General features: G+C 38.2%; 2 protein-coding genes and 1 pseudogene across 2 annotated transcripts; 2 read left to right on the forward strand and 1 right to left on the reverse strand.

Annotated features, from left to right (window-relative positions):
- Positions 1-46,275: 46,275 nt before the first annotated feature.
- On the forward strand, positions 46,276-46,878 carry LOC119504877 (60S ribosomal protein L17-like). The gene has a single exon (XM_037797479.1). The coding sequence runs from the start codon at positions 46,290-46,292 to the stop codon at positions 46,842-46,844; it is 555 nt and encodes a 184-aa protein (XP_037653407.1). The 5' UTR covers positions 46,276-46,289; the 3' UTR covers positions 46,845-46,878.
- On the forward strand, positions 46,879-48,044 carry LOC119504878 (UPF0729 protein C18orf32 homolog). Its single transcript, XM_037797480.1, has one exon. It carries the CDS (start codon positions 47,158-47,160, stop codon positions 47,386-47,388), a length of 231 nt encoding a protein of 76 aa, XP_037653408.1. The 5' UTR covers positions 46,879-47,157; the 3' UTR covers positions 47,389-48,044.
- A 5,663-nt stretch (positions 48,045-53,707) lies between these two features.
- Positions 53,708-53,927, reverse strand: LOC119505768 (annotated as a pseudogene).
- Between the last annotated feature and the right edge of the window lie 18,162 nt (positions 53,928-72,089).

The following is a 72,089-nucleotide window of genomic DNA, read 5'->3' on the forward strand; positions in this document are numbered from 1 at the left end:
ATCAACTGTATGAAAAAAAAGTTAAAAAGAAAACGAACATACAATAAAAGAACATTTCAAAGAGACCATAACAAGGGACTAAGAAAAAGACAACTACCCTAAGATAACTGCTTAACTTCCAACATGTTTCTACTTTACCCCAAGAAAGTTACCTAATATAGCAACATTTCTGTGAACTTGCTCCTACTATATCCATCAGAAATTAACAGACCATAGTCATTCCTGGGCATCCCCAGAACGTTAAATAGCTTATCTGTTCTTCTTGGATTATTGTTCCCCCTTCCTTAATTGCTCTCTATTGCTAGTTCCCCTACATTCTACATTATAAGCCATTTGTTTTACATTTTTCAAAGTTCACATTAGTGGTAGCATATAATATTTCTCTTTTTGTGCCTGGCTTATTTCGCTTAGCATTATGTCTTCAAGGTTCATCCATGTTGTCATATGTTTCACGAGATCGTTCCTTCTTACTGCCACGTAGTATTCCATCGTGTGTATATACCACATTTTATTTATCCACTCATCTGTTGAAGGACATTTGGGTTGTTTCCATCTTTTGGCAATTGTGAATAATGCTGCTATGAACATTGGCGTGCAGATATCTGTTCGTGTCACTGCTTTCTGATCTTCCGGGTATATACCGAGAAGTGCAATCGCTGGATCAAACGGTAACTCTATATCTAGTTTTCTAAGGAACTGCCAGACTGACTTCCAGAGTGGCTGAACCATTATACAGTCCCACCAACAGTGAATAAGAGTCCCAATTTCTCCACATCCCCTCCAGCATTTGTAGTTTCCTGTTTGTTTAATGGCAGCCATTCTAACCGGTGTTAGATGGTATCTCATTGTGGTCTTAATTTGCATCTCTCTAATAGCTAGTGAAGCCGAACATTTTTTCATGTGTTTCTTGGCCATTTGTATTTCCTCTTCAGAGAACTGTCTTTTCATATCTTTTGCCCATTTTATAATTGGGCCGACTGTACTATTGTCATTGAGTTGTAGGATTTCTTTATATATGGAAGATATCAGTCTTTTGTCAGATACATGGTTTCCAAAAATTTTTTCCCATTGAGTTGGCTGCCTCTTTACCTTTTTGAGAAATTCCTTTGAGGTGCAGAAACTTCTAAGCTTGAGGAGTTCCCATTTATCTATTTTCTCTTTTGTTGCTTGTGCGTTGGGTGTAAAGTCTAGGAAGTGGCCGCCTAATACAAGGTCTTGAAGATGTTTTCCTACATTATCTTCTAGGAGTTTTATGGTACTTTCTTTTATATTGAGATCTTTGGTCCATTTTGAGTTAATTTTTGTGTAGGGGGTGAGGTAGGGGTCCTCTTTCATTCTTTTGGATATGGATATCCAACCCTCCCAGCCCCATTTGTTGAAAAGACCATTATGACTCAGTTCAGTGACTTTGGGGGCCTTACCAAAGATCAGTCGGCCATAGATCTGAGGGTCTATCTCCGAATTCTCAATTCGATTCCATTGATCTATATGTCTATCTTTGTGCCAGTACCATGCTGTTTTGGAAACTGTGGCTTTATAATAAGCTTCAAAGTCGGGGAGTGTAAGTCCTCCCACTTCGTTTTTCTTTTTTAGAGTGTCTTTAGCAATTCGAGGCATCTTCCCTTTCCAAATAAATTTAATAACTAGCTTTTCCAAGTCTGCAAAGTAGGTTGTTGGAATTTTGATTGGGATTGCATTGAATCTGTAGATGAGTTTGGGTAGAATTGACATCTTAATGACATTTAGTCTTCCTATCCATGAACATGGAATATTTTTCCATCTTTTAAGGTCCCCTTCTATTTCTTTTAGTAGAGTTATGTAGTTTTTTTTGTATAGGTCTTTTACATCTTTGGTTAAGTTTATTCCTAGGTACTTGATTTTTTTAGTTGCTATTGAAAATGGTATCTTTTTCCTGAGTGTCTCTTCAGTTTGTTCATTTCTAGCATATAGAAACATTACGGACTTATGTGCATTAACCTTGTATCCCGCTACTTTGCTAAATTTGTTTATTAGCTCTAGTAGCTGCATCGTCGATTTCTCAGGGTTTTCTAGATATAAGATCATATCATCTGCAAACAATGACAGTTTTACTTCTCCTTTTCCAATTTGGATGCCTTTTATTTCTTTGTCTTGCCGGATTGCCCTGGCTAGCACTTCCAGCACAATGTTGAATAACAGTGGTGACAGCGGGCATCCTTGTCTTGTTCCTGATCTTAGAGGGAAGGCTTTCAGTCTCTCACCATTGAGTACTATGCTGGCTGTGGGTTTTTCATATATGCTCTTTATCATGTTGAGGAAGTTTCCCTCAATTCCTACCTTTTGAAGTGTTTTTATCAAAAACGGATGTTGGATTTTGTCAAATGCTTTTTCAGCATCTATTGAGATGATCAGTTGATTTTTCCCTTTTGACTTGTTAATGTGTTGTAATACATTGATTGATTTTCTTATGTTGAACCATCCTTGCATGCCTGGAATAAACCCCACTTGGTCATGGTGTATGATTTTTTTAATGTGTCTTTGGATTCGATTTGCAAGTGTTTTGTTGAGGATTTTTGCATCTATATTCATTAGGGAGATTGGCCGGTAGTTTTCCTTTTTTGTAACATCTTTGCCTGGTTTTGGTATTAGATTGATGTTAGCTTCATAAAATGAGTTAGGTAGTGTTCCATTTTCTTCAATGTTTTGAAAGAGTTTGAGTAAGATTGGTGTCAGTTCTTTCTGGAAAGTTTGGTAGAATGCCCCTGTGAAGCCATCTGGCCCTGGGTATTTATTTGTGGGAAGATTTTTGATGACTGATTGGATCTCTTTGCTTGTGATGGGTTGGTTAAGGTCTTCTATTTCTTCTCTGGTCAGTCTATGTTGTTCATATGTTTCCAGGAAATTGTCCATTTCCTCTACATTATCCAGTTTGTTGCCATACAGTTGTTCATAGTATCCTCTTATGATTTTTTTAATTTCTTCAGGATCTGCAGTTATGTCACCTTTTTCATTCATTATTTTGTTTATATGGGTCTTCTCTCTTTTTGATTTTGTCAGTCTAGCTAGGGACTTGTCAATCTTGTTGATCTTCTCAAAGAACCAACTTTTGGTGATATTTATCCTCTCTATTGTTTTTTTGTTCTCTATGTCATTTATTTCTGCGTTAATCCTTGTTATTTCTTTTCTTCTACTTGGTTTAGGATTGGTTTGCTGTTCATTTTCTAGCTTCTTCAGTTGATCCATTAGTTCTTTGATTTTGGCTCTTTCTTCCTTTTTAATATATGCATTTAGTGCTATAAATTTCCCCCTTAGCACTGCTTTTGCTGCATCCCATAGGTTTTGGTATGTTGTGTTCTCATTTTCATTCATCTCTATATATTTAGCAATTTCTCTTGCTATTTCTTCTTTAACCCACTGATTGTTTAGGAGTGTGTTGTTTAACCTCCAGGTATTTGTGAATTTTCTAAGTCTCTGATGGTTATTGACTTCTAATTGTATTCCATTGTGGTCAGAGAATGTGCTGTGAATAATTTCAATCTTTTTAAATTTATTGAGGCTTGTTTTATGTCCCAGCATATGATCTATTCTGGAGAAAGTTCCATGAGCACTAGAAAAGTATGTGTATCCTGGTGATTTGGGATGTAATGTCCTGTATATGTCTGTTAAATCTAATTCATTTATCAGATTGTTTAGGTTTTCAATTTCCTTATTGGTCTTCTGTCTGGTTGATCTATCTATAGGAGAGAGTGATGTGTTGAAGTCTCCCACAATTATTGTGGAAACATCAATTGCTTCCTTTAGTTTTGCCAGTGTTTCTCTCATGTATTTTGTGGCACCTTGGTTGGGTGCATAGACATTTACGATTGTTATTTCTTCTTGCTGAATTGCCCCTTTTATTAGTACATAGTGGCCTTCTTTGTCTCTCAAAACATCCCTGCATTTGAAGTCTATTTTATCTGAGATTAATATTGCTACACCTGCTTTCTTTTGGCTGTAGCTTGCATGAAATATTTTTTTCCATCCTTTCACTTTCAGTTTCTTTGTGTCCCTGTGTCTAAGATGAGTCTCTTGTATGCAACATATTGATGGTTCATTTTTTTTGATCCATTCTGCGAATCTATATCTTTTAATTGGGGAGTTTAATCCATTTACATTCAACGTTATAACCGTGAAGGCATTTCTTGAATCAGCCATCTTATCCTTTGGTTTATGTTTGTCATAATTTTTCCCCTCTGTCTATTAATATCCTTTATTGTACCCATACCGAATCTCTTTAGTACTGAACCTTTCTCCAAGTCTCTCTGTCCTTTCTTTGTTTGTCTGTAGGGCTCCCTTGAGTATCTCCAGTAGGGCAGGTCTCTTGTTAGCAAATTCTCTCAGCATTTGTTTGTCTGTGAAAAATTTAAGCTCTCCCTCAAATTTGAAGGAGAGCTTTGCTGGATAAAGTATTCTTGGCTGGAAATTCCTCTCACTCAGAATTTTAAATATATCGTGCCACTGCCTTCTTGCCTCCATGGTGGCTGCTGAGTAGTCACTACTTAGTCTTATGCTGTTTCCTTTGTATGTGGTGAATTGCTTTTCTCTTGCTGCTTTCAGAACTTGCTCCTTCTCTTCTGTGTTTGATAGTGTGATCACTATATGTCTCGGAGTGGGTTTATTTGGATTTATTCTATTTGGAGTTCGCTGAGCATTTATGATTTGTGTATTTATGTTGTTTAGAAGATTTGGGAAGTTTTCCCCAACAATTTCTTTGAATACTCTTCCTAGACCTTTACCGTTTTCTTCCCCTTCTGGGACACCAATGAGTCTTATATTTGGACGTTTCATATTATCTATCATATCCCTGAGGTCCATTTCGATTTTTTCAATTTTTTTCCCCATTCTTTCTTTTAGGTTTTCATTTTCCATTCTGTCATCTTTGAGGTCACTGATTCATTGTTCAACTTCCTCTAGTCTTGTAATATGAGTGTCCAGAATCTTTTTAATTTGGTCAACACTTTCTTTAATTTCCATAAGATCATCCATTTTTTTATTTAGTCTTGCAATGTCTTCTTTATGCTCTTCTAGGGTCTTCTTGATTTCCTTTATCTCCCGTACTATGGTCGCATTGTTCATCTTTAGTTCTTTGAGTAGCTGCTCTAGGTGCTGTGTCTCTTCTGGTCTTTTGGTTTGGGTGCTTGGGCTTGGGTTATCCATATCGTCTGGTTTTTTCATATGCTTTATAATTTTCTGTTGTTTTTGGCCTCGTGGCATTTGCTGAACTTGATAGGGTTCTTTTAGGATTTGTAGACCAATTGAAGTCCTTATCTCTAATTTATCAGATCTACAGCTTCGTGGAGTACACTTTCTCTAAGTAACCAGCAGGTGGCGTCCACGAGCCACCTGTTCTCCACAAGCCAGTTCTCCCCTGCTTAGCCTTTTTGGTGAGTGGGGGAGTGAGTCTTGTGGGGTCCAATTGGTGTACCAAGCTTGCGTGTGTAGTTGGTGTTGCCTGCCCTGTATATGGGGCGTGTTTCTGGGCAGTCAGGGAGGGGGGGGGTGGCTCTAACAATCAAATCTCCCTGGTGATACTAGAGTTTTAAAGCTGCTGCAATAGTCTAATCCTTCAGTTCAGTCCTGCCACAGTTTGTTTCTGCCACTGACCCACAAGTCCTTGGTATTGGTGTATGGCTCCTGAGACTTGCAAATGGGCCCCTCTTCCAGGCCGTGCACCCCGGGTCCTCTGTTGAGGGATGACTGTGCTATGTCACAGGTGAGTGCCATCACCCCAGGGCAGTTCTGGGCTGGTGGGCTGTGTAGGGAGGCTCCCAGTCTGCTGAAATGATGGCTGAATGGGGCTTTGTTAATTCACACTGCTCTACCTTCCCAACTCTGGGACTATCAGCTGAGGTTGCAGGGAAGGCTAATGTCCACACCCAGTTTTGTGGTGTGTGCCTGTTATTTGAAGCATTTCCGTCGCACTGGGTTGTCTGGGGCAGTTCTGGGCTATGGGGCTGGCGATGGGCAGGAGTGTTTCCTGTCCACCAGGATGATGGCTGTGGGCGGACACCCCCCTTTTCTTGGGAAGTTGTGGTGTTTAGTGAATTTTCTCAACCACTGGATTATTGCGTTTTGTCTCAGAGCTCTCCTAGTTCTGCTCTTGACTTGACCTGCCCAAATAGTAAGTCTTTGAAGCTTTCTGTATTGGGCTTCTTAGAGTAATTGTTTTAGAAAAAGAAAAAAGGATAAAAAAAAAAAAAAAACAAAAAAAAAAACAAAAAAAACACACGGGCCCTCCTTGGAGATCTAATGGGTTATTGAAATGCTAAGAGACAAAGCAACCAGGGCCATTAAGGAAAGGTCCACAGGGCAGAGAGATCAGCTTTTCTTCGGGATTTGTATATGTGCCTCAGGGCCCTTCCCCGTTCTATGTTCACCAGAACTCCAAAAATCCTCCGCTTTTATTTTGGAGTTTTTCGTGTTGTTTTTTTTCTATGCCTGTCTCCTTTCTGCTGGGCTGGCTGCTCTCAGATTCTCTGGTGTCTGGTCTCTGTCTATCTATGGTTGGAGTCTGTATCAGTAGAATGAGTTTCCGATAAGGGCTGCCACTGCAGTTCTCCCTTCTCCTTCCCGGAGCTGACAGCCCCTCCTCCCCCGGGACTGAGCCTGGCAGGGAGGGGCGCGGGTCCCCTGGCCGCAAAAACTTACAGATTTCGCTGATCTCAGCAGTTCCACGTTTTTATGAGTGTTGTATGAAGTATGCCCAAAGTCAGATTGCTCTGTGGTGTCCAGTCCACGCAGTTCCTGGCTTTCTACCTACTTTCCTGGAGGAGTAACTAAAACATACAACTCACCAGTCTGCCATCTTGCCCCGCCTCCTCTGCCTTGTAATCTTTTGTTGCACATTGTACATTTTAACATTTTAATTTCTTAACTCTAGGATCGAGTCTCTTTGCTGTCCCTTAATTTGTGTCCAGCTAGTGATGTGATAAATATTTTCTTGAATGCCATGAGTTATCAATACAGAGAAACCAAAGTGTAGGGTAGTTTCATTTGTGCAAACCTTGCCTCCCTTGCTTCTTATGACTTATTTCCCCCTTTGTTCCCACGAGAACAAAGGAATGCCAAACCAATCATTAACATTCTATGAACAGGGAGTATAAGGTGCATTCTAGTTTGCTAGGTTGCTGAAATGCAAATACCATAAAATGGGTTGATTTTTAACAACGGGAATTTATTAACTCACAAGCTTTCAGTTTTGAGGCTGAGAAAAATGTCCAAATCAAGACATCATCAGGTGACACTTTCTGAAGACCAACTACTGGCTATCCTAGACTCCTCTGTCATATGGCAAAGCACATGGTGGCATATGATGCCCTCTTCCTTCTCTTCCAGGTTTCATTGCATTCTGCTTCTGGCTTCCATGGCTGTTTCTTTGGCTGAATTTCATTATCTTGTAAAGGCTCCAGTAAGAGAATTAAGACACACAAAATGGGGTGAGCCATGTCTTAAGATCCTGCTTACAATAGGTCCATATCCATAGGAAAGAATTAACTTTAAGAACATACCTTTCTGGGGTCCATCCACCTTTGTACCATCAAAGGGTGTAACTGAGATAAAGAATTAACAAATGACTATGATTATTGAATCATTATATAGATGCTTTTTCTTTTTGTTACCTTCTAGTGTATAGTGGAATAGCACAAAATTTAATAGCTGAGATTACTGAAACTCCCTGAACTAGTCCCAGACTTTGTTTATACTTACCATTTTGATGGTTATTCTAGCCTACTCTCAGCCCTTGTTTGTAATTACTATTGTGATCCTTTTAAAACTGTAAACCGCTTAGAATTGGAAAGACAGGTTTTTAGGCCATCTGATACCCTGCTTCACACTTAGCAAAAAACTCATTCTCTCTTTGAAACTCCAGTGCCTCAGGAATTGGTCATTTGAGCACATTGGCAGAGAACCCCTTGCTTTTCTTTGGTAACAGTTTGGTAATCCTGGTGGTACCAAAGATTCCTAAGGAATAAGGAGTCCAAACTGCTCAAAGTTCTGGATCCCCAGCAGGACAGATAAGCCTTTTATGGTCACTAGATTCTATTAGTCTAGAGGCTCAGCAATCAGGTTTTCCCCTGCTCTACTGGTTCTCCAGGTTCTTCACTGCTTTAAAGCTTCAAAGGGAGAAACAGTTTCCAGTTCCAAGTCTGCACATCTGGTAAACAGGTAAGTGAGTCACTAAGTAGATGTGGATTGGGAAGTTTGTACAGGGGTTCAAGTCCCATAGACCTGGGTTTGAGGCCCTGAGTCCCACTTCCAGAATTATCCTTTGCTCTGACCTGAGTACCATTTTCTGAGTACCATTCTGTTTTCTGAGTACCATTCTGTTTGGGGTTTGAGACTTTAACCTGAGTCTGTCTGGTTAGTATAATCCTGAAATATCAGCATTCCAGCAATTAATAAATTACTGGAATTAGCATGTTAGTCCATGCTTTATCAAATAGCATGTTAGTCCAATTTGGGTTAAATGTTGCTAATATTAAGCAATTAAGCCTTAATAAAGCAATTTGATAAAGTATAGTAAGTGTTAAGTGTCTGTTTAATTGTTAATTGGAGTGTTACTTAGATATAGTAGTTAAGTGTGTGTTTAATTAACTGGTGTGTTACTATATTTTCATTGATCAGTTTTTCCTAATTTGTTACTAATTGCTGAAACTCTTTCAAAGGGAAAGTCTAATAACATTCCTGAATATAGCACTTTGGGCTGTATTTTGAAAAACTTGGAAGATTTTAGTTATGAGCCTATGAAAAAACAAAACATTTTATTTCTATAATACAGTCTGGCCTCAAAATGACTTAGAATCATGAGAGAAATGGTCTGAAAATGGTTCTATAGAAAAAGAACACTGTATTACTATTAGATTTGTTCTGCAGAAGAAAGCAGAAATAGGATGAGATGATGTATATTCAATCATTTATTTTTCTCTCTGAAAATCAATGTTAATGAGAAAATATAAAATTTTACCTGTAAAGACTAGAGGGGAAATGAATTCCCCTTTACTAGAGGTAAAGAATCCTGAGATAGAAATAATCTCCCCCTCCTATACCCATTAGGATACTCAATTTTGTTGAGGTTACTCTCTAAAACCAGCAGCTGAGCCAACAGAAGGCAAACTTTCTAAACCTCTAGCAAGTGCCTGTAAGAATAGACAAACAGGAAAGTGCAAGAGGATTTATATATATCATACTCCATTACCCTTATCAGATTTATATAACTGGGAAACTAATACCCCACTCTATAGAGAAGACCCAAAGAAAATAGAAGGCTTAATATTAGCAACATTTAACCCAAATTGGACTAACATCACAGTCTTGTTAAGCAACTTAATAACATGAGAAGAACAGAGAACATTAATAGAAAAAACAAAGCAGGCAGCAGACAAGAGTAAATCCTGGCAACACAGTGTATGCTGGAGCAAATTTAAGAGCACTATTGCTCCAGTTTGTTAATGCTGCCATTATGCAAAATATCAGAAATGGATTGGCTTTTTTTCCCTGTTAAGATTAGATTATTCTGGTGGTCAGAATCAGAAAAATAATGCAATTAATTGTTAATATAATACAGTGTTCATCAATGAGGAATGTCCTGGTTTGCTAATGCTGCCAGAATGCAAAATACCAGAAATGGATTTTTATAAAGGGGGTTTATTTGCTTACAAATTTACAGTCTGAAGGCCAAGAAAACATCCAAATTAAGGCAACAACACAAGTATACCTTCACTGAAGGAAGGCCAATGGCATTCAGAAAACTCTGTTAGCCGGGAAGGCACATGGCTGGCATCTGCTTATCCCTGGCTGTGTTCTGGCTCCTTTTTCAGTTCCTGTGCTTTCTTCAAAACATTGCTCTTGGGGCATTTTGTCCTCTCTTAGCTTCTCCAGAGCAAACACTGGGCTAGCATCCCCAAAGTGTCAGCAAAAAGTCTGCTTTCAGTGACCATCTCCAAAGTGTCTCTCTAAGCTGCTCTCTCAAATGTCACCCTCAGCTGCTCTGAGGTCCTTCTGTTTGTGAGTTTTCTAGGACACCAGTGATTAAATCAAGACCCACCCTGAATGGGTGGGGTCCATATCTCCATGGAAAAATCCATTCAAGGTTATCACCTACAGTTGGATGTGTCACATCTCCATGGAAACAACCTAATCCAAAGGTTCCAATCAAATAAAGACTAAATATATCTGCTCCCACAATGTTGCATTAAAGAGCATGTCATTTTGGGGGCACATAATATATCCAAACTGGCACATTACATCCCCTGGACCCTAAAATGACATGATCTTTCCATATACAAAATACATTAATTCCATCACAATATCACAGAAACTGAAATCATTTCAGTAACAATAGTTAAATACAAGATCCCATAAAATTAGTTACAGGTGTGGTCTGTCCTAAGGCAAAATTGCCCTCTAGCTGTGGACCTGTGAAACTTACAAGTTATCTGCTGCCAATATACAAAGGAGGGGCAGTCATAGGATAAACATTTCCATTGCCATATAGAGAAACTGAAAGGAAAACAAGGTTAACAGGACCAAAATAGTTCCTAAAACCCACAGGTTATACTTCATTAGATTTCAGAGTCTGAGAGTCATTTACTGAATGACATTTTATCCTTGGGGCTTGAGAGAGCAGGAGTCTAACCCTTTCCAAGGGCCTTCATGGCATCCCTTTTCTCTCCAAATGCAGGGGTGATTACTCCAACATATCCACACATTGGGGAGACCACATTCTTCTTGGTCCCACCCTCCTAAGAACTGGCACCACTTGGACTCTGCCTCTCCAGGTCAAAGGCTCTCCCCTCTCTGATCAGTGAGGTGGTGGCTAAGCTCCCCCCAATACCCAGAGAATGTGCTCCACACTCTGAGGTCTGGGGTGGCAGCAGTCTTCCTGAGCAATGAAGTGGAAGGCCTGCCCTCTGCTTCTGGGACAAACTCAACCTTTCCACATGTATGGGTTGCCTGTGTTCTCCTTGCCCAAGATTTCTTAACTCCAGACCTCAATTTCCATTGTTCTGTTTTGAAAAAAATTTTCCTTCAATTTGTCCCTACTCCATCCCCTCCAGTCCAGAGCAGCAGTGGTTCCATTTATACAGATTTTGCAAAAATTCTGTAGGCTTGGCATGCAGTTTACAGGGTCAAAACCAGCAGACAATAGGACTTTCCACAAATCCTTTCTGGATAATTCCATCTCCAATTCTGAATTGTACTGAAACGGCAGTTGAGTTCCATGTTCAGTTGAACCCTCACATGGGGCTATAGCCTTTAGGGTTTTGCTTTCTGAAAGCCCAGAGTTTTCTAGACCATCAATTTCTGGTTTCATTGAACCCAAGAGTTCAGTTCTAAGTTTATCTTTCTCCACTCATATTTTACTATAAGCTGCAAGGAGAAGCCAGTTTACATCCTCCACACAGTCTAGAGATCTCCTCAGTTATGTATCCCAGCTCAACACTTTCAAATTCTGCCTTCTATCTGACATCAGGATTCAATTTTGCCAAATTCTCTGCTGCTTTAAAACAAGGATCACCTTTCTTCCAGGTGCAATAACTTTCATCATTTCTGCTCAAGTTCTCATTAGAAGTATCTTTAGAGCCCATATTCCTACCAACAGTCTCTTCAAAGCCATTCAGGCATTTTCTATCAAGCTCCTTGCAATTCTTCCAGAATTTCACCCTTATCCACTTAAAAACCAATTCCAACATGTTTGGTATTTGCAGGTGCAACAGCAGTAGCACCCCAGGTCTCTGGTACCAAAATCTGTTCTGGTTTGTTAATGCTGCCAGAATGCAAAACACCAGAAATGGACTGGATTTTATAAAGGAGGTTTATTTGCTTACAAATTTACAGTCTGAAGGCCATGACAATGTCTAAATTAAGGCAACAACATGAGTATACCTCCACCAAAGGAAGGTCAATGGCATCTGGAAAACCTCTATTAGCTGGGAAGGCATGTGGCTGACATTTGCTGATCCCAGGTTGTGTTCTGATTCCTCTCTCAGCTTCTGTGCTTTCTTCAAAATATTGCTCTTGGGGCATTTTGTCCTCTCTTAACTTCTCCTGAGAAAATCCTGGGCTAACATCCCCAAAGTGTCAGCAAAAATCTGCTTTCAGTAGTCATCTCCAAAATGTCTCTCTGAGCTGCTCTCTAAAATGTCACCCTTAGCTGCTCTGAGGTCCTTCTGTTTGTGAGCTTTTCTAGGACACCAGTGATTAAATCAAGACCCACCCTGAATGGGTGGGGTCCATATCTCCATGGAAATAATCCATTCAAGGTTATTACCTACAGTTGGGTGGGTCACAGCTCCATGGAAACAACCTAATTCAAAGGTTCCAATAAAATAAAGACTAAATACATCTGTTCCCACAAGATTGCATTAAAGAACATGGCATTTTGGGGGACATAATATATCCAACCAGCACAAGGAATAAGATATTAACACTTGAACTAATATACATTATATATAGAGTATATGACAAGTGTATTGATGGTTTTTGTTGAGCAAAAATGGCCTCTTTGGTCTCAGGAATTCACTTCTAATAAGAATGACATATTATTATTTATTAAATTATTTGCTATTTTTAATCTCCATTAAAGATGAACAGTACTCTATAAATGCTTAGTATTTATTGCTACTAACATCTATCAAATTTAAGCTCTTCTTCAAAATGCAGCTACTGCTCAATGAGCTAGTTGTTAAATAACATGGCATCCCAAACATGTCAGCTGCTATGAGTTATTTTGTGATTATAGCAATAATTAGAATTTGTATTATTAAATAATTTTAACTATAATCCATTATACTTCAGAGGTTACAGTCTCAGAAAATAGAGGTACAAAAAATGAAATAATTCATTTGACTTTTCACTTCAAGCTGGTAAACAATAAGGCCTAATGTTTTCAGAGTAACACCTGAAATACCAATGTGTGTAGTTGCACTGCCCAATAGGGTAACCATACTACATGTGGCTTTTGAACTTGAAAGACAGATAGTCTGACTGAAGAACTGAATTTTTAAATGTTATTTAATTTTAGGCAATTTAAATTTGAAACCTGAAACTCAATTCAGTATTGTAAAATTTTTAAGAATGTGTGGAGCAATTTGGGTACCTGAATCTATTTCAACTGTAAAATTTATACAGATCCAATATTTCTGATGAAACTTCAGCATCTGATTTGAGATATACTCTAAGACATACCATAAAATTTAAAGTTACATATGTGATTTGCATTATGTTTCTATTGGACAGCACTTCTCTATAGGTTCAAAGCCATGTTATAAATTATACATGATATGGATTCTACTCCTTGTTTTATCCTTTGAATTAAACTATAGGAAGTTGGACAAGCATTTGTGAATGCGTGGCAGTGTGAGTTTTGGTAGCTGTAGAATCAGGAAGAGTATAGGTCTTTTCTTTGTTATGTAAAGATTTGACCTGCTGGCATCTGCTGTTCCATCGCTCCCAGGTTGCTTTCAAAATGGCATTCTTCAAAATGTCTCTGGTTCTCTCTTAGCTTCTCTGGGGCAAACTCTGGGCTTCATCTTGGAGCTTAGCACTTCCAAACACCCTTTTCTCTGCATCCACAACCATGTCTAATTATCAGCAAACAACTGGCCTGTGTCAGCTCTTGAGTTTATCACAGGATAATATCTCTACTGAGGAATCTGATAATGAGGATCCTGACTCCTTCTCTCTCTGTTGCTCTCATATGCCACCTGATGTTTTTTGTTCTGATAGTGAAGAACCATAGAAGCATATTTAACAGAACTTTTACCTAAAAACACTCAAATACAATATCCAAATGATAAAAAAGTGGAAACACCTTACTATAGTAACGGGGACAGATGATTCATATCCTTCAAGTTCTATATCAGAAGATTATAATGAAGGAGAAGCTAAACAGTTAAAAAAAGCTGTGAATATTTTCAAGAAAGCAGAAGCCCTTCTCAACCTTCTTAGATATAGATAACATGTAATCATCTGGTCCTCTGTGAAAAGAGGGTGGGCTGCAGGTGTTACATTAATAAGTCACATGTAATGTAGCAAGGTTGAATACAGTCCTAATTAAATGTATGTTTGTGTTTATCCATATGATTTAATGGCTAAACTAATCATAGAATAAAATAAGAAAACTATATTAACAAGTTAGAGACAAGTAATAGTAATCTCTTTTCTAATATTTAAACTTTATATTAGTAAAAGTAAGCTATATTGTTCTTACAGAAGGCATAGCTTAATTAGTAAAAATATTATCAGTGGAGTTTTACAGACATTCAAAACTAAGTCTCTGATAGCATTGTGGATACCCTCCTTTGATTTTGAGCCACTTGTGGATCAAGACACTTCCTTTCATGAGTTATTTGTTTTCATGGAGCATCATTTAGTGTAAAAAGAGAATATGACTTAATTTAAGGTACTCTAAATCAAGATGCTATAAATTTTCTGTAATTCAGACAAAAGGGAGCTCTCTGATCTCATATCCAGCTGCATCTGGAGCAGTGGGGGCTCCCAGGCTTGGTAATGTATCAATTAATTTTTACATTATAAATTGTTCCTTTTACCTTAAGTTCTCAACCTTGAAATTTAGATGTTGCAGGATTACAAGTGTTAATAGTATTATGAGGAGCCAGGACTCCAGGGCATCAGGGTATTCTTACTGTAAGAGTTGATGCAGGGCCATGGGGAGTAGGTGGCAGGTTTGCTAGGATTCCAATTGATCTTAAGGATGGAAATTGACATCCATTACCACAACCAACCTATACACCTGTACCTGGACCTATTGATTTAACTACAGATACCTTACTGAATGTTTCTTATGCACAATTAATGGCCAAACTAGTGGATGTACCATTTTTTAACTGGAATTTACAGACATGGACAATTATACATGGTCATTGGCTGTCAGGGGATGATTTAAGCCATCATTTCCTACCCATAACAATGGCTGAATTAGCACTATTAAATAACCAGCAGATAAAAGAAGAAGTAGCACTTCTGAGAGAAATGATATGTAGATTTCAACAGTGGCAAGCCATGGGGGCACCTCAGCCACAAAATCCTCCCATTCAGCTGCAGATTATTATACAACCTCAACCTGGGGCATTAGCCTTGCCTATGAATCATCTTCAAGACTGTTGTAAGAGCCACACCTAATGACCCATGGGCCATAGCATTACAGCTTAGATGAAATGTACAAGTTATGTAAGATGTAATGCCTATTAATAGTGGACCTTTGCAGAGACAGGTTGTTAATGGTTTATTAGCTTCACATGCCACATTGCATGTCACAGATCAAGAAGCACAGGACTGGAGTAGCACCATACCTGCTATTCATCAAAGAGCTCATGGAACACTGGTATTACATCATTTGCCCACTAAGTTGAAGGGTATTGTTAATTCTGATGGTGTTATAGTGGCTTTTACTATGGGCTGATGTTATCTAATAACTACTATGCCCTAGTTATTGGCATAGTTTGACCACTGCTTCCAGGGAAAGCAGCAGTAGTTGCTGTTCAAGCCTAATTAGATATACTTCCAGATGATAATGCTAAAGCAAGTGCTTTTTCTGAAATTGTCACTGAAGTATATCAAACCCTTGGACATAACTTTCCTGGACAACCTATGCAACATCCACCAGGATCTCAACAACATTCTACTCAACAGGAAGGCAATGGAAGAAGACAAATCAAACAAGGACTCAAAATAAAGGAGACTTCAGATCCTCTCATCCATCCCAACATCCTCCACAATCTCCACAAGTGCCCATTATTCCTAGAAATATAAGGAACTTTGTAGATAATAGAGGACAATAGGATCAAGAAAGATCACAAGGCCAAAAGCACCAACAACCTCAGAATAATGGAGAAGACCTTCCCAGACAATTAAGATGCTACAATCTGAGACCCAATGTAAATTGTTCTCAGTGGTTGGATAAACCAGAGGGAAACTCTCCAAGTTCCTATAGATGATGAGAACATCAAGAATAACAACCACAAGACCAGAAAAAAGACAAAGGATTGAAAATTATTTCACAGCCCTGAAGGTCAGGAGGAAATAATAGAAATGTGCACTTGGTGCAACAAGTACATTTACCTCCCTCTCCCACTTCGTCTCATGATGGAACTTCAGGTCCAACACAGGGGCAAAATATTTAAAGGCATTATGACTCAATGGCAAGGATTTCTTGTTTTCCAAAAGAATTTTTAAGTGACAAGGTCCAGTAGATTATGAGGAAATACAAACTATTCATGGTAAACAAAAAATGCCTGTGTACTATTTAATCTTTAAAATGGATGGACATAAAGTTGTAGGGCAAATCATTTCCATAAAATTAGATCATGCTTTAATAGCTGCTATGGTTGTGCCTTGGATTAAACTAACAAATTGTGAAGTACAACTTACTATTAAATTACCACTTGAGGAATATAAAAATTATATTATTAAGAGTTGTAACCTCTCTGAACAAAGGAAAGCTAAACTATGGTTACTTCTACAAAAATATTATTTCTTATGGCAAAAGTGGAATAAGCAGATTGATTGTAGAGAAATTCCTCCTAATCACATTACAACAGGAACGGTTGCATCAATGTCACAGAAGCAGCATGATTAGAAGGCAAAATCATTTATAAGGTGATAAATGATTTAATAAAACAAGGAGTACTACTCCATCAGAATAGTTATATGAATATGCCCATCTCTCTGGTTCCCAAACATAATGGATCTTGGAGGATGGTTTTAGACTTTAGGGCAGTTAATAAAGTTATTCCTTTAATAGCAGTTCAAAACCAACATTTAGTAGGGATATTAACACAGGTGCAGAGAGAATGACATAAAACTACACTGGAAATATCAAATGGATTCTGGGCACATTCCATTAAAAAAAAGTTACTGGTTAATGGCATTTACATGGGAAGGAAAACAATTTGTGTGGACAAGGTTACTTCAAGGTTTCTTTAATAGTCCAGCATTATTTACTGCTGATGTAGTGGATATATTAAAAGAAATACTAGGTGTAGAGTTTTATGTGGATGATATATATTTTTCTATTGTAACAGAAGAACATTTATCTACACTAGAACAAGTGCTTAAAATCTTATTAAAGAGTGGCTATATTATTTCTTTAAAAAAGTCAGAGGAAGCAAAAGAAGTTATATTTCTTGGTTTCAATATTACTAAGAAAGGTCCTGATTTAACACAGAGTTTAGAGAAAAACTTCTAAATATCTCAGATCCTAAAACACTGAAACAATTACAAAGTATATTTGGGTTTTTAAACTTGGTTCACAATTTTATTACAGATTTTGCTGAATTGATTAAACCTTTGTATCTGGTTATTAGCAGAGCACAGGGGCAACATTTAATGGATGGAGAAAAAAGGTATGGCATTACAAGAAATAATTAAGAAATTAAATGATGCCTCTTATTTAGAAAACAGGGATATTCAGAAACCCTTAATAACTAAACTTCACAGTTCACCAATAGTAGGATATATTTGAATATATAATGCAGGAGGTAAAAAACCTATTCAATATGTTAATTTTATATTTACTCCTGCTGAAATAAAATTTAAGCCTACTGAAAAGTTACTCACAACAATGCACTAAGCAATAATTAAGGGTCTAGACTCAGCACAAGGTGCACAAGTACATATTTACCTAACTTTAGCCTCACCCACACATATTCAAAAAACATCCTTGCTAGAAAGAAAAGCTTTGCATTCCTGATGTATTACTTGGATGGCACATTCTGAAAACCCTCAGCTAATATTTCTCCATGATCCTACACTTCCAGACATTCAGAATTTTACCACAGCCTTTATTAGATGATAAGATTGAGGTACTCCCAAAATAGGATTTAACTTTGTATAGGCAGTATATTATACTGATGGGTCATCTATTAAAAATCCTGATCCCCAGAAGACACATTTTGCTGGTATAGGAAGAGTGAAAAGTAAATTTGACCCTAATTTCTCCATTATTAAACAATGGAGATTTCCTGTAGGGATCATACTATGCAATATGCTGAAATAAGTGCCCTAGAATTTGCTGTCAAAGAAGCTATATTGGACAAAGGGCCAATTTTAATAGTTACAGACAGCATGTACTTAGCTAAAAGCTTTAATGAAGAATTGGATATTTGGATCTCCAATGGGTTTGTTAATAAAAAGAAAAAACCTCTGCAACATATAAGTAAATGGAAAGTTATTGCTAATTGTAACAAAATAAGCCCAGTGTCCACATTGTGCATGAGCCAGGGCACCAGAACAAGGTACTTCTATTCATATTGAAGGTAACATGTCAGACCAGTTGGCTATACAAAGCAGTCATATGGTAGGAATGGTTACAAAATTACCAAGCCTGGACAAGGAGCTGGAACAAGTCTTGGACTCAAAGAGTCCTAACCCTAAGGGGTGTCCTGTAAAATATGTATATCTTTTGGAAAATGGTAATGTGATTATTGAATGAGATGAAGGGGAAAGGATTATTTCTCCAGTTATGGAAAGAGTAAAATTGGCCCAACAGGTCCACAATAGATTTGGAACAATTCATGGAGGATGGGAAGCTACCTTAATTAAACTAAAAAATAAATATTGGTGACCTAATGTGATTAAAACAGTCAGATACATTGTGGCCAATTATGAGAATGCCAAGTAACTAATGCTTCCTCCCAAATTCCTACTCCTCCAAAAAAATTATTCATCCTGATAAACCTTTTGAAAAGTTCTATATGGATTATATCCATCCTTTACCCTCATCTCATAGTCATGAACACATTCTTTTTGATGCTGAAATGGGATACTGTTGGTTATTCCAACCAAGGCCCAAAATGCTAATGCAAGTATTAAAGCTCTCAACATTTTATCAGCATTCATGTCTGCTACCTTGTGACAGTGGACCAAGGACAGAAGTATACAGTTGGAATTTGGAATTTTCCCAAAGTTGTGGAAAAATAGTGAAATAAAACATGTCTTAACTAAACTGTTGAATGAATGGCCTCCAAAGTTGTATCTACTTATCCCTTTTGTTCAGCTTTCCATCAATAATATGCCACCTTACAGATGCATCAAGCATCTCATAAGTTAATGTTTGGTGTAAATTCTAATTGGCCTTTTGAAAATGTAAATGATGCTAATTTGTCTAGAGAAGAATAATTATCTTTACTGCAGGAACTCAGAGAGGAGATTACATCTGCTGCATCATCCTCCTGCACTTCTGGTTGTAAACCTCTCATTGGCCAAATCACCCATGAGAGGGTACAGAAGTATACTCCTCTGCATCCATGATGGAAAAAGCCTACTAAAATTCTTACAGTATTTGATGATCATACTGTCAAGACATTGGACCCTCTTGGCCAATGGCAAAATATTGTTATTGATAATCTGAAGCCCACTCTCATTATGGAAAGATATACACCAGTCCTCAATCTTCTGGATTGGATGATTTGGAATAGGGCAAAATATATGGATTTTTTATGAAGAAAGATCCCAACATTGATCTAGAGGACACAGGATGGGAAAGTGAAGAAATCTCAAAACACACTGTATAGGTGAGGTCCAGATAATTTTGTATACCTTTTGGGCCACATCTATACAAATACTTTGCTGGTTCTTTTTTGGATTTATCCAAAAAATTAATAATTATTGGATTTATCCTGGTGTTTATTGCATCAGCAGTTTTTAGATTGCAATTGAAAAAAAATACTATCATCATCCTGGTCTGATAATCTCTTGGAAATTAATTAGTGTCACACCAATGACTGATATTCCTGTCTCTCCACAGTATCATCCAGAATAATGAGCCCATCCATCCTGCACCTAGGAATGTTCATTTAGAAATACATGGTCTTCAACAAGGTATGTTTTGGGAACCATTCCCTAAGCCTATAATATGCAGGAAATGAACTCTGGTTATCTCACAAATTCTCTTGAAAGATACTTTTAGTTTGGCACAAGATAATCCAATATATACCACTCAAGGACAAAATATCTTGACTCAATCAATAATGAATTTGCCCAATTGCAAGAAATTGTCTTGCCTTTTACTTTACCTCTAGATAAGCCATACACTCAGGAATAATATCAACAAAAGAGGTGATTTCAAGAATTTGGGCATTGCTATTTAGTAAAATTTAACACAGACAGAATTTGGCCATTTTCTGAAATTATCCAGGATCATTGCCTTATACCTCCATCTAGTGGCAATTCTGGTACCACCAGACTTAATGCCTGGAATTAACCACATTCAACCACAAATAATAAGGTCAAGAAATTGGACTATCGCTAATCAAAATTATTCATGTACTGGTGCATATTGTAATTCTGGAGGCAATGCTACATATAAACAGGCTATCTTTTCTTCCACCAATTTTTATGATAGTTGGTGGCAGATTACTAGAACTATGACTGAACAAAAACAAGTTCTAAATAAGAAATTATTTCCAGTGATTGAAAATAATATAACTGGCCTATTGAAAGGTGGTGCCCTGCCTTCAGAGTGGAAAAAGAATAATAGTTCTAATGGAGAACCTTCAGACAGGTTATCCAAACTCCCACTATTACTCAATTTTATAATCATCCAGAGATAATTTACTTCCTAAATACCACATATACTACTTATTCCTTATGGGAAGGAGATTGTGAATATTTTCAAAAAATATAAGCAGCATATTACCTGAATGTGTTAAATTTATTAAAGCTAATAATGTTCATCCTTATGCATGTCAATTTTGGAGACAATTCTCTGACCCCAAAAATATACAAGAAGAACAAGTTAAATGTCAATATAAATCACAATCTTCTCCAGGTGAATTCTGCCTTTATTATCCAAAATGGACTGTCTCCAAAATTAAAAGGGATTGGGTAAAATTAACATATTCCAAAACATTCCCTGCATCAATATGTAAAAAGGAAGGGAAAATTGTAAAGCCTAATTATAAGACATACTCACTATATCAGAAATGTATAGCAGAAACTAAAAAAAAAATCATGTAGAAAGTGTGGTTAGCTCATTAAAGGAACTTCTTATAACTCAAATAGAAAATCATACTATTAATATTAAAGAACTTCCAACTGAAGATAAGATATGGGGATTGGTTAATGAAGTCAATATGTCTAATACAGAAATTAAGAGTAAACAGAAGGAAGTAAATTCTTGCCCCTTAAAACAAGGAAAAATAAGCCTCACTAACACTCAAAGACTTCAGAAAGTAAGACTTATGATGGCTAATTCAATACCAACAGTATCCAAACATTCTAACTTAAATGATCACCAGTTAGCTGATGGATTACATATGTTAAAAGACATGTGGTGACCCTCATGGAAGCCAACATGGAGGACACTCAGCATATAGATGAATTAACTACAGCCATGTTGATCCTATCTTACATACAAAATTTTAGAATACTCTCCACAGAAGGGAGAATTGACTAAATATTAAATGGAACATGAATTAAAGAAGGTCTTAGTATACCTCAACATGGTATGAAAATAGTTAAGTGAACAGCATGCAGCATTATATGTGATATAAAGAAAACTTACACATCTTCAATTAAAAGTATCTGGGAAATAGGGATTTATTATCAAACAATTCAACTTAGCAAAGTATATTATACTAACTGGCAAGTATTAAACATTGGACATTTAGTAAAAACAGGAACTCAACTCACTTTAACAAAGATACAAAAACCTTATACTCATATTAGTCAAGAATGTTATGAATTATATTATTTAAAGCCTAGAGGATGTGAAGAAAGATTATCTTATTTGTGAAAATATTAATCTACATCAACCTTGTGGCAACAAAACTGGGAGTAAATGTCCAGTAACTGGAAAAGCAGTTTCTTCTCCTTAGAATTCATTCCTTTAAAGAATGGCAGTTACGTAGTTATGTCAGATACTATAGACTGTAATATACCTCCATATCAATTCTCAATTGTCCCTGTCAATGATAGAGTAACATGCTTTAAAAAATATATTAAAGAAACTTCAGTCTAAAGAAAAAATTTTTGTATTGGATAACTTTCAAATACCAAAAATACAACTGAGGTTACCACACCAGGTTGGAATCTTAGCTAAGTTGAAGAAAATTAAAGTCAAGGTCATCACTGGTACATGGGCTAGCATTGAAGATCAGATAGAAGATATAAAGTCTAACCTTCTCAGACTGGACTTACATGAATGGGACACTCCAGAGTAGTCAAGCAATCAGGAGAAGCATTGGTGGGTGTCTGTCCTGCTGTTGCCTCATCTGCTAAAACAATACCCAGTTTTATGAGTACTGCTACCAAAGGCATCTTTCATGGAATAATTGATATATTAACTTATGGTAAGCCCATAGTCATCCTAATAATTCTTACTATACTTATAGTATTGACCTTCAGGATTCCAACATGGCTTCCAAATTAGAATACTCTCCACAGAAGGGAGAAAAAGGAATACTAAGTGACTATGGAGTGGGACAAGGATCTTTATAAAACCTTTACAGCATCTTCATAAAACTTTACTACAAGGCCTTAGTAGTGAAGAATATAAGTGAAAACTTCAATCTGCTCTATTAACTTCGTACATTCCTCATACTGTTAGGAATATAATACATCATTTTGATATTATCTTTATTGTAATTAAGACTAACAAACTTAGTCTGGAATATATGTGTAAATATGTGCAGAAGTGTTCCTGGATAGAAAATATCTGTTTAATAATACTGATCCAAATTCTGAGTGCTTCCTTCCAATAAAAATTGGATATAGCACCCAAGTTACTATTCAAGAGTTAGAGAGACACTTAATAAGTTGTCATGATGTATGCTTTGCCTTGCCATCACCTACTCCTTCTAGTAAGAGCTCTATGAGGCCACCCAACCAAGTGCAGAGCTTTGCAAATGAGCATGATTGGCACCTGATATTGAGCCCCTATATCCCAGCAACAACTCTGTTTCCACTGTTGAGCAAGCTACCACATATGCTGAACATTCTGATCTGCCAGAACATCTATGTAGCCACACAGGAGATCCTATACACATCACCATGGAGGAGATCTTCTAGGATGATGATCTCAATAGCCTTTGACTCACTGGGACTTAGGGATGTGGTGATGATTTTGACCAAAGATGGAACTTTGAATTTTCTTTGCTGTAAAAATGCCACTTGGTGTGATGGTAAGTTTAAGTCTAAATGTAATCCTAAACAATATTTCACTGCATATTATAATTACTAGTTCTGAAACTTCCCTAAAGAGGGGAATAAAGCAATTATATGGTACTTGGATTTTGGTCACCCTGAATTAGATAAACCAGTAAAAGAATACTGTAGAGGGCGGGGCAAGATGGAAGACTGGTGAGCTGTATGTTTTAGTTACTCCTCCAGGAAAGTAGGTAGAAAGCCAGGAACTGCATGGACTGGACACCACAGAGCAATCTGTCTTTGGGCATACTTCATACAACACTCATGAAAATGTCGAACTGCTGAGATCAGCGAAATCTGTAAGTTTTTGCGGCCAGGGGACCCGCGCCCCTCCCTGCCAGGCTCAGTCCTGTGGGAGGAGGGGCTGTCAGCTCCGGGAAGGAGAAGGGAGAACTGCAGTGGCTGCTCTTATCGGAAACTCATTCTACTGATCCAGACTCCAACCATAGATAGACAGAGACCAGACACCAGAGAATCTGTGAGCAGCCAGCCCAGCAGAGAGGAGACAGGCATAGAAAAAAAAAAAACAACACGAAAAACTCCAAAATAAAAGCAGAGGATTTTTAGAGCTCTGGTGAACACAGAAAGGGGAAGGGCGGAGCTCAGGCCCTAAGGAGCATATGCAAATCCCGAAGAAAAGCCAATCTCTCTGCCCTGTGGACCTTTCCTTAATGGCCCTGGTTGCTTTGTCTCTTAGCATTTCAATAACCCATTAGATCTCTGAGGAGGACCCTTTTTTTTTTATTTTTTTAATTTTTTATTTTATTTATTTATTTATTTTTTTAATCCTTTTTTCTTTTTCTAAAACAATTACTCTAAGAAGCCCAATACAGAAAGCTTCAAAGACTTGCAATTTGGGCGCGTCAAGTCAAGAGCAGAACTAAGAGAGCTCTGAGACAAAAGGCAATAATTCAGTGGCTGAGAAAATTCACTAAACACCACAACTTCCCAAGAAAACAGGGGTGTCCGCTCACAGCCACCATCCTGGTGGACAGGAAACACTCCTGCCCATCGCCAGCCCCATAGCCCAGAGCTGCCCCAGACAACCCAGTGTGACGGAAGGGCTTCAAATAACAGGCACACACCACAAAACTGGGCGTGGACATTAGCCTTCCCTGCAACCTCAGCTGATTGTCCCAGAGTTGGGAAGGTGGAGCAGTGTGAATTAACAAAGCCCCATTCAGCCATCATTTGAGCAGACTGGGAGCCTCCCTACACAGCCCAGCAGCCCAGAACTGCCCTGAGGGGACGGCACTCACCTGTGACATAGCACAGTCATCCCTCAACAGAGGACCCGGGGTGCACAGCCTGGAAGAGGGGCCCACTTGCAAGTCTCAGGAGCCATACGCCAATACCAAGGACTTGTGGGTCAGTGGCAGAGACAAACTGTGGCAGGACTGAACTGAAGGATTAGACTATTGCAGCAGCTTTAAAACTCTAGGATCACCAGGGAGATTTGATTGTTAGGGCCACCCCCCCTCCCTGACTGCCCAGAAACACGCCCCACATACAGGGCAGGCAACACCAACTACACACGCAAGCTTGGTACACCAATTGGGCCCCACAAGACTCACTCCCCCACTCACCAAAAAGGCTAAGCAGGGGAGAACTGTCTTGTGGAGAACAGGTGGCTCGTGGACGCCACCTGCTGGTTAGTTAGAGAAAGTGTACTCCACGAAGCTGTAGATCTGATAAATTAGAGATAAGAACTTCAATAGGTCTACAAACCCTAAAAGAACCCTATCAAGTTCAGCAAATGCCACGAGGCCAAAAACAACAGAAAATTATAAAGCATATGAAAAAACCAGACGATATGGATAACCCAAGCCCAAGCACCCAAATCAAAAGACCAGAAGAGACACAGCACCTAGAGCAGCTACTCAAAGAACTAAAGATGAACAATGAGACCATAGTACGGGATATGAAGGAAATCAAGAAGACTCTAGAAGAGCATAAAGAAGACATTGCAAGACTAAATAAAAAAATGGATGATCTTATGGAAATTAAAGAAACTGTTGACCAAATTAAAAAGATTCTGGACACTCATAGTACAAGACTAGAGGAAGTTGAACAACGAATCAGTGACCTGGAAGATGACAGAATGGAAAATGAAAGCATAAAAGAAAGAATGGGGAAAAAAATTGAAAAAATCGAAATGGACCTCAGGGATATGATAGATAATATGAAAAGTCCAAATATAAGACTCATTGGTGTCCCAGAAGGGGAAGAAAAGGGTAAAGGTCCAGGAAGAGTATTCAAAGAAATTGTTGGGGAAAACTTCCCAAATCTTCTAAACAACATAAATACACAAATCATAAATGCTCAGCGAACTCCAAATAGAATAAATCCAAATAAACCCACTCCAAGACATATACTGATCACACTGTCAAACACAGAAGAGAAGGAGCAAGTTCTGAAAGCAGCAAGAGAAAAGCAATTCACCACATAAAAAGGAAACAGCATAAGACTAAGTAATGACTACTCAGCAGCCACCATGGAGGCGAGAAGGCAGTGGCACAATATATTTAAAATTCTGAGTGAGAAAAATTTCCAGCCAAGAATACTTTATCCAGCAAAGCTCTCCTTCAAATTTGAGGGAGAGCTTAAATTTTTCACAGACAAACAAATGCTGAGAGAATTTGCTAACAAGAGACCTGCCCTACTAGAGATACTAAAGGGAGCCCTACAGACAGAGAAACAAAGACAGGACAGAGAGACTTGGAGAAAGGTTCAGTACTAAAGAGATTCGGTATGGGTACAATAAAGGATATTAATAGAGAGAGGGGAAAAATATGGCAAACATAAAACAAAGGATAAGATGGCTGATTCAAGAAATGCCTTCACGGTTATAACGTTGAATGTAAATGGATTAAACTCCCCAATTAAAAGATATAGATTCGCAGAATGGATCAAAAAAATTGAACCATCAATATGCTGCATACAAGAGACTCATCTTAGACATAGGGACACAAAGAAACTGAAAGTGAAAGGATGGAAAAAAATATTTCATGCAAGCTACAGCCAAAAGAAAGCAGGTGTAGCAATATTAATCTCAGATAAAATAGACTTCAAATGCAGGGATGTTTTGAGAGACAAAGAAGGCCACTACATACTAATAAAAGTGGCAATTCAGCAAGAAGAAATAACAATCGTAAATGTCTATGCACCCAATCAAGGTGCCACAAAATACATGAGAGAAACACTGGCAAAACTAAAGGAAGCAATTGATGTTTCCACAAGAATTGTGGGAGACTTCAACACATCAGTCTCTGCTATAGATAGATCAACCAGACAGAAGACCGATAAGGAAATTGAAAACCTAAACAATCTGATAAATGAATTAGATTGAACAGACATATACAGGACATTACATCCCAAATCGCCAGGATACACATACTTTTCTAGTGCTCATGGAACTTTCTCCAGAATAGATCATATGCTGGGACATAAAACAAGCCTCAATAAATTTAAAAAGATTGAAATTATTCAAAGCACATTCTCTGACCACAATGGAATACAATTAGAAGTCAATAACCATCAGAGACTTAGAAAATTCACAAATACCTGGAGGTTAAACAACACACTCCTAAACAATCAGTGGGTTAAAGAAGAAATAGCAAGAGAAATTGCTAAATATATAGAGATGAACGAAAATGAGAACACAACATACCAAAACCTATGGGATGCAGCAAAAGCAGTGCTAAGGGGGAAATTTATAGCACTAAACACATATATTAAAAAGGAAGAAAGAGCCAAAATCAAAGAACTAATGGATCAACTGAGGAAGCTAGAAAATGAATAGCAAACCAATCCTAAACCAAGTAGAAGAAAAGAAATAACAAGGATTAAAGCAGAAATAAATGACATAGAGAACAAAAAAACAATAGAGAGGATAAATATCACCAAAAGTTGGTTCTTTGAGAAGATCAACAAGATTGACAAGCCCCTAGCTAGACTGACAAAATCAAAAAGAGAGAAGACCCATATAAAGAAAATCATGAATGAAAAAGGTGACATAACTGCAGATCCTGAAGAAATTAAAAAAATTATAAGAGGATATTATGAACAACTGTATGGCAATAAACTGGACAATGTAGAAGAAATGGACAATTTCCTGGAAACATATGAACAACCTAGACTGACCAGAGAAGAAATAGAAGAACTCAACCAACCCATCACAAGCAAAGAGATCCAATCAGTCATCAAAAATCTTCCCACAAATAAATGCCCAGGGCCAGATGGCTTCACAGGGGAATTCTACCAAACTTTCCAGAAAGAACTGACACCAATCTTACTCAAACTCTTTCAAAACATTGAAAAAAGTGGAACACTACCTAACTCATTTTATGAAGCTAACATCAATCTAATACCAAAACCAGGCAAAGATGCTACAAAAAAGGAAAACTACCGGCCAATCTCCCTAATGAATATAGATGCAAAAATCCTCAACAAAATACTTGCAAATCGAATCCAAAGACACATTAAAAAAATCATACACCATGACCAAGTGGGGTTCATTCCAGGCATGCAAGGATGGTTCAACATAAGAAAAACAATCAATGTATTACAACACATTAACAAGTCAAAAGGGAAAAATCAATTGATCATCTCAATAGATGCTGAAAAAGCATTTGACAAAATCCAACATCCCTTTTTGATAAAAACACTTCAAAAGGCAGGAATTGAAGGAAACTTCCTCAACATGATAAAGAGCATATATGAAAAACCCACAGCCAGCATAGTACTCAATGGTGAGAGACTGAAAGCCTTCCCTCTAAGATCAGGAACAAGACAAGGATGCCCGCTGTCACCACTGTTATTCAACATTGTGCTGGAAGTGCTAGCCAGGGCAATCCGGCAAGACAAAGAAATAAAAGGCATCCAAATTGGAAAAGAAGAAGTAAAACTGTCATTGTTTGCAGACGATATGATCTTATATCTAGAAAACCCTGAGAAATCGACGACACAGCTACTAGAGCTAATAAACAAATTTAGCAAAGTAGCGGGATACAAGGTTAATGCACATAAGTCAGTAATGTTTCTATATGCTAGAAATGAACAAACTGAAGAGACACTCAAGAAAAAGATACCATTTTCAATAGCAGCTAAAAAAATCAAGTACCTAGGAATCAACTTAACCAAAGATGTAAAAGACCTATACAAAGAAAACTACATAACTCTACTAAAAGAAATAGAAGGGGACCTTAAAGATGGAAAAATATTCCATGTTCATGGATAGGAAGGCTAAATGTCATTAAGATGTCAATTCTACCTAAACTCATCTACAGATTCAATGCAATCCCAATCAAAATTCCAACAACCTGCTTTGCAGACTTGGAAAAGCTAGTTATCAAATTTATTTGGAAAGGGAAGATGCCTCGAATTGCTAAAGACACTCTAAAAAAGAAAAATGAAGTGGGAGGACTTACACTCCCTGACTTTAAAGCTTATTATAAAGCCACAGTTGCCAAAACAGCATGGTACTGGCACAAAGATAGACATATAGATCAATGGAATCGAATTGAGAATTCAGAGATAGACCCTCAGATCTATGGCCGACTGATCTTTGATAAGGCCCCCAAAGTCACTGAACTGAGCCATAATGGTCTTTTCAACAAATGGAGCTGGGAGAGTTGGATATCCATATCCAAAAGAATGAAAGAGGACCCCTACCTCACCCCCTACACAAAAATTAACTCAAAATGGACCAAAGATCTCAATATAAAAGAAAGTACCATAAAACTCCTAGAAGATAATGTAGGAAAACATCTTCAAGACCTTGTATTAGGCGGCCACTTCCTAGAGTTTACACCCAAAGCACAAGCAACAAAAGAGAAAATAGATAAATGGGAACTCCTCAAGCTTAGAAGTTTCTGCACCTCAAAGGAATTTCTCAAAAAGGTAAAGAGGCAGCCAACTCAATGGGAAAACATTTTTGGAAACCATGTATCTGACAAAAGACTGATATCTTGCATATACAAAGAAATCCTACAACTCAATGACAATAGTACAGACAGCCCAATTATAAAATGGGCAAATGATGTGAAAAGACAGTTCTCTGAAGAGGAAATACAAATGGCCAAGAAACACATGAAAAAATGTTCAGCTTCACTAGCTATTAGAGAGATGCAAATTAAAACCACAATGAGATACCATCTAACACCGGTTAGAATGGCTGCCATTAAACAAACAGGAAACTACAAATGCTGGAGGGGATGTGGAGAAATTGGAACTCTTATTCACTGTTGGTGGGACTGTATAATGGTTCAGCCACTCTGGAAGTCAGTCTGGCAGTTCCTTAGAAAACTAGATATAGAGCTACCATTCGATCCGGCGATTGCACTTCTCGGTATATACCCGGAAGATCGGAAAGCAGTGACATGAACAGATATCTGCACACCAATGTTCATAGCAGCATTATTCACAATTGCCAAGAGATGGAAACAACCCAAATGTCCTTCAACAGATGAGTGGATAAATAAAATGTGGTATATACACACGATGGAATACTACGCGGCAGTAAGAAGGAACGATCTTGTGAAACATATGAGAACATGGATGAACCTTGAAGACATAATGCTGAGTGAAATAAGCCAGGCACAAAAAGAGAAATATTATATGCTACCACTAATGTGAACTTTGAAAAATGTAAAACAAATGGTTTATAATGTAGAATGTAGGGGAACTAGCAGTAGAAAGTAATTAAGGAAGGGGGAACAATAATCCAAGAAGAACAGATATGCTTTTTACCGTTCTGGGGATGCCCAGAAATGACTATGGTCTGTTAATTTCTGATGGATATAGTAGGAACAAGTTCACAGAAAGGTTGCTATATTATGTAACTTTCTTGGGGTAAAGTAGGAACATGTTGGAAGTTAAGCAGTTATCTTAGTTTAGTTGTCTTTTTCTTACTCCCTTGTTATGGTCTCTTTGAAATGTTCTTTTATTGTATGTTTGTTTTCTTTTTAACTTTTTTTTCATACAGTTGATTCAAAAAAGAAGGGAAAGTTAAAAAAAAAAAAGAAAGAAAGAAAAACAAGGAAAAAAAAATGATGTAGTGCCCCCTTGAGGAGCCTGTGGAGAATGCAGGGGTATTCGCCTACCCCACCTCCATGGTTGCTAACATGACCACAGACATAGGGGACTGGTGGTTTGATGGGTTGAGCCCTCTACCATAAGTTTTACCCTTGGGAAGACGGTTGCTGCAAAGGAGAGGCTAGGCCTCCCTATATTTGTGCCTGGGAGTCTCCTCCTGAATGCCTGTTTGTTGCTCAGATGTGGCCCTCTCTCTCTGGCTAAGCCAACTTGAAAGGTGGGATCACTGCCCTCCCCCCTGCGTGGGATCGGACACCCAGGGGAGTGAATCTCCCTGGCAGCGTGGAGTGTGACTCCCGGGGAGGAATGTAGACTCGGCATCGTGGGACGGAGAACATCTTCTTAGCCAAGAGGGGGATGTGAAAGGAAATGAAGTGAGCTTCAGTGGCAGAGAGATTCCAAGACGAGCCGAGGGGTCACTCTGGTGGGCACTCTTACGCACACTTTAGACAACCCTTTTTAGGTTCTGAGGAATTGGGGTAGCTGGTGGTGGATACCTGAAACTATCAGACTACAACCCAGAACCCATGAATCTCGAAGACAGATGTATGAAAATGTAGCTTATGAGGGGTGACAATGGGATTGGGAAAGCCATAAGGACCACACTCCACTTTGTCTAGTTTATGGATGGATGAGTAGAAAAATAGGGGAAGGAAACAAACAGACAAAGGTACCCAGTGTTCTTTTTTACTTCAATTGCTCTTTTTCACTGTAATTATTATTCTTGTTATTTTTGTGTGTGTGCTAATGAAGGTGTCAGGGATTGATTTGGGTGATGAATGTACAGCTATGTAGTGGTACTGTAAACAATCGAAAGTACGATTTGTTTTGTATGACTGCGTGGTATGTGAATATATCTCAATAAAATGATTAAAAAAAAAAAGAATACTGTAAATAACCTTTAGATTTAATCCAGGTACAAGAACTCTACTGTCAGAACATATGGATAAAGCTGTCTTTACTTTGAGTAAATAGGCTACTGACCCTAATTAAATACATTCCCACCCATGGGCATGGTCAATTTCTGAAAGGGCAAGAATTTCAGAAGGCAATGTTGATTAGTGCTCATGGAATGAAAATAGGAAAGCAAGGAGATTGTGATATTAATCAAATTAATGATGGAATGAGTTATATAGAATTAAGAGAGAGAAATCAGCAGGAGAGGGTATTGCAAGATAATATCTCTACTGAGGAATCTGATAATGAAGATGCTGACTTCTCTCTATGCTGCTGTCATACACCACCTGGTGTTTTCTGTTCTTATAGTGAAGAACCAGTTATTCCTTGTGATATAGAAGAATATTTGACAGAAATTTTACCTAAAAACACTCAAGTACAATTTCCAAATGATAAAAATTGGAAAGGCCTTACTATAATAACTGGGAGAGATGATTCATATCCTTCAAGTCCTATGTTAGAAGAGATTATACTGAAGGAGAAGCTAAACAGTTAAAAAAAAGCTGTGAATATTTTCAAGAAAGCAGAAAGCCCTTCTCAACCTTCTTAAATATAGGAAACATGTAATCATCTGGTCCTCTGTGAAAACAGGATGGGCTGTTATATGGGAATGTATAACATAGTGAATCTTATGGTGGACAATGTCTATGTTAACCATACAAATATAAAAGTTTCTCTCATGAACCAGAGCAAATGTGTGACACTATTACAAATAATTATAGAGAGGTATAAGGGGAAAATGTACCTATTGGAAACTATGGACTGTAGTCAACAATAATATTTTAATACTCTTTCATCAACAGTAACAAATGTACCACATAACACTATGGGTCAATATTAAGGGAGGATAAGGAGAATACAGGATTTGGGTTTTCTTTTTTATCTTTCTTTTTTGACTAATGAAAATGTTTTAAAATAGATAATGAGCATGTATACGCAATTATGTGAAGACACTGTGAGCCAGTGATTGTATACTTTGGCTGGGTTTTAAGGTGTATGAATATATCTCAGTAAAATTGCATTAAACAACATTTATAGACTTGGGATGGTAATTAAATGAAATCTAATTGCCAGAATTCAATAAACAAATGAAAATGTCCTTGAGAGCTATGAAAAAGGATTTCCTGGATTATGCTTGGGAAAAATTAACAATTGTAGTATATTTTCCAGAGCTTGATATTCAGTAGGCTTTTGAGGTTGTACATACTTCTAGGATAGTGTGAAAACAAAGACATTTTTAACCTCAGTTGGAGGAAAGGAAACAAAATGATTTCTTGCATAAACTCTCATCATTTCAATTTTTTCTACTTGGGTATGTTCTCCCTATGTTTATACAGATAATGATAAAATAAATAAGCATTATCTGTATTAGATCTTTAAGATAATAAAAATGGAAGATTGCTTAATGAAATTAGTTATTTGTTTGACAAGCTTTATTACATTTTTGATACATGAAAGTAGTTCAGAGATCTTTTTGGTAAAAAATTATGCAGGTATATAAAGTATGCAGGATATACGCTGTTAAAGAAAATAGTGCAGTTTTGTCCTAAAGTGAAATGACTGTTTTTTTTAACAGAATGAGAGATAAATATGTAGGACAAGACCTGAATGGATATGGGAAGTTTCAGAGGGTTTGTGGAAATGAATTTTGATTCACATAGTTCATGCTGCCTAAAATTTGATAAGCTTGTTTATAATTCCATAAGCCTTTGTATCAAACTGCACATTCACACAAAACTGGAGTTTGTTTTTTCTCTGTTAAAATAATGAAATTTTCTCAGATTATTAGTCTGCTCTTAATGAAAAATTTTCTTAACTATCTGAGTATTCTGTGAAGAAGATTAAAATTCTATATCAGAATAATATCCTTGTTTATGTTTATGTTGGCCTAATCACCCTTTATTTCAGAAGAGAAGTCTCACCTTTAAAGGCAAGCTTTTGCAAAGGATATGTTCTATCACCTTGTGAAAGTGAGGTGTTAAAAACAGCTTAAGACCACATGGTCTGCATGGGTCCCAGTGTGCAGAGCAGAGTGGTCAGGGCCTTTCCTTCCATTGCATGACTGCAGCCAGTGTGACTTTCCAGAGGATTTCAAAAGAACTGTTAGTGGGACTTCCAGGAAGATGGAAGAATAAGATAGGCAGAGCTAACTTCTCCACTGGGAATAACTACAGAAAAGGTAGAAAGTGACTGGGACAGCAGCTCTAGGGTATGAGTAGCCAGAAAGGGAGTTTTACATTATATAGGGAGGATCTGGCTGAAAAAAATGGAGAAAATATGTCTGAGAGGATGGGGTGACTTTATTCAATTGTGTCCACTCCTTGGGCTGGCTGTTACACATGGGCCAGAGTGGCTGCAGGAGGAGTTGGGGAGTCATCTCTCTGTCCCACAGCCAGGAGATCTTGCATGGGAACCCAGGAATCAGCAGACTTGTTTTATCCACACATAGAGATATCTGTATTTTATCCACACCATTTGCAGCAGTGCCCAGTGCCTAGCCCCCAATCCTGAGACAAGCCACTATGGGTGCCTGTATTTTGGGGAGTCAGGAGGAGACAGGATGCAGAGCAGAGACAATCTGATAATAGGCCCACCACAGAGACATTCTGGGTCCTGCTGCCTATATGCTTTCTCTACAGGGGCCTGGGACACTCATGGAGAAGGAGGGCACCACCAAACTGGCAGCAGGCAGGGGAAGGAGAACCTTTCAGCTCCACAGTCTGAGGTCAGTCCACTCAGTAGCCTGGGAATCACTAGACCCACCAGGCCCATAAGCAGATACTCCACTGAGGTGCACAGTGTTCATCCCCCATGATTGGGGCTGGCAGCTTTCAGCATGCATGTAGACCAGCTGCATTAACCAGACTTTCATCTGGTCTGGACCCTGCCCAGTAGGCTGTCACAGGAGGGGAGAGGCAGGCTTGAGGGGAAGAGGTGGCCTAAAAGTGCCATCTGCAGGGAACACAGGGAAAGTGTACTCTGGCAAATTGCTTTTCTGTCTAGCCTTCAACATATTTCCAAGTAGACTTGTAACTCCCATGGGAAGCCTCAGCCTTTGGCTGGGAAATCACTGATAAACTAATTGCCAAAGGAGATCTTCAATGCAACCATGAGCAACTATAAAATCTTAGGCAAGATATTCAAATCTGAGAAACCAACAGAAAATCACAAAGCACATGAAGATGCAAGAAGGTGTGGCCAAGCTAAATGACCAAATTAAAAAGCCAGAGGAGACACAGAATATTGAACAACTAATCAAAGACATACATACAAATCTCAGAAATAATTTCAATGGGTTGGATAGAGACATAAAGGATATCAAGAATACACTAGAAGAGCATAAAGAGAATTTGAAAGAACAAATTGAAAAATAGCAGATCTTATGGAAAAAAAAGATACTGTAGATCAAATTAAAAATATACTAGAGACACACAACAGCAGAATTGAAGAGGCAGAAGAAAGAGCAAGTGAACTAGAGGACAGGGAAACTGAAATCAAACAAACAAAAGAACAAATGATGAAAAAGATGGAAATATTTGAATCAGATCTCAGGGAAATGATTGACAATGTGAAGCATGCAAACATAAGAATCACTGGTATCCCAGAAGGAGAATAGTAAAGGGCTAGGAAGATTATTTGAGGAGATAATTGGGGAAAACTTCCCCACCATTATTAAAAACATAAATATGCAAATCAAAGAAGCCTAATGAACTCTAAGTAGAATAAATACAGGTAGACTCACTCCAAGAAACATACTAATCATACTGTCAAATGCTGAAGAAGAGAGAGACTTGAAAGCAGCAAGAGAAAAGTGACTCACCACCATCAAGTGAAGACATGTAAGACTAAGTACTAACTACTCAATGGGCCCCATGGAGGCAAGAAGGCAGTGGCATCGCATATTTAAGATATTGAAACAGAAAAATTGCCATCCAAGGATTCTGTATCCAGCAAAGCTGTCCTTAAAGTGAAGGAGAATTTAAAATTTTCACAAACAAATGCTGAGAGAATTTGTTTACAAGAGACCGTACCCTGAGAGAAATAATAAAGGAAGTTTTGTCAGCTGAAAAAAATAAAAGAGAGAGAGATCTGGAGGAGGGCACAGAATTGAAGAGTATTATTAAGGATTACTTAAAGGATGAAGAGGAAGAGAGGGAAAAAAGTAGAACTAAAAATAAAAACTAAATGAGAAGATGGCTGGGTCAAGAACTTTCTTTACAGGAATAACTTCGAATCTTAATGAATCAAATTCTCAAATTAAAAGATACATATTGGCAGTATGGATTTAAAAATATGAGCCATCTATATGCTGTTTATAGGACACTCATCTTAGACCCAAGGATACAAATTGGTTGAAAGAGAAATGATGAAAAAAGACATGCCATACAAGATGTAACCAAAGAAAGCAGGGGTTGCTATATTAATATCAGACAAAATAGAATTTAAATTCAAAGATGTCATAAGAGATGAGGAAGAACACTATATATTAGCAAAAGGGACAACTCACCAAGAAGAAATAACAATCAAAATGTTTCTGCACCCCATCAAGGAACTCCAAAATACGTGAGGAAACATTGGCAATATTGAAGGGAGCAATAGTTGTCTCTACAATAATAGTGGGAGATTTTAATACTCCATTCTCTTCTATAGATAGTACAACCAGAAAGAGGATCAATAAGGAACTAGAGAATCTAAAAAATGTGATAAATGAATTAGACCTAACAGACATATATAGATCACTGCATCCTCAAACACCGGGATTTAAATACTTCTCAAGTGCTCATGGAATGTTCTCCAAGATAGATAATATGCTGAGGAACAAAAAAGGTCTGAATAAATTTTAAAGGAATGCAGCTGTAAATCAACCATAAAAGAACCAGAACTTTCACAAATACATGGAAATTAAACAACACACTTTTAAACAATCAGTGGGTCAAAGAAGAAATTGCATGAGAAATCAGTAAATATCTGGAGGCAAATGAAAACAAGAATACAATGCAGTGAAGGAGTGCTGAGAGGAAAATCTACAGCTCTAAATGCCTACATTAAAAAGGAAGTGAGAGGTAAAAACAAAGACCTAACTGAACAACTGAAAAAGCAAGAGAAAGAATAACAAACTAATCTTAGAGCAAGTAGAAGAAAAGAAATAACAAATACTAAAGCAGAAATAAATTAAATGGAGAAAAAGAAAACAATCAAATTGATAAAACAAAAAGTTCATTTTTTGAGAAGATCAACATTGACAAACTCCTAGCTAGACTGAAAAAGTAAAAAAGAGAGAACACACAAATAAACAAAATCAGAAATGAGAGGGAGGTCATTACCATGGACCACAAATAAATAAAAAAACAAAAGAGATTACTAAGAACAACTGTATAGCAACAAACTAGATAACTTAGATGAAATGGACAATTTCCTAGAAACACACAAAAAACCTATACTGACTAGAGAAGGAACAGAAGACCTCAACAAACCAATCCCAAGTAGAGAGATTCAATCAGTCATCAAAAACCTTCCTATAAAGAAAAGCCCAGGGCCAGATGTCTCCACAGGGGAATTTTATGAAACATTCCAAAAAGAACTAACACCATTTCTGCTCAAACTTTTCCAAAAAAATGAAGAGAAGGGAACATTACCTAACTCATTCTATGAAGCTAACATCACTCTAATACCAAAACTTGATAAAGATACTACTAAAAATGAAAACTAAAGACCAATCAACCTAATGAATATAGATGCAAAAATTTTCAACAAAATACTGGCAAATTGAATCCAACAGCACTTAAAAGAATTATAGACCACAGCCAAGTGGGGTTTATTCCAGGCATGTAAGTGTGGTTCAACACAAGAAAATCAATGTAATAAGACACAATAACAAATTAAATGGGAAAAAAATCCCATGACACTGAAAGGGCATTTGACAAAATTCAGCATCCTTTTCTGATAAAAACACTCCAAAAGTTAGGAATTGAAGGAAATTTCCTCAATATGATAAAAGGCATATATGAAAAACCCACAGCCAGCATCCTATTCAATGAGGAGAGACTGAAAATCCTCCCCCTAAGATCCTGAATGAGAAAAGGATGCCTACTGTCACCACTGTTATTCAACATTCTGCTAGAAGTTCTAGCTGAAAAATTGGGCAAGAAGAAAATAAAAGGCCTCCAAATTGGAAAGGTAGAATTACAACTCTCATTATTTGCAGAGGACACGATCCTATATTTGGAAAATCCAAGAAATCTATGACAAAGATACCTGGTGGGATACAAGATTAACAAGCAAAAATCAATAGTAATGGTAGTGACCTAACCAAGGAGGCAATTAAGAAAAAAATTCCATTCACAAAAGTAAATAAAAGAATCAAGTATATGGGAATAAACTTAACCAAGAATTTTAAAGACCTGTACACTGAAAACTACAAAACATGGCTAAAAGACATTAAAGAAGACCTAAATAGGTGGAAAGACATTTTGTTTTCATAGATAGAAAGGCTAAATGTCATCAAGATGTCAATTCTACTCAAATTAATCTACAGATTCAATGCAATTCCAATCAGAATTCCAACAACATATTTTACAGACTTGGAAAAGTTAGTTATCAAATTTATATGGAAGGGAAAGGGACCTCAAGCAGTCAAAAACATCCTAAAAAAGAAAAATGAAGTGGGAGGACTTATACTTCCTGACTTTTAAGCTTATAATAAAGCCACAGTGGTCAGAACAGCATGATGTTGGCACAAAGAAAGACATATTGGCCAATGGAATAGAATTGACAGTTCAGATACAGACCCTCAGATCTATGGCCAATTGGTTTTTGACAAGTCCTCTAAATCCACTGAACTGAGACAGACTAGTCTTTTTAGCAAATGGGTCTGGGAGAACTGGATATCTATATCCAAAGCGATGTAAGAGGACCCCTACCTCACATCTTATACAAAAATTGACTCAAAGTGGACCAAAGACCTAAATACAAGAGCAAGTACCATAAAACCCCCAGAAGAAAATGTAGGGAAACATCTTCAAGGCCAAGAGATAGGAAGTAGCTTCTTAGATTTTCCATGTGAAGCACAAACAACAAAAGAAAAAATAGATAAATGTAAATTGCTCAAGATTGAACACTTCTGTGTTTCAAAGGACTTTGTTAAAAAGGTGAAGAGGCAGCCAACACAATGAGAGAAAATATTTGGAAACTATATGTCTAGATAAGTTTTTGATATCTGTTATATACAAAGAAATTCTAGAACTAAATAGCAAAAGCACAAACAACCCAATTATAAAATGGGCAAAAGGTATGGACAGGCATTTTTTGAAAGAGGAAATACAAATGACTAAAAAGCACATGAAAAGATGTTCATCTTCATTTGCTATTAGGGAAATGCAAATCAAAACCACAATGAGATATCATCTCACACCAATAAGAACAAACAAGAAACTGCAAATGTTGAGAGGAGGTGGAGAAATTGGAACACTTATTCACTGCTGGTGGGAATGTAAAATGGTATAGTCACTGTGGAAGAGAGTTTGGCAGTTCCTAGAAAATGAAATATCGAGTTTCCCTATGACCTGGCAGTTTTGCTACTCAGGATATACCCAGAAGATATGAAGGCAGGGACATGAACAGACATTTGCACACTGATGTTCATAGCAGCATTATTCACAATTGCCAAAAGATGGAAACAATCCAAGTGTCCATCAACAGATGAGTGGATAAACAAAATATGGTATATTCATATGGTGGACTATTTTGCAGCAATAACAAGGAATGAAGTCTTGAAGCATGTGACAACATGGATGAGCCTTGAGGACATAAGACTGAGTGAAACAAGCCAGACGATAAAGGACAGTTATTATACAATTTCACTAATTTGAACCTCTAGAAAATATAAACTCAGAGTCTTATAATGTAGAATATAGGGGACCTAGAAATAGAAGTTACAGAAGGGGGGATTGGTTACCTAATATGTACTGAATTGTTAATGAGGTTGAACTGAAAAGTTGGGAATGGATAGAGATGATGGTAGTTCATTATTGGCATTATAAGTAATAGTGCCATGTTGAAGGTGAATTTGATTGAAAGGGGTTGTTAAAAGTCATGTATCTCACCAATTAACACTACAAATATAAATAAATTCATGCATGAACTACTACAAATGTATGATGCTTGTGCAAAGAGTTAATAATAGAGTGGCATATAGAGTAAAATAACCTATAACATGGTATGGGCTATATTTAATAATAATACCTTACAAATACCACAAAAACACTAGGGGTAAACAATTGGAGGGGATAAGTGTTATGGGGGTGTTTTGAGTTTTCTTTTTTGTATTTGAGTGTCTATTATTTTTTTCTTTGTAGCAATGAAAATTTTCTAAAATTGAAAGTGAAGATGATTGCACAACTAAGTGAGGCTACCGTGAAACATTGATTCATTGATTGTATAGTTTGGATGGAATATAGGGGATGTGAATATATCTAAAAAATAAGCAGATTCAATAAATAAATAAACAAACAATGATACAAGTGCTAGAAAAGATGTAGAGAGAGTGGTATATCTATTCAGTGTTGGCAGGGAAATAGAAAGGTGCAGCACTTTTGGAGGGCAGGGTGGCTGATCCACAGAAGGCTAGATATGTGGTCACCCTGTGATCATGCAATCCCATTATTAAGAATATGCTTGGAAGAACTGAAAGCAGTGACACAATTAGATATTTGCACACTGATGGCTATGGCAGCATTATTCATGACTGCCTTTGGATGTTGGTGGCTGAAGTCTCCATCAATGATGAGCAGAAGGGTGAACTGTTGTGTATACAGATAATGGAGTATTGTGTGGCTACAGAAAGGAATGAAGTTATGGGGCATGCAACAAGATGAATGAACCTAGAGGTTATTATGTTGAGTGAAATAAGCCAGAAACAAAAGGATAAATATTCTATGGTCTCATTTAGAAAATACTTATAAGAAAATTAGGGCCTAGCTTGTAAACTCTTAAAGCAGTCACATCTATTCCTGAATCTTAATTGATATTTCTAAATTTTATGATGTTGTACTCTATGTGTATATCCTGGTATTTCCCTGGAACTCTAGGTAACTGCGTAATAACTAAGCTTCAGAATTAGAGTCCTGAAAGTCAGCAAAACTCCACATAGCAACTGTTAAAGAAGCTGTAAAAGAGATCAGACTTCAATTAGAGATATGAATGAAGCTGATCTGGTTAGAACTAAGGTAAAGCAGAATGCAGGGTAAATGATGACATTGCCTGTACTTTAAATCTTTAACTTCTGTGAGAAAACCAAATTTACTTGTCAGTTATACTGTGTTGCTCTGATGCTTCTCTAAAAATACACACATATAATGTATAGCTCAGATAAGCAAGACAAGTCTATCCATTGCTGGATGCTTAATTTCTTTATTGTTGGTGGTTAAAAGTCCTCTTTCCTTCAAGATTTTTCTATGACTGTGCAGAAAAGGCATAGTGAGAGTCTGTATAAATATTTATCTTCTCACCTCATCAGATGATCAAGGCTCCATTCAGGGCAATAAGTTCAGCTTTCTGGGCTGAGGTAACTGGTGGCATGAGTTTGGCTTCTGGCACCTTTGTCAGGGTTACTATGGCATGTCTTGATCATTGATGCCCATGGTCCATAAAACTGCTTCCATCCATTAACATTTCTAGGTCAGGTACCTTTACAGAGGTGTCCCCCAAATCTAGTCAATTAGAGAACACTTCTTCAATCACCTGAATGCAGTCATGCACAGCAGGTACCTCGGATTCAGGAAATAGTGTAGCTGGATTAAGAACCACAGAACTGAAGAGGTGCACATTAGGGTTATCTAATAATATGGCTTGATATTTTCCCAGTTTGCCAGCAGTTAGCCAATAGCCTTCTCTCCGTTCAAGCAGAGATAGCATGCTGTGTGGCTTGTGTACTGTAATTTTCTGATCCAAAGTAAATTTTGCAGCTTCCTGTAAAATGTCACAAATGGCAGCCACAGCCCAAAGATAAGGTGGTTACCCCTGTGTCACTAAGTCCAGTTTCTTTGAAAAATATGCCACAGGTCATTGACATCCCCCAAAGTTTTGTGTGAAAACACCAAGCCCTATTCCCTGCCTTTTGTGTACAAACAGATAAAAAGGTTTCCATACATCAGGCAGTGCCAAGGATGGAGCAGTGACCAGCTTTTCTTTAATTTGATGAAAAGTCTGGCTATATTCTGCAGTCCATTCTAGGGTTTCTTAGTCTGAGCCCTGCACAGCAGCATACAAAAATTTAGCAATAAGCCCAAAGTTGGGATCCAGATGCAGCAGAAATTGGCCACTCCCAGAAATTCCTGCAATTGTTTGTCTTCAATTCATCAGGGTTTGGTGCCTATCAGGCAGGAGGGCCCTCTGGCCCTGGGAGAGTAAATATCTGACTCTACACAGGGTTTAGTAATTTGAGCTTTCTCTGAGACACTTTATATCCACTAGCATTACAAAAGTTCAGAGTCTTGATAGTATTTGCATCTGAATCTTCTGCAGTTTTGATGGCTATCAAGGTATCATCTACATATTGCAAAAGGACACCTCAATGCAGTTGCAAACCACACAAATCTTTTGCTAAGAATTCTCCAGAGTGTGGGAGAATTCTTAAATCCTTGTGGTAAAATAGTCCACATAGGTTGCGCTTTAATTTTAGTGTCTGGATCTTCCCATTCAAAAGCAAATATTTCTTGGGATTCAAAAGCCACAGGTATGCAAAAGAAAGCATCCTTTTGTACCTGTTTGTACACAAAAGTCTAATACAGAGAACAATTTGAAGTTCCCAGTCAGAATTGTCAATAGAGTGTAAGGACTAGGCAAAACTGGATAAATGTCTTTTACAATTTTTTTTTACAGCCTTTAAATCTTGGACAAGCCTATATTCTCCACTAGTGCTAGATGTCAAGACTGGGAGTATAGGCATGTTATATGGAGACAGGCGAGGCTGAATGAGGCCACTTTCTTTTAAAGTTTCCATTACTGGTTTGATGCTTTTCCTTGCTTGTAGTGACAAAGGATATTGACATACCTTGGGTTGATTTATTCCTGCCTTTAGTTCAATCTTTACTAGATAAGCAGCTCTAACTCTTCCTGGGTTGCCAGATGACCATACCTCAGAGTTGACATTGTAACTGAGAAGTTATGATTTAAAGACTGATTATGATTACTGAATCATTATATAGATATTCCTTTTTACTTTCTGGTATATTAGAGTAGACAGGGAGATAACTGAAACCTGAACTGTAATCCAGATGCCTTGATCTCTGATAATGATTGTATAGCATTTATCTTGTGCCATGGTGTTTGTAAAAACCTTGTGACTAACCTTCACTTGTACCCATTTATCCAGTTTTTCAACTTTAAGTCTTGTGACCACTAAAGACAGCCCCTAATGTTTATTAATGAAGGGTCTTGGGTCAGTCCAGAAATAAACTACCCCAAGTCCAAAGTTATCTTGATAACTAAAGCTGGATCTAACCAAAATGGGCCCACCTGACATGTGCAATAGCTTAGATTTTATCTATACCTCATTATAATACTAAAAATAACACCCATCATCATATCAAGGCTGCCATTTTCTTACATATGTTCTGTGACTAAGCATATAATCCCTCTGCACATGCTCAATAATTAGATCACCTCTAATTACATTATCTGGGGCCACTGTGCTCATTATCCTAAAATCTGCCCATCTTTTGATACTATAAAACTATCAGAATCACTGCAGATTGGGAGACAGATTTTGGACCAACAGGCCATCTATACCCCTGCTTCATGCCTATCAATAAACTCTTTCTTTATTTGAAACCCTGGTGTCTCAGGAATTTATTTGAGCACATTGGGCAAAAGAATCCACTGCCTTGGTACAGTAACAATTTGGTGACCCCACAAAGGGAAGATGCCTGAGACTCTTGAGCCTTGATAGGACAGGTAAGCAAGGTCCAAGCCTTTTGTGGCCACTGGACTATATTTATTCTAAAGGCTCAGCAACCAGCTTTTTCCCTGTCCTGCCAGCACTCCAGAACCTTGGTGCCTAAAAAGCTTCAAAGAGAGAAACTGTTTCCAGGTTCAAGTCAGGACATCTGACTGGATGAGTGGGTCATCAGGGTAAAAGTGGATTGGGAAGTTAATACACTGGTTCAAGGACCCTAAACACAGGCATAAGGACCTGGGTCTCACTTCCAGAATGATCCCCCTTGATCTGACCTCTACACCTTTTTGTTTTCTGGGTACCATTCTATACATGGTTTGAGGCCCTGACCTTTGCCTGTCTGTAGAGGGTTTAAAACCACATCCTGAGTTTGTCTCTTGAGTATACTCCTGGAAATAAGTCGTCTAATAATTAATTGGTACTTAATGAAATTAAGTAGGCCTGTTTAACTGTTAATTGGTATGTTACCTAGGTATAGTAAGTGTAAATAAGTCACCCAACAATTAATTTGTATTTAATGAAATTAAGTAGGCCTGTTTAACTGTTATCCAGTATGTTACATAGGTATAGTAAGTGTTTAATACCAGTTTACTTGTTAATCAGTGTGTTACTTAGATATAATAATGTCTGTTAAATTGTTAATTGGTGGGCTTGGCCTAGTTATTAATTGGTGTGTTACTTAAATATATTGTAAGTGTTAAGTGTCTTTAAATTTGTTAGTTAGTGTCTTGCTGCATTTGTATTGGTCAATAGTCATAACTGGTTACTGTGGGAACCCTGGGCCCCCAGGTGTCTTGAAGACTGCACTTAGCAGTTTGCTTGACCCAGGACAGTTAATATTTGAGTATTCTCCTTGTCTGTGCTATATGTAATCCATAACTACCTCTTCCCTGAGACTTCCTGAGATACTGTTGTCTACAAAATAATCTAGAATTCTCTCCTCCTCCCTGTTGATTAGAATCAATCCCTCCCTATGTTGCAAGCCTGCCTTATGCTCTCATACTCATTGGAATGTTGAGCCCTTATAACCAGCTTATTCAGCACCCCCAGAGTGCAGATTATTTCCACATTGAGCTCTGAACCTGCTGCCATTCAGAGCAGCTCCTGAACCCATTCAGAGAAGCTCCTGAATTCAGGGCAATGTGACTGGACTTCCTACCCTGTAGGTAAGCCCCATAATAAAAGCTCATGTCTCAGAACATGTCTGGTGCTTTCTTTAGTCCTTTGGCTACAAAAGCCCTATTGGGCCATTACAATTGATGTGCCAGATGGAGACTAAAGAAATCCCAGCCAGTGATGTCATGAACTTGGGGAAGGGAAAGGGGAAGTCCCCAGGCAGGATACTGGGGTGGCTTGAGACATCTATGTGGGGAGGAGTGGCTACACTCCTAGATGAATGGGGTCTGTTGAGGGAGTATGGAGATGTGTATATCTGCCTGGCTGGACTAATAGCTCTCCTACAACAGGCCACAGGACTTGTAGGATTTCATGAGAAAAAGGACAGCTGCCAGGCTGCTGAGTGGCCTGTGGCATCTATGTGGGGAGGGGTGGCTACTCTCCTAGATGAATGGGGATTGCTGAGGGAGTATGGCGATGTGTATAACTCCTTGGCTGGACTAATAGCCCCCCTGCAATTGGCCACAGGACTAGTAGGATTTCATGAGAAAAAGGAAAGCTGCCTGGCTGCTGCAGCAGTAGCCTAGCCACTCTTGGAGGCTGTGTGTGCAGCTACAGAAAAGACCATGATGGCTGATGTGGCAGACTGCCACCTAGAAGAATCATTGATGTTAGAAATAGATATGCAATTGACCCAAGCAGAATTGAAAGACACTGTGGATAAATGTTTAGAAATACTGGCATGCCAGTACATTAGAGTAAGAGGGCATAAGCTGCCCAAAGGGCAAGTTAGGCATACCCTAGATTCCTCTGACTGGGACTGTAATGTGTGGGACCCTGTTGCTTCCTCATCAAGAGATGATGAGCCCCTATCTGATTGGGAAATTAAGATTAATGAAAGTAAGCATGCATGTCCTCTGGTCCAACAAAAGGTGCCTTCCTGCAGATGTACTGTGGCAACATATCAGTATAAATTACCAGGGTCATTTAATAGCCCTGTCTGGCCAATGAAAAAAACTAATGGTACCTGGCAAATGACTATTAATTATATCAAACTTAATTTAGTAACTACTTTGCAGCTGTGTCAAATGTAGCCACCTTGTTGCAGGATACAAGTACTCAATTAAACCAATTTCACTTTGTGTTAAATCTTGCTAAAGCTTATTTTAGCATTTTAGATCCCTCCAGCCAGACTGCATCCACCTTTGTTCTGGTTTGCTAATGCTGCCTGGATGCAAAACACCAGAAATGGATTGGCTTTTATAAAGGGGGGTATATTTGGTTACACAGTTACAGTCTTAAGGCCATAAATTGTCCATCAGCAAAGGGTACCTTCACTGGAGGATAGCCAATGGTGTCCAGAAAATCTCTGTTAGCTGGGAAGGCATGTGGCTGGTGTCTGCTTGATCCCAGGTCACATTTCAAAATGGTGTTCTCCAAAATGGCTGCATCAGCTTCCAATGGCCATCTTCAAAATGTCTCAGCTCCAGCTAGTTATGAGCTCCTTCTGTCTGAGCTTATGTAGTGCTCCAGTAAACTAAACAAGGTCCATGTTGAATGGATGGGGCCATGCCTCCATGGAAATTATCCAGAGTTGTCACCTACAGTTGGGTGGGTCACATCTCCATGGACACTGAACCAATAGGTTCCAACCCAATCCACACTAATATGCCTGCCCCCACAAGAATACATTAAAGAATATGGCTTTTTCTGGAGGACATAAATATACAAACTGGCACAACCTTCATGTGGGAAAACCAACAATGGACATTTGCTGTGCTTCCACAGTCCCACCATCTGCCATGAACTGGTAGCACAAGTTTTAAAGGAAAAGACACTCCTTATGTTTCACTATAATGATGATATCATGCTAACCAGTAATTCTTTCCCAAAACTAGAAATTGCAGCTAGCACAGTGTTGACCCACCTTAAAAGTCAATGACGGGCTCTTCCCGTAAGTGGAGCGAGGTGATCTCTGAAAATGGTTCACTACTCACTTGACCCTGAAAACCCCACAAAATCATGCAAATCAAGAGGTTCAAATCTTCGTGTTCACTTTAAGAACACCCGAGAAACTGCTCAGGCCATCAAGGGTATGCATATTCGAAAAGCCACCAAGTATCTGAAAGATGTCACATTACAGAAGCAGTGTGTGCCATTCCGTCGTTACAACAGTGGTGTTGGTAGGTGTGCCCAGGCCAAACAGTGGGGCTGGACGCAGGGTCGATGGCCCAAAAAGAGTGCTGAATTTTTGTTACACATGCTTAAAAATGCAGAAAGTAATGCTGAACTTAAAGGTTTAGATGTAGATTCTCTGGTCATTGAGCACATCCACGTGAACAAAGCCCCCAAGATGCGCCGCCGGACTTACAGAGCTCATGGTCGGATTAACCCATACATGAGTTCCCCCTGCCACATTGAGATGATCCTTACTGAGAAAGAACAGATTGTTCCTAAACCTGAAGAAGAGGTTGCACAGAAGAAAAAGATATCCCAGAAGAAACTGAAGAAACAAAAACTTATGGCTCAGGAATAAATTCATCATAAATTAAATGCAAATTAAAGCAGAATGAAGCCGTTTCTCTTCCAGTGGAGTTTTGGGTTTGCTAGCGAAGACCTGGCCTTTGGTGAGGGCTCAAGGCTGCGGCGCCGGAAGTCCGGCGGGAAGTAGTTTCGCCTCCTCCTGGACGTCACCGTTACGTCTTGCGTGTCCTCAGGCTGACGCAGGCGCGCCTTTGTCAGCCCTCTGTTGAGGCACTCATTGGGTCCGCTGCAGCCACGTCCCTCCCTCCGGAAGTGCGGACATTTCCTCTTGGGCTTCGTGGTCGCTGGAGCTCACGCCTGGGACAATGGTGTGCATTCCTTGTGTCGTCATTCCAGTTCTGCTCTGGATCTACAAAAAATTCCTGGAGCCATATGTATACCCTCTGATTTCCCCTTTTGTTAGTCGTATATGGCCTAAAAAAGCTATACAAGAATCCAATGACAAAAATAAAGGCAAAGTAGACTGTAAGGGTACAGACATAAATGGATTACCGACAAAAGAACCAACAGAAACCTTTGATAAAAAGAAGGACTAACACGTTTCCTCAAAGGATTTCGTTGTTTTAAAATGGACTTGATAATTGTAATTGTCTTCCTTGTAATTGTCTCTCACTTTTTTCTCTCAGACCAGAATTCAGGATAGATAGTGTAGATATTTAACTGATGCTAATCAGGAAATAACATGGTATGTATTTTTCAGATGTATTTAGTTATATTTAATGACCTCATTCCTGCCTTTTTCATTGAAGTAACTTTCGTTTCTATTATTGCGGTTTTCATAATATGAATAAATGGAAGGTTTGTGCCAGTAGACATCTTTATTACTAAATCAGTGCTTAGAGATCCTTGGGCTCTTGCATTCATTCACATGAAAATGACTGCTGTTTGCTCTACTTTGGACTCTTCTAATTCAAATGAAGTACGTTTTTACTGTGCAACAGTGAGGTGAAATGAAAGATAGAGTTTTGGGAGACGATAATGAAGAAAAAATTACTTTCCAACACAGTGGAGCAGTTTATCTATGAGAGTAGTAATTACTGTTTCTAACTCTGAGGAAGATAGAAGAGCCAGGGATTATAGAATAAACTTCTTTGAGAAATAAAACATCTTTTACATAAATGTTCAATGTATATTATAAAATTCTACTCTGTTGCATTCCTTCTACTCTCATAAACATATTAAATAATCATTTAAAAAAAAAAAAGTCAATGATGGGCAGTAAATCAAAGCAAATTACAAGAGCCTGGGCATTTTCTCAAGTTCTTGGATATCATCTGGTTGGGTAAAACTAAAGCTATTCCTTCAGCTGTTGTTAAAATACAAAATTACCCTACACTACTACCTCCTAAACAATTAATAGCTTCTCTTGGTTTATTAGGTTACTGGAAATTGTTTATACTCTATTTAAAAATCTAAAAACCTTTGTACACCCTAATTAGAAAAGGAAAAGCATGAAAATAGGATTTTCCATGGCAGGCTGTGTTTATAAAAGCTAAGCAAACTATCATGTAAGCACAGGCTTTGAGGGGGGATGGGCCCCAATATACCCTATGAATTGGATGTGGCCAGTGCCAATATTGGCTTTGGGTGGGGTTTGTGGCAAAGGCAACAGTCTAAATGTGTAACTATTAGATTCTGGTCCAAACTTTGGAAAGGCAAAGAAGTCAGATATAGCCCATTGGAAAAGCAATTGTGCACAGATTATAATGCTCTGTTATAAGTTGAAAGTCTAACTCAAAGTTGCCCAGTGACCTTACAGGTGGCCATAGCCACATAGGGGTGGACAGAGCAGACTATAAATAAGCCCCATTTGGGGAGTGCTCAGCCAAGCATGCTGACATAATAGAAAGTAAATGTCCTACAGTCCTGAAGTTTTAACAAAAGCCCTGTGAGTGCAGAGATGCATGAAATTTTAGGACCAGTTTCCTATGTGGAAAAGCAACATGCCCTGCTTCCTGGTGATCCTCCCAAGGTGGCTCCTCCTATGCCCACTGTTGATGGACAAGGGAGTATAGCTGACTCCGCAGAGTATACTGATGTATTGGCACTTGGACAACATGCTACTTGGACAGCCATGACTGTCCAGCCAAGTACTGACATTATCTGGTGGGAGACTGGAACTTTGCAAAGCAGCCAGTGGGCTGAGCTGTGGGTTGTATGGATAGTGATTGTCCATGAACCAGGAGACACCTTGACTCTCTGCACAGATAATTTGGCTGTACACCAAGGCCTAACAGTATGGATGGCCATGTGGAAGCAGGAGAAATGGTCAACCACCCCCTATGGGGACAGGAATTGAAGGAAGACATCTGGATGACCTGCCAGAAATGTAAGGTAACTGCTTTCCATATTTCTGCCCATAATTTTAACCCATTGCCCAGGTAATGAAGAAGTGGATGCTGTAGCAGAATTCCACAGCCTAACACCAATGATGCATGAGGTGACCAAATGGCTGCATCAGAAAACTAAGCAACGAGGTTACTAAACCCTGTGGAAGCTAGCATAGCAGTTTCAGCTGCCTATCACCCAACCACATCAGACAAGACCAGATCCCTCTCACCTGGTGGCAAGTAGACTGTATTGGCCCCCTTCAACTGTCCAAAGGGGCAACACTTTCTTCACTTACCTTCACCACCACAGATATGGGACTCCTGCTGGCCTTCCCAGGGGTCAAGGCCAACTAGTGAGCTACCATACATAGCTTAAAAAATTAAGTGCCTTTTCTGGGGTCCCCACACATGGACAGTGAAAGAGGGACCCTCTTCACTGGGCAATTAACCCAGGCCTGTGCTACAGGACATAATGTCCTTTGGACTTTTCACTTGCCCTATAATGCCACAGCAATTTCGTTAATTGAAAGAATGTATGACCTCTTAAAGGAACATGTAAAGGATGATAGAAACTCCTTATAACAATGCACTCAATGACTGTACCAGCATTAACCCCAGTCCCAAAGCAGAGGCTCCAGCTCCTGTGGAAATGGGGGGGCCTATGAAAGCCTTATGAATTCAAATAAGGGGCAGCAGCTGCCCTCAAGCTGCAGCAAGGCAGTGATAATAATCCACTCTTGCCTATGCCACAAACACTAGAAATTGGGGAAAATAAGGTTAATTGGTTCTGGTTCTGGCCCATTCAGCCAAGCTGGTTGAATATCCTAAGCCCATAGGGTATTATGCCAAAGGTTATTTGTATTCCCCATTCTAGGGCCCATCTCCCAGGGAAATTTATGCATAACCTTGCAACCCCAAATTAACTGTACATCTGACCCCAAAGGGCTCCCTGCAGGGGGAGAAAATATGGCATTTAAAAACCCCCTCACCTGGAACTATTTTATCCAATAATGAAAACTCAGCTTATATACATTATTCCCACATGTGCTATTAATTCTTATTAAAAAAATTGTATATTACTGTTTCAATAATGCATTAACTAAAGTGTTGTAAGTATTTAGCATATTCTAACAAGTTTTAATTTTAGTGGTAGTTGTATGCTGTAGTATGCTTGAAAACAGTTTCCAAAATTATTCTGGTAACTTAAGTGTAAGAGGTATAAAAGAGGTTTTGTATTAAAAGGAAAAGGAAAGTAGTTCTGTCCTAAATGACTGGTTGTTTCAGAAACAAAAAGAGGTAATGTAGGACAAACACCTTGATGGATATAGAAAGTTGTGGAAAGTTTGTGGAAATGGAAATTTATTTCTGTGGACCAAGTTAGGAAATAGTAAAAACAAACAAAAAAAAGAAAACAAAACAGAACAACAAAACAGAACAAAACAAAAAACAAAAAACTAAATATAGAATAAAGCAGACTGCCTGGTGGTTTTATCCTTTAGCTACTTTAGCCCCAGGTGTACCTGTGCTTTAATTAATATTCAGTGTTGTGTATATGTACCCAATAACTCACAAAATATAACACAAGCTCTTGATCACATGCCAGATCATATACAAAATATTGAACATTTATCTGATGATCCTTTGTCCAAATGGTTTAATTCTTTAACTTGACCATGGTGCCACTTGTTAATAGGATTACTGTCCATAAGTACTGGTTTACTTGTACTCTGCTGTTCACTGTACAGTTGTTGAGAATTATGGATGCAATGTCTGTCCTATGGTCAATGCAAATCACTGTGTGGGTACTGATTGTGGGAACACTGGGCCCCCAGATGTCTTGAAGACTACACACAGCAGTTTGCTTGACCTCGTACAGTTAATGTTTGACCTAGTCTCCTTGTCCCTGCTAAATGTAATCTATAACTACCTCCTTCCTGAGACTCCCTGAGATACTGTTATCTACAAGATAATCTACAATCCTCCCTTCTTCCCTGTTGGTTACAATCAACCCCTCCCTATGTTGCAAGCCTGCCTCATGCTCTCATACCCATTGGAATGTCAAGCCCTTATGACCAGCTTATTCAGACCTTCCAAAGTGTGGACTATTTCCACATTGAGCTCTGAACCCACCACCATTCAGAGCAGCTCCTGAACCCATTCAGAGAAGCTCCTGAATTCAGGACAATGTGACTCTATTTCCCACCCTGTAGGTAAGCCCCATAAGAAAAGCTCATGTCTCAGAGCATGTCTGGTGCTTTCTTTAGTCCTTTGGCTACAAAAGCCCTCTTGAGCCATGATAGTTACTAATTTCAAAAAAATCTTTTACAATGAAAAATTCTAATTCCATAGTATTCAAAAATGTCATCCTTTAGGCTGCATTTTGAAAAGCTGGAAAGATTTTAGTTATGATTCTATGAGAAAAAGTTTATTTCCATAACACAATCTGGCTTCAATATGATTTAATATCAGGGAAGAAAATGACCTGAGAATGACTCTATAATTGTTCTGCAAAAGGGCAGAAATTGGATAAGATAATGCATATTCAGTCCTTTATTTGTCCCTCTCAAAAGCATTTCTGTGTTTCTGTTTCTTGTGACTTTCTATTTGTGTCTTGTCTATCTGTTCAGTGTACATTCTCATACCTCCAGATGGTAATAGCAAATTAACAAAAAATTCCTTAAAGAGCTCTGTTTAAACTGCTTTAAAATGAATAAGTGCATATGTATGTATGTATGTATGTATGTATGTATGTATGTATGTATTAGTAATCCTGAAGTCCAAAAAGAAAAACTTTAGGCAGCAGGGTTCAAAGCCTTAGTTTTGTAATTACTGTAAGCAAACTTGGACATTAGAAAAAAATCACCCCTGGAATTTCCCTATGGCAGCAGAAGGCTCCCAGAGGGCTGCCTCTGGAAAAGGCAAAGATCTTTTCCAATTGTCTGGATTATAGCCTTAAGTGAAATAGATCTAATAATTAGAAATAATTAAAAGAAGGGTGTGTAAACCCTCAAATCCCACCACCCTCACCCAAAATTTTAAAATTCAAGTTCAACAGACCAGACCTCATTTTTTCCTTATCTCACTGGATTATCCCTGCCCACAGGGCCTACCACCTAAGGCAGCTATGAGGGAAGGGCTGGGTGTAGGGAGACGGCAGAGGTGTGGCTTAGAATTCTTTCAACTGAGCCTGGAAATTAGAAATAGTAGTCATAGAAAAAAATGCTGCAGAATAGACCATGATTGTTAAAATAATTTTTTTCCAATAATAACTTTGCAGAGGTAACCAGAGTAATCAGATCATTGTTAAAATATAAATAGCCTTAGGATAGAAATAACTGAATAAGACCTAATTGCCAAAATTTCAGTAAGTGAAATAAAAGGTTTTTGAGGACTATGGGAAAGTTTTTCTGGATTTAATCTTGGGAGAAATTAAACAACTGCAGTATATTTTCCAGAACTTAATAGTCAATGTACTTTTAAGGTTGCCCATAATTTTTGGATATTATGAAAACAAAGAGATTTTTTTAACCTCTAATAGAAGGAATAAAAAGCAAATACAGCTACAAAATTGCAGTGGCAAAGTCTACTCCAATTCCTGATGACTTTATTTTTTCAATTTAAAGTTCCGTATTAAACAAAACAAAACAAAACAAAACAATAGTACATTTTGTATTATGGGGCAATTAAAATAATTGTTTAATTTTTGAAGACCTGACATTAAAAAGAATGAAAACTATGCAAGAGATCATTCTGTAATTGTTCTGTTTTGCTCTTTTCATTCTAAGAAAGCAGGCTTTTTCAGAGACAGACAGCAAGCTGGTCAAGTTTATGCTTAAGACATTTACCTATATTTGGCCAGAAGTTTCAGAGGCTCATTACACATGCTGGCTAGTGTAAACTTTCATGTTAAATATGAATATTTTCCCAATACTACTCTTAAGTCACATATCATTTATCTCCTTTCTTAACAACTGCAGAGGCTTATTTTATATACTTAGAAAATCTGTAATAAACTACAGCGTTTACTAAGAGTAGAGATACTCTGGTTAACGTTCAAAATAGTGTGGCCAGAGGTAACACAAGCAACATTAAATAAGAACACAATCCTCACCAACACAAATTGAAACCCCCTTTTCTCCAATAAAAAAGCTAGCCCAAAAGGGTCTCATTCTATAAAGATTTATCATTTCCAAATCACAGTGTAAGTAACTTGAGTAATTTACCAATTTTGTTTTCTACTCTGTGCCTTAGAGATACCTCACTAAAAACTGGTATCTGACACAACAGAAGACATTTGCAGAATATAATATTGTAGTGACAGTACTGAGGTTGATAGTTTGGTTACATCTTAATTATTTATATAGAACATTGGTCCAATAACATAAAAATAAAGAACAGCAGCTGGAAATTTATCTCAGTCAATGTTCAGAGATAAAAAGTTAACCACTCTTTCCATTATTTTCTGTGTATAAGACTTTTTTCATTTTGAAATCTGATGGCAATTAAATTCTGGCAATGTTCCAAGCTATTGCATGAACAGGATACTGAAATCCATCACTATACAGCACACTGCAACAGAAGGACTCTTTCATTCACCAATTCTGGCACATGTCCAAAAATATGCCCAACAACCCAGTTTTATTTCTGTTCATGAGGCTGGGTGCCAAGGATCAGATATAAGCACAGGTACATATAAGCAACAAGATTACAGTCCACAAACTCTGAAAATTGAAAATGGCAGACATAGTGAGGCTGGTGAGGCCCCAGCCACATCACCCTTCTGGGCCCAGGGTGGAAGAGGTGTTCTCACTCCTCCTGCCCTTCTTGAGCTCTCCCCACTGATGACTTTTTGAATCAAATAATACAGTTTTATTTTGCTTAAGTACATTCTCCCTAAATTTGTACAAGCGTATAGATAAAATAAGCTAGTATTATAAGTACATTTTCAAAATTCCTCTTAAAAATAGCCTAACTAGGCAGGTTGTATAAACTGAGCAATGTACCTGGTAATAATGACATTTATATTAAATGTGTCTAAAAAAGATATGCTGATTCTTCAAATATATCTTATTTAAGAAATCAGTTAAGTTTAGTAAGAAATACAAAAGAAATTTTTGTAACCTTGATTACCGGGATTTGAAAGAACCTGGTTTTAAATTACTTTGCCACTTGTTACCCCAGTATGTGGACGAATTTGAAATATGTGGTGGCTTTGTTAATGTCAGGCAGTATATTATGTAATTGAATTACATAATCAGGTTAGTAAGGGCTGTCATGAATGGATATGGAAAGTTTAGGTTTGAGAAAGTGAATTTTGTTTGTTGTAGTCATTGCTGACTACAAGCCCTGAATGGATATGGAAATTCATAGAAGGTTTATAAAAATGAATTCTGCCTATCATAATCAATGCTGAACAAAAATTTGATAAGCCTGTTTATAATGCTTTTTAAGAGCTTCTGTTTCGAACCTTGTGTTCATACAACACTAAAGTTTAGTTTGCTGTCTCTTAAAATGTGAATTGTTAGTCAACTCTTAATGACAAGTTATAAAGAGTTTCCTTAGTCATCTGAGTACTCTGTCTAGAAGACAAAGATTTTATATAAGAATAATATCCACGTTAATGTTTACATTGACCTTATCATCCTTTATTTGAGCAGACAGACCTCATTTTTAAAGGAAAACTGTGGAGGTGGGGCAAGATGGTGGATTGGTGAGCTGTATGTTTTAGTTACTCCTCCAGGAAAGTAGGTAGAAAGCCAGGAACTGCGTGGACTGGACACCACAGAGCAATTTGACTTTGGGCATACTTCATACAACACTCATGAACACGTTGAACTGCTGAGATCGGTGAAATCTGTAAGTTTTTGTGGCCAGGGGACCCAAGCCCCACCCTGCCAGGCTTGGTCCTGTGGGAGGAGGGGCCATCAGTGCTGGGAAGGAGAAAGGAGAACTGCAGTGGCAGCTCTTATCAGAAACTCATTCTACTGATCCAAACTCCAACCATAGATAGACTGAGACCAGACACCAGAGAATCCGAGAGCAGCAGAGAGGAGATAGGCATAGCAAAAAACAGCAAGAAAAACTCCAAAATAAAAGCGGAGGATGTTTGGAGTTCTGGTGAACATAGAAAGGGGAAGGGCAGAGCTCAGGCCCTGAGGCTCATATGCAAATCCCAAAGAAAAACTGATCTCTCTGCCCCCTGGATCTTTCCTTAATGGCCCTAATTGCTTTGTCTCTTAGCATTTCAATAATCCATTAGATCTGTGAGGAGGGCTTTTTTTTTTTTTTATCTTTTTTTTCCTGTTTCTAAAACAATTACTCTAAGAAGCACAATACAGAAAGCCACAAAGACTTGCAATTTGGGCAGGTCAAGACAAGAGCAGAACTAAGAGAGCTCTGAGACAAAAGGCAATAATCCAGTGGCTGAGAAAATTCACTAAACACCACAACTTCCCAAGAAAAGGGGGGTGTCCGCTCACAGCCATCATCCTGGTGGACAGGAAACACTCCTGCCCATCACCAGCCCCACAGACCAGAGCTGCCCCAGACAACCCAGTGTGACAGAAGTGCTTCAAATAACACACACACACCACAAAACTGGGCATGGACATTAGCCTTCCCTGCACCCTCAGCTGGTTGTCCCAGAGTTGGGAAGGTGGAGCAGTGTGAATTAACAAAGCCCCATTCCGCCATCATTTCAGCAGACTGGGAGCCTTCCTACACAGCCCAGCAGCCCAGAACCACCCTGTGGGGATGGCACTCACCTGTGAAATAGCACAGTCATCCCTCCACTGAGGACCAGGGGGTGCATGGCCTGGAAGAGGGACCCACTCGCAAGTCTCAGGGGCCATACGCCAATACCAAGGACTTGTGAGTCAGTGGCAGAGACAAACTGTGGCAGGACTGAACTGAAGGAATAGACTATCACAAAAGCTTTAAAACTCCAGGAACACCACGGTGATTTGATTGTTAGAGCCACCCCCCCCCCGACCACCCAGACACACGCCCCATATACAGGGCAGGCAACACCAACTACACACGCAAGCTTGGTACACCAATTGGACCCCACAAGACTCACTCTCTGACTCACTACAAAGGCAAAGCAGGGGAGAATTGGCTTGTGGAGAACAGGTGGCTCGTGGACACCACCTGCTGGTTAGTTAGAGAAAGTGTATGCCACAAAGCTGTAGATCTGACAAATTAGAGATAAGGACTTGAATTGGTCTACAAATCCTAAAAGAACACTATAAAGTTAAGCAAATTCCAAGAGGCCAAAAACAACAGAAAATTCTAAAGCATATGAAAAAACCAGATGATATAGATAACCCAAGCCCAAACACCAAAATCAAAAGATCAGAAGAGACACAGTCCCGAGAGCAACTAATCAAAGAACTAAAGATGAACAATGAGAGCATAGTATGGGATACAAAGGATATCAAGAAGACCCTAGAAGAGCATAAAGTAGACATTGCAAGACTAAATAAAAAAAATAGATGATCTTATGGAAATTAAGAAACTGTTGACGAAATTAAAAAGATTCTGGACACTCATAGTACAAGACTAGAGGAAGTTGAACAATGAATTAGTGACCTGGAAGATGACAGAATGGAAAATGAAAGCATAAAAGAAAGAATGGGGAAAAAAATCAAAAAAATCAAAATGGACCTCAGGGATATGATAGATAATATAAAACGTCCAAATATAAGATGCATTGGTGTTCCAGAAGGGGAAGAAAAGGGTAAAGGTCTAGGTAGAGTATTCACAGATATTGTTGGGGTAAACTTCCCAAATCTTCTAAACACCATAAATACACAAATCATAAATGCCCAGCGAACTCAAAATAGAATAAATCCAAATAAACCCACTCCAAGACATATTCTGATCACACTGTCAAACACGGAAGAGAAGGAGCAAGTTCTGAAAGCAGCAAGAGAAAAGCAATTCACCATGTACAAAGGAAACAGCATAAGACTAAGTAGAGACTACTCAGCAACCACCATGGAGGTGAGAAGGCAGTGGCATGATATATTTAAAATTCTGAGTGAGAAAAATTTCCAACCAAGAATTCTTTATCCAGCAAAGCTCTCCTTCAAATTTGAGGGAGAGCTTAAATTTTTCACAGACAAACAAATGCTGAGAGAATTTGCTAACAAGAGACCTGCCCTACTGGAGATACTAAAGGGAGCCCTATAGACAGAGAAACAAAGAAAGGACAGAGAGACTTGGAGAAAGGTTCAGTAGTAAAGAGATTCAGTATGGGTACATTAAAGGATATTAATAGAGACAGGGGGAAAAATATATATGACAAACATAAACCAAAGGATAAGATGGCTGATTAAAGAAATGCCTTCACGGTTATAACGTTGAATGTAAATGGATTAAACTCCCCAATTAAAAGATAGAGATTCACAGAATGGATTAAAAAAAATGAACCATCAATATGTTGCATACAAGAGACTCATCTTAGACACAGGGACACAAAGAAATTGAAAGTGAAAGGATGGAAAAAAATATTTCATGCCAGCTACAGCCAAAATAAAGCAAGTGTAGCAATGTTAATCTCAGATAAAATAGACTTTAAATGCAGGGATATTTTGAGAGACAAAGAAGGTCACTACATACTAATACAAGGGGCAATTCAACAAGAAGAAATAACAATCATAAATATTTGTGCACCCAATCAAGGTGCCACAAAATACATGAGAGAAACACTGGCAAAACTAAAGGAAGCAATTGATGTTTCCACAATAATTGTGGGAGACTTCAACACATCACTCCCTCCTATAGATAGATCAAACAGACAGAAGACCAATAAGGAAACTGAAAACCTAAACAATATGATAAATGAATTAGATTTAACAGACATATATAAAACATTACTTCCCAAATCACCAGGATACACATTCTTCTCTAGTGCTCACAGAACTTTCTCCAGAATAGATCATATGCTGGGACATAAAACAAGCCTCAATAAATTTAAAAAGATTGAAATTATTCAAAGCACATTCTCTGACCACAATGGAATATAATTAGATGTCAATAACCATCAGAGACTTAGAAAATTCACAAATACCTGGAGGTTAAACAACACACTCCTAAACAATCAGTGGGTTAAAGAAGAAATAGCAAGAGAAATTGCTAAATATATAGAGATGAATGAAAATGAGAACACTACATACCAAAACCTATGGCATGCAGCAAAAACAGTACTGAGGGGGAAATTTATAGCACTAAATACATATATTAAAAGGGAAGAAAGAGCCAAAATCAAAGAACCAATGGATCAACTGAAGAAGCTAGAAAATGAACAGAAAACCAATCCTAAACCAAGGAGAAGAAAAGAAATAACAAGGATTAAAGCAGAAATAAATGACATAGAGAACAAAAAAACAATAGAGAGGATAAATATCACCAAAAGTTGGTTCTTTGAGAAGATCAACAAGATTGACAAGCCCCTAGCTAGACTGAAAAAATCAAAAAGAGAGAAGGCCCATATAAACAAAATAATGAATGAAAAAGGTGACATAACTGCAGATCCTGAAGAAATTAAAAAAATTATAAGAGGATACTTTGAACAACTGCATGGCAACAAACTGGAGAATGTAGAGGAAATGGACAATTTCCTGGAAACATATGAACAACCTAGACTGACCAGAGAAGAAATAAAAGACCTCAACCAACCAATCACAGGAAAGAGATCCAATCAGTCATCAAAAAGCTTCCCACAAATAAATGCCCAGGGCCAGATGGCTTCACCGGGGAATTCTACCAAACTTTCCAGAAAGAACTGATACTAATCTTGCTTAAACTCTTTCAAAACATTGAAGAAAATAGAACACTACCTAACTCATTTTATGAAGCTAACATTAATCTAATACCAAAACCAGGCAAAGATGCTGCAAGGAAGGAAAACTACCGGCCAATCTCCCTAATGAATACAGATGCAAAAATCCTCAACAAAATACTTGCAAATCAAATCCAAAGACACATTAAAAAAATCATACACCATGACCAAGTGGGGTTCATTCCAGGCATGCAAGGATGGTTCAACATAAGAAAATCAATCAATGTATTACATCACATTAACAATTCGAAAGGGAAAAATCAAATGATCATCTCAATAGATGCTGAAAAAACATTTGACAAAATCCAACATCCGTTTTTGTAAAAACAATTCAAATGGTAGGAATTGAAGGAAACTTCCTCAATATGATAAGGAGCATATATGTAAAACCCACAGCCAGCATAGTACATAATAATGAGAGACTGAAAGCCTTCCCTCTAAGATCAGGAACAAGACAAGGATGCCCGCTATCACCACTGTTATTCAACATTGTGCTGGAAATGCTAGCCAGGGCAATCCGGCAAGACAAAGAAATAAAAGGCATCCAAATTGGAAAAGAAGAAGTAAAACTGTCATTGTTTGCAGATGATATGATCTTATATCTGGAAAACCCTGAGAAATCAACGATACAGCTACTAGAGCTAATAAACAAATTTAGCAAAGTAGTGGGATACAAGATTAATGCACATAAGTCAGTAATGTTTCTATATGCTAGAAATGAACAAACTGAAGAGACACTCAAGAAAAAGATGGCATTTTCAATAGCAACTAAAAAAATCAAGTACCTAGGAATAAACTTAACCAAAGATGTAAAAGACCTATACAAAGAAAACTACATAACTCTTCTAAAAGAAATAGAAGGGGATCTTAAAAGATGGAAAAATACTCCATGTTCATGGATAGGAAGGCTAAATGTCATTAAGATGTCAATTCTACCCAAACTCATCTACAGATTCAATGCAATCCCAATCAAAATTCCAACAACCTACTTTGCAGACTTGGAAAAGCTAGTTATCAAATTTATTTGGAAAGGGAAAATGCCTGGAATTGCTAAAGACACTCTAAAAAAGAAAAACGAAGTCTGAGGACTTATACTCCTGACTTTGAAGCTTATTATAAAGCCACAGTTGTCAAAACAGCATGGTACTGGCACAAAGATAGACATATAGATCAATGGAGTTGAATTGAGAATTCGGAGATAGACCCCCAGATCTATGGCTGACTGATCTTTGATAAGGCCCCCAACATCACTGAACTGAGTCATAATGGTCTTTTCAACAAATGGGGCTGGGAGAGTTGGATATCCATATCCAAAAGAATAAAAGAGAACCCCTACCTCACACCCTAAACAAAAATTAACTCAAAATGGATGAAAGATCTCAATATAAAAGAAAGTACCATAAAACTCCTAGAAGATAATGTAGGAAAACATCTTCAAGATCTTGTATTAGGTGGACACTTCCTAGCCTTTCACCCAAAGCACAAGCAACAAACGAAAAAATAGATAAATGGGAACTCCTCAAGCTTAGAAGTTTCTGTACCTCAAAGGAATTTCTCAAAAAGGTAAAGAGGCAGCCAACTCAATGGGAAAAAAATTTTGTAAGCCATGTATCTGACAAAAGACTGACATCTTGCATATATAAAGAAATCCTACAACTCAATGATGATAGTACAGACAGCCCAATTATAAAATGGGCAAAAGATATGAAAAGACAGTTCTCTGAAGAGGAAATACAAATGGCCAAGAAACACATGAAAAAAATGTTCTGCTTCACTAGCTATTAGAGAGATGCAAATTAAGACCACAATGAGATACCATCTCATACGAATTAGAATGACTGCCATTAAACAAACAAGAAACTACAAATGCTGGAGGGGATGTGAAGAAATTGGAGCTCTTATTCATTCTTGGTGGGACTGTATAATGGTTCAGCCACTCTGGAAGTCAGTCTGGCAGTTCCTTAGAAAACTAGACATAGAGTTACCGTTCGATCCAGCGAGTGCACTTCTCGGTATATACCCGGAAGATCGGAAAGCAGTGACACGAACAGATATCTGCACACCAATGTTCATAGTAGCATTATTCACAATTGCCAAGAGATGGAAACAACCCAAATGTCCTTCAACAGGTGAGTGGATAAATAAAATGTGGTATATACACACGATGGAATACTACACAGCAGTAAGAAGGAAAGATCTTGTGAAACATATGACAACATGGATGTACCTTCAAGACATAATGCTGAGGAAAATAAGCCAGGCACAAAAAGAGAAATATTATATGCTACCAATAATGTGAACTTTGAAAAATGTAAAACAAATTGTTTATAATGTAGAATGTAGGGGAACTATCAATAGAGAGCAATTAAGGAAGGGGGAACAATAATCCCAGAAGAACAAATAAGCTATTGTGGGTAAATTAAACATTCTGGGAATGCCCAGGAATGACTATGGTCTGTTAATTTCTGATGGATATAGTAGGAACAAGTTCACAGAAATGTTGCTATATTAGGTAACTTTCCTGGGGTAGAGTAGGAACATGTTGGAAGTAAAGTAGTTATCTTAGGTTTGTTGTCTTTTTCTTACTCCCTTGTTATGGTCTCTTTGAAATGTTCTTTTATTGTATTTTTTTTTAATTATTATTTTTTATTTTTTTATTTTTCATCCAGTTGATTTAAAAAGAGTTAAAAAAAAAAACAAGGAAAAAAATATGTAGAGCCCCCTTGAGGAGCCTGTGGAGAATGCAGGGGTATTGGCCTACTGTTGGGGACGATTAAGGTAGCATGTATAAAATCCACCCTCAGCGATGCCGGAGATATGCAACATGACCGCTAGGGCTGATGTAACAACAGTTTAAGTTGCCCTCAGCCTTCTATGGAAGTGATAGCCGTTTGCGCCTAAGATTCACATCTAGAGTGCTAGCTTTTCTACCTGCCTTCTATCCCAGCAACAGTAGCCACCAATCCTGTGCTAGCCTTACATCTGCCATCCGCCCTAGCAACAGCAGCAGCCAATCCTAGGCCGCCACCCGTTCGTACTAGCCACTCCCTCTACCTTAGGGTATATATACCCTGCCTCTTCAATAAAGTTTTGCAGCTTGATCAGAAACCTGTCTTGCTGTCATTCCTCGCGTCTCTTGTCCCATACCATTCCTCCCTCACAGGATTTGGAGCTTCCGTTGAACGTCCCGCCGGCCGGGACAGCCTACCCTACCCTGATGGTTGCTAACATGACCACAGACATAGGGGAGTGGTGGTTTGATAGGTTGAGCTCTCTACCACAGGATTTACCCTTGGGAAGACTGTTGCTGCAAAGGAGATGCTAGGCCTCCCTATAATTGTGCCTAAGAGTCTCCTCCTGAATGCCTCTTTGTTGCTCAGATGTGGCCCTCTCTCTCTACCTAAGCCAACTTGAAAGGTGAAATCACTGCCCTCCCCCCTACGTGGGATCAGACACCCAGGGGAGTGAATCTCCCTGGCAACGTGGAATATGACTCCCGGGGAGGAATGTAGACCTGGCATCGTGGGACGGAGAACATCTTGACCAAAAGGGGGATGTGAAAGGTAATGAAATAAGCTTCAGTGGCAGAGAGATTCCAAAAGGAGCTGAGAGGTCACTCTGGTGGGCACTCTTACGCACAATTTAGACAACTCTTTTTAGGTTCTAATGAATTGGGGTAGCTGGTGGTAGATACCTGAAACTATCAAACTGCAACCCAGAACCCATGAATCTTGAAGACAGTTGTATAAAAATGTAGCTTATGAGGGGTGACAATGGGATTGGGAAAGCCATAAGGACCACACTCCCCTTTGTCTAGTTTATGGATGGATGAGTAGAAAAATAGGGGAAGGAAACAGACGAAGGCACCCAGTGTTGTTTTTTTACTTTCATTGCTCTTTTTCACTTTAATTATTATTCTGGTTATTTTTGTGTGTGTGCTAATGAAGGTGTCATGGATTGGTTTAGGTGATGAATGTACAACTATGTAATGGTACTGTGAACAATCGAATGTATGATTTGTTTTGTATGACTGTGTGGTATGTGAATGTATCTTAATAAAATGAAGAAAAAAAAATGTATGCAACCAAAAAAAAAAAAAAAAGGAAAACTGTTACAAAAGATTTGTTCTTTCACCTTGTAAAAGTGAGGTGCTAAAATAGTTTAACATACATGTTTTTAATTAGAATAATTAAAATGGGTTTTTAAAATCGTTCTATTAACTAAATTTGTATGGGTGAAATGTTATTCATATATTTAGAGATTGTATAAATTTTTTTAAAATTGACAATACTCTCGCTGTCCATGTTATATCCTGATACCAATCTGTATCATGTTAGACAATGGTATAATGTTGTTAGTCTGGTTTTAGTTATTCTTAGAAAAAAAGCTACAGATTATAAAAACAGCCAAATTTACTTGTCAGTTACACTGCTTTGCCCTAATTCTTGTCTAAAAGTATATGTGGTCAGCTATACATCAGAACTTCATCTGTGAGAAAAAGGGACTTTAAAAGAGAAGAAAAAAAAAGAGAAGCAAGACAAATGTATAAATTATATCTTACCTATTAATTTACATAACCCTGGTAAATGTGTAAAGGTGAAATAGGACAAAGCCTTTGCTATGAGTTGTCAAGCTAAGACAACCATCAAATGTTACTTCTGAAAATAGCTTCATTTGGAATGCTTGTAAGAAACTTAGGGCACAGATTGTAAGCCTTTATAGCAGTCACATTTACTCTTAAGCTTTAACTGTTATTTTAAAATTCTGAGGTGTTTTGCTCTTTTTTTTAAAATTAAGATTTATACTCATACCATACAATCATCCAAAGTATATAATCAATTGATACCATTACCATAATGTAGTTGTTCATTCATCACCCCAATCTATTTTTTATTAACATTTACCTTGTACCAGAAAAAGTGAAAGTAAGAAAAAAAAATGAGTAAAAACAGAACACCCAAATTGTCCTCCCCCCACCCTATTTTTCCTTTGGTTATTTTGCCTGTTTTTCTCCTCATCCATCCATACACTGGATAAAGGGGAGTGTGTTACACAAGGCTTTCACAATCATATTGTTACCCCTTGTAAGCTACATTGTTATACAATTGTCTTCAAGATTCAAGGCTACTGGGTTGTAGTTTGATAGTTTCAGGTATTTACTACTAGCTATTCCAATTCACTAAGTCCTACAAAGAGTTATCTATATTGTGCATAAGAGTGCCCATCAGAGTGACCTCTTGACTCCATTTGGAATCTCTCAGCCACTGAAACTTCATTTCATTTCATTTCATACCCCCCTTTTGGTTAAGAAGATGTTCTCCATCCCATGATGCCAGGTCTAGATTCCTCCCCAGGAGTCATATTCCATGTTGCCAGGGAGATTTATACCCCTGGGTGTCAGATCCCACATAGGGGGGTGGATGGTGATTTCACCTGCTAAGTTGGCTTAGCTAGAGAGAGAGGGCCACATCTGAGCAACAAAGAGGCATTCGGGAGGAGGCTCTTAGGCAAAATTATAAGCAGGCCTAGCCTCTCCTCTGTGGTAACAGGATTCCCAAGGGCAAGTCCTGTGATAGAGGGTTTGGCACATCAAACTGCCAGTCCTCAATGTTTGTGAGCACATCAGCAACCATCCACATGGGGAAGCCCAACACCTCCTCATTTTGCCCAGTTCCTCAGGGGTGCTCTGCATAATTTTTTTATTGTTTTTTAAAATTAACTATTAATCATATCACAAAATCAAAAAAACATACAATAGAAAAACATTTCAAACAAATCAAAACAAGGGAATAAGAAAAAGAAACTAACCTAAAATAACTACATTACTTCCAACATGTTCCTACTCTATCCCAAGAAAATATAAAGACTATAACCCAGCAAAGGAACAGGAAAGACAGATAACCTAAGATAACATTTCTGCGAACTTGTTCCTACCATACCTCCCAGAAATGAACAAACTGTAGTCATTCCTGAGCATTCCCAGAACATTAAATTTACCCATGATAACTAATCTGTTCTTATTAGGTTATCATTCCCCCTTCACTAATTGTTATCTATTGCTAGGTCTCCTACATTCTAGATTATAAACCATTTATTTTACATTTTTCAATATTCACATTAATGGTGGCATATAATATTTCTTTCTGTGCCTGGCTTATTTTGCTCAGCATTATGTCTTCAAAGTTCATCCATGTTGTCATATGTTTCATGACATCATTTCTTCTTACTGCCATGTAGTATTCCATCATGTGTATATACCATATTTTATTTAGCCACTCATCTGTTGAAGGACATTTGGATTGTTTCCATCTCTTGGCAATTGTGAATATTGCTGCTATGAACATTGGCATGCAGATATCTGTTCCTGTCACTGCTTTCAGATCTTCAGGGTATATACTGAGAAGTGTGATTGCTGGATTGAAGGGTAACTCTATATCTAGTTTTATAAGGAACAGCCAGACTGCCTTCCAGAATGGCTGAACCATTATACAGTCACACCAACAGTGAATAAGAGTTCCAATTTTTCCACATCCTCCCCAGCATTTGTAGTTACTTGTTTGTTTAATGGCAGCCATTCTAGTTGGCGTGAGTTGGTATCTCATTGTGGTCTTAATTTGCATCTCCCTAATAGCTAGTGAAGCTGAACATTTTTTCACATGCTTTTTGGCCATTCATATTTCCTCTTCAGAGAACATTTCTTTTCATATCTTTTGCCCATTTTATAATTGGGCTGTCTGTACTATTGTTGCTGAGTTGTAGGATTTTGTTTTATATGCAAGGTATCAGCCTTTTGTCAGACACATGGTTTCCAAAAATTTTTTCCCATTGAGTTGGCTGCCTCTTTACATTTTTGACAAATTCCTTTGAGGTACAGAAACTTCTAAGTTTAATGAGTTCCCATTTATCTATTTTTTCTTTTGTTGCTTTGTGTGTAAGGTCTAGAAAGTGACCACCTAATACAAGGTCTTGAAGATGTTTCCCTACAATACCTTCCAGGAGTTTTATGGTACTATCTCTTATTTGAGGTCTTTAACCCATTTTGAGTTAATTTTGGGTGTAGGCTGTGAGGAAAGGGTCCTCTTTCATTCTTTTGTGCATGGATACCCAACTCTTCCAGCCCCATTTGTTGAAAAGACTGTTATGTTATAGTTCAGTGGCTTTGGGGGTCAGTCATCTGTAGATCTGGGGGTCTATCTCTGAAATCTCAATTCAATTCCATTGATCAATATGTCTAGCTTTGTGCCAGTTTTGACTATTGTGGGTTTATCATAAGCTTCAAAGTCAGGGAGTGTAAGTCCTCCCATTTCATTTTTCTTTTTCAGAATGTTTTTAGCAACTCAAGGCATCTTCCTCTTGCAGATAAATTTGATAATTAGGTTTTCCAAGTCTGCAAAGTAGGTTGCTGTAATTTTGACAGGGATTGCATTGAATCTGTAGATGAGTTTGGGGAGAATTGGCATCTTAATGATATTTCGTCTTTGTATCCATGAACATGGAATATTTTTCCATCTTTTTAGGTCCTTTTCTATTTCTTTTAGCAGCATTATGTAGTTTTCTTTGTATAGGTCTTTTACATCTTTGGTTAAATTTATCCCTAGTTACCTCATTTTTTTAATTTGCTATTGAAAATGGTATCTTTTTCTTTAGTGTCTCTTCACTTTGGTCATTTCTAGTGCATAGGAATGTTACTGACATGTGCATTAATTTGTATCCTGCTACTTTGCTAAATTTATTAGCTCTAGTAGCTGTGTCATTGATTTCTCAGGGTTTTCCAATATAAGATCATATCATCTGCAAATAATGAGAGTTTTACTTCTTCCTTTCCAATTTGGATGTCTTTTATTTCTTTGTCTTGCCAGATTGCCCTGGCTAGCACTTCTAGCACAATACTGCTTAACAGTGGCAACAGCAGGCATCCTTGTCTCATTCCTGGTCTTAGAGGGAAGGCTTTCAGTCTCTCACCATTGAGTACTACGCTGGCTGTGGGTTTTTCATATATGCTCTTTATCATACTGAGGAAGTTTCCTTCAATTCCTACCTTTTGAAGTGTTTTTATCAAAAAGGGATGTTGGATTTTGTCAAATGCTTTTTCAGCATCTATGGAGATGATCATTTGATTTTTCTCTTTTGATTTGTTAATATGTTGTAATACATTGATTTTTTTATGTTGAACCATTCTTGCATGCCTGGAACGAACCCCACTTGGTCATGGTGTATGATTTTTTTAATGTGTCTTTGGATTTGATTTGCAAGTATTTTGTTGAGAATTATTGCATCTATATTTATTAGGGAGATTGGCCTGTAGTTTTCCTTTCTTGTAGCATCTTTTCTTGGTTTTGGTATTAGAGTGATGATAGCTTCATTGTTTTGCTCTTTGTATAACCTGATAGTTCCCTAGCACTTTAGATATCTGCATGACACTTGAGATGCAGAGTCAGCAGTCTGTAGCTCTGAAAATCAGCATTACTCCAAACAACAACTCTTAAAAAGTTGAAAAAGAAATCAGACTTTGATTAAAGTGTTAATAAAGCACATCTGGTTAAGACTGAGGTAAATCAGAGTACAGGGTAAAAAAATAATATTGTCTGTATTTTAAAACTTTGACTTCTGTGTGAGATCAAAAGAAGAGATGTTTGTTTTGTCCAAAATTTAAATTTCCTGTAGCACATTATCTAATTTAACTTATTTAGTTTATTTAAACAACCAAATTCAACTTTATTTGACATGGAACCTAGAATAAGGAATAAAATCTTGATATTTAGTACACGTTACTGTTATAACCTGATGCATTTCAAAGTATTTTGGGCAAAAAATGAGAAAGTATTTGCAAGGTCCCTTGAGGGACTAGAGAAAAAATGAAACTGTTAAACTTCCCTACCTGGGGAATTTCTGATGTTCTCTTAAGCAGTGAGGGCACCCCGTGTAATGAATCAGGCCCTTGAGCTTAAGGCTTGCCCTGGTGAAAATTATTTCTGTAATGGCAAAGCTAAGTGCTCCAGTTTGCTAATGCTGTTGGGATGCAAAATACCAGAAATGGATCAGCTTTTATAATGGGGATTTATTTGCCATGAAGTGCCCAAGGTAAGTCATCAACAATCAGGTACCTTCACTGGAGGATGGCCAATGGTGTCTGGAAAAAATCTGTGAGCTGGGAAGGCATGAGGCTGGTGTCTGTCCAGAGTTCTGTTTTCAAAATGGCTTTCTCCTAGGACTTTCCTCTCTCAGCTCCTGTGCATTCTTCAAAGTGTCCCTCTTGTCTGTAGCAAGCTCGCTCCTTCTGTCTGAGCTTTCATAGGACTCCAGTGAACCAATCAAGGCCCACGGTGAAGAGGCAGGTCACACCTCCATGGAAATTATCTAATCAAAGTTATCACCTACAGTTGGGTGGGTCAGATCTCCATGGAAACACTCAATCAAAGAATTACAATCTAATCAACACTGATAGGCCTGCCCACACAAGATTGCATCAAAGATAATGGTGTTTTGGAGGGACATAATACATTCAAACAGTCATATTTCACTCCCTGGACCCCAAACTGACATGATCTTTCCATATACCAATACATTCATCCCATCACCATATCACAAAAACTTAAATCATTTTAGTAACAATAGGTAAGTAGAAGACCCCATCAAAATCAGTTACAAGCATTGTCTATCCAAAAGCAAAATTCCCCTCTTCCTCTGCACCTGTGAAACTCAGAACAAATTATGTACTTCCAATATACAAAGGAGGGACAGTCATAGGATAAACATCCCCATTGCCATAGGGAGCATCAGTAAGGAAAACAGGGTTTAAAGGACCAAAACAGTTCCTAAAACCCACAGGGAAAACTCCATTAGATTTCAAAGTCTGAGAGTCATTCACAGAACAATGTTATATCCTTGGGCTTGAGAGAGCAGGAGTCCAACCCTTTCCAAAGGCTTTTGTGACAGCCCTTTTCTCTCCAAATGCTGGGGTGAGTGCTCCAACATATCAACACATTGGGGAGACCACCTTCTTGGCCCCACCCTCCTCAAACACCAGGGCAGCACCCAGATCTCTTCCATCTCTGGGGCACATGCTCAATCCCTTCAGAACAGTAGCATGGTGGCCAGGATCTCCCCCAATTCTCTGAGAATGTGCTCCACTCTCTCTGAGGCCAGGGGTGAGAGCACTCTTCCTGAACAACAAGAGGGAAGGCCCACCTCAACTTCCAGGGCACACTCACCCTTTCCATGTGTGGGCCACTCCATTCTCCAAGCCTGAGACCTCTTGACTCCAGACCTCAACCTCCATGGCTCTGTCTTTGTAGAAATTTTTCCTTCAATTTGTTCCTTGTCTGTCTCCTCCAGTCCAGACCGGCAGCAGCTCCATCTATAAATATCTTGCAAAAATTCTGTTGGCTTTGCACGAAGCACACAGGGGTCAAAACCATCAGACAATAAGATTTTCCACAAATCCTTTCTGGATAACTCCATCTCCAATCTTGACTTGTACTGAAATGGCAGCTGGGTTCCAAGTTTGGTTAAATCCTCATATTGGGCAGTAGCTTCTGTGGTTCCACCTCCTGGAAGCCTAGAATTTTCCAAACTATCAGTTTCTGGTTTCTTTGAACCCAAGAGTTCAGTTCTAAATTTATCTCTCTCTGCTCATATTTAACTATAAGCTGCAAGGAGAAGCCATGCTATATCCACAATTTTTAGTTTCAAAATCTCATCAGCCAAGTATCCCAGCTCCTCACTCTCAAATTCTTCCTTCCATCTGACACCAGGACTCAATTTTGACAAATTCTCTGCCACCTCAAAACAATGATCACTTTTCTTCTCGTTTGCAACAACACATTCATCATTTCTCCTCAAGACCTCATCAAAAGTATCTTTAGAGTTCACATTTCTACCAACAGTCTCTTCAAAGAAATTTAGGCTTTTCTATTGAGCTCCTCATAACTCTTCCAGAATCTTCCCCTTATACATTAAAAAAGCCATTCCAACATGTTTGGTATTTGCAAACTCAGCAGCACCCCACTCTCGGTACCAAAATCTGTTCCAGTTGGCTAATGCTGCTGCAATGCAAAATACCAGGAATGAATTGGCTTTTATAAAGGGGGTTTATTTGGTTACACAGTTACAGTCTTAAGGCCATAAAGTACCCAAGGTAAGTCATCAACAATCATGTATGTTCACTAGAGGATGGCCAATTACATCTGGAAAACCTCTGTTAGCTGGGAAGGCATGTGGCTGGCATCTGTTCTAGAGTTCTGGTTTCAAAATGGCTTTCTCCCAGGATGTTCCTCTCTCAGCTCCTGTGATTCTACAAAGGGTCCCTCTGGGCTGTAGAAAGCTTGCTCCTACTGTCTGAGCTTTTATAGGGCTCCAGTGAACTAATCAAGGCCCACACTGAATGGGTGGGGCCATGCCTCCATGGAAATTATCTAATTTGATTTATCACCTATGGTTGGGTGGGTCACATCTGCATGGAAACACTCAATCAAAGAATTACAATATAATCAACAATAATACATCTGCCCACACAAGATTGCATCAATGATAATGGAGTTTTGATGGATATAAAACATTCAAACTGGCACACTAAACCTACTTATCACTAATGTCTAAGAGGCACCCCAGCAAACCTCTTTTTGTTACTCAAATATGGCCTCTCTCTCTAAGCCAAACTGTGCAAATAAATTCTCTATGTCCCCTCTATGTGGGACATGACTTCCATGGGTGTTAATCTCTCTGGCAATGAGGGACATAATTCTCAGGGGTAAGCCTGACCATGACAACATGGAACATGAGTTCCAGGGATAAGCCTGGCCCTGGTATCATGGAATAGGATGACCAAAAGGGGGAAAAGAAGTAAATAGAATTTCAATGGCTAAGAGATTTCAAACTGAGTTGAAAGGTCATTCTGGAGGTTAGTCTTGTGCAAATTTCACCCAGATATTTCAAACTGTCACAATATAGCAAGCCCCAATAAAGAGTGTTCCTGAAAACCCTAAAGGATATCCTGAGCTCTATAAAAGTTTTACTTATTAAGTTTGTTCCTCAGAGACTTAATGCCTCCAGATTTTTCCTATGCCAGGTAAGCTCTGAAACCCAGAAGTACTGGACTCTCTAAGAAAGAACACCAACCAGTTTCATCCTTCTGCTCCATAGTGTTGATGTCCCTTTTCAGCATGAAGCAGTTAGAAGAATTGTCACCCAGATATCCCTCAAGATTGAGGGAAAATTATCAAATGAGAGGAAGGAGTTGTAACTCAGAAGTTAAGAATTAAGGACTGGTTATGATTACTGAATCATTATATAGATATTCCTTTTTACCTTCTGGTATACTAGAGTATACAGAGGGAAATACATGTAACCTGAACTGGAACCCAGCTGCCTTGATCTCTGATAATGATTTATAGCCTTTGTTTTGTGCCCTGGTGATTGTAAAAAACTTGTGACTAAACTTTGCTTGTACACATTTATCCAGTTTTTTTTTACTTTAAGTCTTGTGATCACTAAAGACAGTCCCTAATATTTATTATAATGAGGCATCTTGGGTCAGTCCAATCCCACCCCAAGTCCAAAGTTATCTTGATAACCAAAGCTGGATCTAACCAAATTGGGCCTGCCTGACATGCGCAGTAGCTTAGACTGTAACATACAAGTCACTTGTACCTCATTGTAATACTAAGAATCACACCCATCATCATATTATGGCTGCCATTTTCTTACATATGTTCTGTGACTGAGCATTTAATCAACCTGTGCATGCTCAATTATCAGATCACTTCTAATTACATAATCTGGGGCCATTGTACTCATTATCCTAAAACCTGCCCATATTTTGATGCTATCAAACTATCAGAATTAATGCAGTTCAGGGAGACAAATTTTTGACCAATAGGCCATCTGTTCTCCTGCTTCACATCTAGCAATAAACTCTTTCTCTCTTTGAAACCCTGGTGTCTCAGGAGTTGGTCATTTGAATGCATGGGGCAAAAGAATCCACTGCCTTGGTCCGGTAACAACATGTTCTAGTATGCGAACCAGTACCTGTTCTTTTTCAGGTTCTTAAGCTTATAAAAGGGCA

The sequence above is a fragment of the Choloepus didactylus genome, chromosome 10, assembly GCF_015220235.1.
Source record: "Choloepus didactylus isolate mChoDid1 chromosome 10, mChoDid1.pri, whole genome shotgun sequence".
NCBI lineage: Eukaryota > Metazoa > Chordata > Mammalia > Pilosa > Megalonychidae > Choloepus > Choloepus didactylus.

Bases quoted from the DNA above. Each gene is read 5' to 3' on its own strand.
- LOC119504878 (XM_037797480.1), top strand. From the start codon at position 47,158: ATGGTGTGCATTCCTTGTGTCGTCATTCCAGTTCTGCTCTGGATCTAC.
- LOC119504877 (XM_037797479.1), top strand. From the start codon at position 46,290: ATGGTTCACTACTCACTTGACCCTGAAAACCCCACAAAATCATGCAAA.